Source organism: Nerophis ophidion, linkage group LG12, assembly GCF_033978795.1.
Source record: "Nerophis ophidion isolate RoL-2023_Sa linkage group LG12, RoL_Noph_v1.0, whole genome shotgun sequence".
NCBI classification, from domain to species: domain Eukaryota; kingdom Metazoa; phylum Chordata; class Actinopteri; order Syngnathiformes; family Syngnathidae; genus Nerophis; species Nerophis ophidion.
In genome coordinates, this window is record NC_084622.1 from 24,621,353 (window position 1) to 24,691,730 (window position 70,378).

The following is a 70,378-nucleotide window of genomic DNA, read 5'->3' on the forward strand; positions in this document are numbered from 1 at the left end:
GCCAGATGTGGCCCCCGGTCCTTGAGTTTGACACCTAAGGTTTAGGGCTGTTGCAATCACTTTTGAATTAAACTTGCATTTATTTGTAACTCTCTAATGATCTTATACGTAGTATCATTTCCTGATAGTTCATTTTATATTTTTCCATATCTTCTCCATATTGTACTATACAGCCAGTTAGTTCATTTTCTTCAGTTTCTGTTTAGTGTTTTAATAAAACTCTTCACTGTTTTTTGAATCACTGACATAAAGATTTGTTACAAATGTCGTCCACTTGATACAGGGGAACATTATCACAATTTCAGAAGGGTTAAAACCAATAAAAATCAGTTCCCAGTGGCTTATTTTATTTTTCAACGTTTTTTTCAAAATTTTACCCATCATGGAATATCCCGAAAAAAGGCTTTTAAAGTGCCTGATTTTCACTATCTGTGAAGCCACAGTCCATTTTCCTGTGACGTCATTTAGTGATGCCAACATGGCGGATAGCACAGCAAGATATAGCGACATTAGCTCGGATTCAGCCTTGGATTTCAGCATCTTAAGCGATTCAACAGATTACGCATGTATTAAAACGGATGGTTGGAGTACGGAGGCAGATAGCGAAAACGAAATTGAAGAAGAAACTGAAGCTATTGAGCGAATAGCTATTGACGCTATTCCGCGATCGCCTTCGATTGAGTGTCGCAGGATGTCCATACATCTCTGTGCTATGTCTGCCTTTGCATCGCCGGTAATATGTGCAGACCAAACGCTCGGGACTTTCGCAGTTTGTGACACTGGAGCAACTTAAATCCATTCATTGGTAAGTGTTTGTTTGGCATTAAATGCGGGTGGAGGGAAACGCTGGATGCAAATATAGCTACAAATGTACATACAGCTAGCCTAAATAGCATGTTAGCATCGATTAGCTGGCAGTCATGCCGTGACCAAATATGTCTGATTAGCACATAAGTCAATAACCTCAACAAAACTCACCTTTGTTATTTCGTTGACTTTATCGTTGGAAATGCATCTGCAGGATATCCATACATCTCTGTGCCATGTCTGCCTTAGCATCGCCGGTAAAATGTGCAGACCAAACGATCGGGACTTTCGCAATTTGTGACACTGGAGCAACTTAAATCCGTCGATTGGTAAGTGTTTGTTTGGATTTAAATGTGGGTGGTGGGAAAGGCTGGATACAAATATAGCTACAAATGTACATACAGCTAGCCTAAATAGCATGTTAGCATCGATTAGCATGCCGTGCTAATCGAAGCACACTCCACGTAAGTCAACTTGAATCCGTCCCTGATCGTGTTGTTACACCCTCCGACAACACACCGACAAGGCATGATGTCTCCAAGGCACGGAAAACAGAGCTGATTAGACTCAATGTTTGTAATGTGTCTGAGAAAATGGCGGATTGACTACCTAGGTGACGTCACGTTGAGACGTCATCGCTCCGAGAGCGAACAATAGAAAGGCGTTTAATTTGCCAAAATTCACCCATTTAGAGTTCGGAAATCGGCTAAAAAAATATATGGTCTTTTTTCTGCAACATTAAGGTATATATTGACGCTTACATAGGTCTGGTGATAATGTTCCCCTTTAACGTAGAAGCATTTAAGTCCCATCTTAAAACTAATTTGTATACTCTAGCCTTTAAATAGATCCCCCTTTTAGACCAGTTGATCTGCCGTCTTTTTTCTGCTCTGCCCCCCTCTCCTGCGTAGGTGACCACAGATGTTGCGCTAGCTGTTCATAGTCAGGGCCTGGTCGTGGACCACTCATCTGTGCATCAGTAAAACATGTTTTGCTTAATCAGCCTTTTCATATAAAGCATAAAGGAATGGAACGACCTCACAACAAACTTGAAAATTTTAACAGATTACTATTAATTTACATTTGAAGTTAAAAAGTGGCTTTGGAGCAATCACAGCTGCTCACACGGTCAATAAGGTGGGCACTATGTTCGACAGATCAACTTAATGTGTATTATATTTATCCATGACAGCATTTTTGTTGTAAATTGTGAGGTGTGTCTGTTAAAATCATGGTCGTTTTTACAAATGATGACAGATGTGAACAAGAGCATGTATTGTCTTTGTGTGATGATGTAAATGAGATGTGGTTGTGTGGTATATTAAGTATGTGTCCATGAAAGGGCATTTTATGCCATCCATCCATTTTCTACCGCTTATTCCCTTTCGGGGTCGCGGGGGGCGCTGGCGCCTATCTCAGCTACAATCGGGCGGAAGCCTGGGTACACCCTGGACAAGTCGCCACCTCATCGCAGGGCCAACACAGATAGACAGACAACATTCACACTCACATTCACACAATAGGGCCAATTTAGTGTTGCCAATCAACCTATCCCCAGGTGCATTATGACTTTTCTAAATTTGATTGCGTGATGTGTATGGTTTTATTGTCATAATTTTTTTTGCATGATTTTTGTATCCCTTTAATTTAGGTAGCCAGGGACTGCAGGTGGAAATGAGCTATTTAGCTATAATCTGGTACAGAACATATCTGTCTTTGAGCTTAATGTTTCTGTGCATTGTCCCTTCAAATAACGTCTAAACTAAACTAGTTGGAAAGTTCTCTGTGCTGCTGACTTGTGTCCACTCAAGATGATCCCCTGCTGGCCCCACTATGGACTGGACTCTTACACTATTAACTAGATCCACTCGAAGTCCATTGCACCGGTCGCCCGGGCGGGGGCAGGGGGGCCCCACATCTGCGGTCCCCTCCAAGGTTTCATATTGTATCCCATTGGGTTGAGTTTCTTCTTGCCCTGATGTGGAATCTGAGCCGAGGGTGTCGTTGTGGCTTGTGCAGTCCTTTGAGACACTTGTGATTTAGGGCTATATAAATAAACTTTTATTGACTGATTGATAAAAAATTATTGAAAAAAATTGTATTTCAGTCGGCCCTGCAATGAGGTGGCGGCTTGTCCAGGGTGACCATGCCTTCCCCCCGAATGCAGCTGAAATAGGCTCCAGCGACCCCGAAAGGGACAAGCGGTAGACATTGAATGGATGTATTTCAGTCTTAGGTGTTCTAAGTCTTTCTGACTTTTGGCACGAGGGACAGTTGAGAGTTTCCATAACGTTGTTTAGTTCATTTTTTTTAAAAATAAAATCATATTTTGGTCTGATATGTCATGAAGACTATTTGCTACGTTCAGAGGTGGGTAGTAACGCGCTACATTTACTCCGTTACATCTATTTGAGTAACTTTTGGGATAAATTGTACTTCTAAGAGTAGTTTTTTTGCAACATACTTTTACTTTTACTTGAGTATATTTATAGAGAAGAAACGCTACTTTTACTCCGCTCCATTTATCTACAATCAGCTCGTTACTCGCTACTTTTTTTAGTCGATCTGTTAATGCACGCTTTGTTTGTTTTGATTTTGTCAGACACAAATTCAAAGTAGGAACTACGCATGCCTGCGTTTCACCAATCAAATGCAGTCACTGGTGATGTTGGACCAATCAAACAAAACAAGGCGGTCACGTGACCGTCACACGTTGAATCCGACCTAAAAAAGTTGAAAAACTTATTGGGGTGTTACCATTTAGTGGTCAATTGTAGGGAATATGTACTGTACTGTGCTATCTACTAATAAAAGTTCAAATCAATCAATCAATCAAAAGTGTAAAGGAAAAAAGACACTTTTTATTTCAACCGTACTTCCCGTCAAAAGCCTAAGGACTGATCGCACAGTTCCTGTCTTGACAATAAAAGTGACGCTCCATCGCGCCTGCGCTAACAAAATAAAAGTCTCCGAAAGCCAGCGCAAACAAGCTAGCAAGCTACGGAGTTTGCCGCCAATGTATTTCTTGTAAAGTGTATAAAAACGAATATGGAAGCTGGACAAATAAGATGCCAGAAACCAACGACTTTCATGTGGTATTAGACAGAAAAGAGGAACTTTTTTTCTTCTCTATTTGAAAATGTGGACATTATCAGCACTATACTGTCTGATTCCAATCAATGCAAGTCATCAGAATCAGGTAATACACCAACTTATATTCTTGTCTTCATGAAAGATAGGAATCTATATGTTAAACATGCATGTATATTCATTAAAACACCTTTAACATGTCAACAAAAACGGCAAAATACATAACTATAAATTATATACTGTGTATATATATATATATATATATATATATATATATATATATATATATATGTATGTATATATATATACATATATATATATATATATATATATATATATATATGATATGTGTGTGTATCTATATATGAGGTAGATCACCTCGACTTGGTCATTTATTAAGTAATTGATTAACGTTAAAAACTTATTGGGGTGTTACCATTTAGTGGTCAATTGTACGGAATATGTACTGTACTGTGCAATCTACTAATACAGGTTTCAATCAATCAATCGACGAATGCCTACTGAGCCTATGGTGCTGTTAAGTTATTATTATTTAATATATATTATTGTTTTAGTTGCTTAAGAGATATTCCTGGCTATGAATTTGCTCATTGCCATTTTTATGTTTTTGTGCATTATTTGTTGCTGTAATCATTAAACAAACAGGTTACTCATCAGTTACTCAGTATTTGAGTAGTTTTTTTCACAGCATACTTTTTACTTTTACTCAAGTAAATATTTGGATGACTACTCCTTACTTTTACTTGAGTAATACATCTCTAAAGTAACAGTACTCTTACTTAAGTACGATTTCTGGCTACTCTACCCACCTCTAGCTACGTTCCATTTTCATATCTGTGCATCATGTTTGAGCTCTCCTTCCTCCACTGGCCTGCAAAAGTTAGTGTTGCAATGCACCTTTTCGCCAACAGAGGACGCGCGTGGCTATGCAAGAAAAGGCGCTATGTGACGTCACATCTTCCGGATGATTCACATCCTCCCATTAATAATAATCGCAGTCCTGCTTTCTCTCCCGCAGCTCTTGACATCACACATTGTTTTCTCCTAAAACACCTTCTTGACACTTCACTCAGATTGTTTTATTATTTATTAATTTGTGCGACATGCAGAAGAGAAGGAAGCCGGAGCCGATCCAACTCAACCCCATCCCCGATGGGAACATCATCAACGGCACTGAAGCCACAGAGTGAGTGACACCTCAGTGATCATATGTAACACCTTTGCTTTATATCAACCTTGACTTGCTTAATACTAATGCATTTATTGCATCTGGCTGTGACTGCATATTATGATGTATATATGTGTACTAAATTATGAGGGATGTAAAGGACACATTCACACAAAACTGTTTTTTTGTTTGGAAAAAAAGTTGTGTTAACTTCCTCCCACTACCACACACAGTAATGGAGATGCTGAGTAGTTGTGACACTGCCATCACTTCCCAAGGAGTCCATGCAACATGCAGGATGAGAATTACATAATCATGCCTCATCTTTCAGGGTGGCTGCTTTTGACGGAATGTCTAACCCAGTGGTTCTTAACCTTGTTGGAGGTACCGAATCCCATTAGTTTGATATGCGCATTCACCGAACCCTTCTTAGTGAAAAATAAAATGTGTTTTTTTTTTTTTAATTCAAGACAAAGTTATGTATTTTTGGTAATACTTTAGTATGCAGAACATATTCTAAATAACAAAGACTTAATTTAGAGGTTATTGGACACTAGGGGAACATATTCTAAGTAACAAAGACTTAATTTGGAGTTATATAGTTAGGGTTAGGGTTAAAGGATTAGGGTTATAATGAAGCCATGCCGAATAAGGCATTAATAAGTACTTAATAATGACTAGTTAAGAGCAAATACGTTACTAATTTGCATGTTAATAAACAACTAATTAATGGTGAATATGTCCCCCCTGTTACGCCTGTTCGGCATTGTGATGCTGAATTGTTCCTTCGAATATGCGTCGAATTACAACATAGCAAAAGGTATGAATTAATGATTTATTTAACAAAAGGTGCTAGAGAACAAAAATACTGGAGCTAAGAAAAGGCAAACAAAAGACGCTAGCATGAAAGCTAGGATAAACAAATAGTAAACTAAACTGGCACATAGGCACACAAAGGGGAAAACAAAACATTTAGCATGAGAGCAAAGAATGAATAAAATTGCGCAGCGTGAGAGCTTGCGAGAATAATACAGAAACTGCATGTAAGCAAAAGCGCAAAGCAGACGTACTGTTGTGTATGAACAAATTAGAGTCCCAGGCAGAAGAATGAAAAGAGGAAGGCTTATAAAGGGAAGGTGATGATTTGTAGCAGATGTGCGGGACCGTGAGTAGCAGGTGAACTAATGAATGACCATGGTGACGAAACAAACAGGAAATAAGAGGTAGAATGACGGAGTGATCCAACAATGGAAACAATAAACAATAATATGAGAAGATCCGAGTACGGATCTTAACACCCCCTACTAAAATGTTACCATGTTTTTTTACTGGTGCACAAAATGAACCGTGCATGAACATCACCTTGTTCAAAGAACAAAACCGACACTAAACTCACTGCATAAACTCACACCAAATTACACACCTGCAAATCACTGTGACTTCTGCTGTTGCCGTATCCGTGATACGCCAATAGGAAGAAGTTTTTATTGAGACGATGAGTCGAGTGTGTTTGGACCTCTGCCGAACCCCTGAGGCGGACTCACCGAACCCCTGGGGTTCGATCGAACCCAGGTTAAGAACCACTGGTCTAACCGTTACCTATGTGTCACACAAACTGATTTGTTTTGCATAGGCGTGAATTTGCAAATGATCTGTACATGATCTAACAAGATATGACATGAGTTGCATCAGATATTTTGCATTTTAGAAAAATAACTTTGCATATACACATTTTTATTCCCATCTGGATCTAAATGTAAAATGTTTTTGTGGCACACGCACCATCTGCACACATGTCTAGGGAACCAGTGCTGTTGTGTTATACTTATTTTGTTCTAAACAATATGTCACTTATTTTATTGTATTTTTACAATGTAGTTGTTCATGCTAACGCTGTAATTAACTGTAAAATCACAGCATATAGTTGGCATTGTAATGTAGTTAACTATACAATTGGGGATAGGTTGATTGGCAACACTAAATTGGCCCTAGTGTGTGAATGTGAGTGTGAATGTTGTCTGTCTATCTGTGTTGGCCCTGTGATGAGGTGGCGATTTGTCCAGGGTGTACGCCGCTTTCCGCACGAATGCAGCTGAGATAGGCCCCCGCACTCCCCGCGAACCTGAAAGGGACAAGCGGTAGAAAATGGATGGATGGATAGATTTATTTTTTCTTGTATTAATATAGCGCTTTTCTCTAGTGACTCAAAGTGCTTTTACATAGTGAAACCCATTATCTAAGTTACATTTAAACCAGTGTGGGTGGCACTGGGAGCAGGTGGGTAAAGTGTCTTGTGTCATGACGGGGGGGTCGCAGCGTACTGCAAGGTTTGTTCTCCCGGGAAGCAATCGGGCTATTCCGGACAAGTCTTGCAGGTAGGAAAATATTTATTTTCTTAAGAAACCTTGGCAGGGCATGAGGTAAACAAACATAAACTATGGCGTGGAACAAACACAAAACGGTGGCATGAAACAAACCGCATAAACTGTGGCATGGAACAAACACGAAACTGTGGCAAGAAATAAAGACGACTTACTTGGACACGGCATGAATCGAGCAACATGAACTGTGGTATCGCATGAAAACAAGCAATGACGCCAGGACCACTGGCTGGCAAAGACAGGCTTAAATAAGGGTCTCTCGATTAGAGCAAGTGCGTGTCCCAAACACCAGAGGCAGATGAAACTAATAAGTCGCCATGGAAACTAAAACAAACAAGGGTGCAGAAAAAACAGGAACCAATGGAGTTTTAAAACTAACAGAAAATAACAAAAACATGATCCAGACCACAGATCATGACATCTTGCCCAAGGACACAACGGCAGTGACGAGGATGGCGGAAGCGGGGATCGAACCTGGAAACTTCAAGTTGCTGGCACAGCCACACTACCAACTGAGCTATACGGCCCCAACAGTGCAATACCATTACAATTGTGAAGTTACAGTATATAGTTGTATCTTTATTATAATTAACTGTAAAGTCTCAGCTTAGATTTGTCGCAGCTTGGGTCGTTCTCCCATGAAAGCAGACAGACTACTTATGACATGGCGGGCAGGTATAAACATGATTTAATCTTCACCATAAAGAGGAACAAACAAAAAGGTGCAGGAGGCGAAAACACAACTTAGACCTATCTATGGACAAGAAACAAAAATCGCTAACTATGACATGAATAAATAAAAACTATGGCAAGGCATGAAACAAGTCAGCGCTGAGCAGGAAAAGAACACCATGACACAAGCTTAAATACTGATGTGGTGATTGAAAACAGGTGCGTGAGTTCAAATAAATCAGGTGTGTGAGTCGTGAGGACAGGTGAACTGATTGGTAGTCATGGTGACAAAACAGGGAGTGAAAAAACAGGTACTTAAAGAGTCCAAAGGTCAACAGAACATAGTCAAACAAGACATGATCAAAAAGACATGACAAGATTACATCCATCCATCCATCCATTTTCTAGCGTTTATTCCCTTTTGGGGTCGCGGGGGGCACTGGCGCCTATCTCAGCTACAATCGGGCGGAAAGCGGGGTACACCCTGGACAAGTCGCCACCTCATCGCAGGCTGTTAAGACATTTCAAAGTAAATTACTGTAAATGTTTCTATGAAACAGATGCACATACAAAACCCAAACCCAGTGAAGTTGGCACGTTGTGTAAATCATATATAAAAACAGAATACAATGATTTGCACATCCTTTTCAACTTATATTCAACTGAATAGACTGCAAAGACAAGATACTTAATGTTCCAACTGAGAAACTTAATTTATTTTTGCAAATAATCATTAACTTAGAATGTAATAGCAGCAACACTTTGCAAACGATTTGGCACAAAGGCATTTTTACCACTGTGTTACATGGCCTTTCTTTTTAACAACCCTCAGTTAACATTTGGGAACTAAGTAGACCAATTTTTGAACCTTTTCAGGTGGAATTATTTCCCATTCTTGCTTGATGTACAGCTTAAGTTGTTCAACAGTCCGGGGTCTCCAATGTGGTATTTTAGGCTTCATATTGTACCACACATTTTCAATGGGAGACAGGTCTGGACTACAAGCAGGCAAGTCTAGTACCCACACTCTTTTACTATAAAGCCACGCTGTTGTAACACGTGGCTTCGCATTGTCTTGCTGAAATAAGCAAGGGCGTCCATGATAACGTTGCTTGGATGGCAACATATATTGTTCCAAAATCTGTATGTACCATTCAGCATTAATGGTGCCTTCACAGATGTGTAAGTTACCCATGCCTTGGGCACTAATACACCCCCATACCATCACAGGCTTTTGAACTTTGCGCCTAGAACAATCTGGATGGTTCTTTTCATCTTTGTTCCGTAGTACACGACATCCACAGTTTCCAAAAACAATTTGAAAAGTGGACTCATCAGACCACAGAACACTTTCCACTTTGAATCAGTTCATCTTAGATGAGCCCAGGCACAGCGAAGTCGGCAGCGTTTCTGGGTGTTGATAAATGGCTTTTGCTTTGCACAGTAGAGTTGACTTGCACTTACAGATGTAGCAATGAACTTTAGTTACTGACAGTGGTTTTCTGAAGTGTTCCTAAACCCAAGTGGTGATATCCCTTACAGACTGATGTCACTTTTTGATGCAGTAACACCCGAGGGATCCTAGGTCACGGGCATTCAATGTTACATGCATTTCTCCAGATTCTCTGAACCTTTTGAGGATATTACAAACCTTAGATGGTGAAATCCCTAAATTCCTTGCAATAGCCTGTTGAGAAATGTTTTTCTTAAACTGTTCGACAATTTGGTCACGCATTTGTTCACAAAGTGGTGACCCTAGCCCCATCCTTGTTTGTGATGACTGAGCATTTTATGGAAGCTGCTTTTAACCCAATCATGGCACCCACCTGTTCCCAATTAGCCTGTTCACCTGTGGGATTTTCCATATAAGTGTTTGATTAGCATTCATCAACTTTCCCAGTCTTTTTTTTAACATGTGCCAGCTTTTTTGAAACATGTTGCAGGCATCAAATTACAAATGAGCTAATGTTTGCAAAAAATAACAAACTTTCTCAGTTTGAACATTAAGTATCATGTCTTTGCAGTCTATTCCATTGTATATAGGTTGAAAAGGATTTACAAAACATTGTATTTTGTTTTTATTTACGATTTACACAACGTGCCAACTTCACTGGTTTCGAGATATGAACAAACGTGGAGTTATGTACTTAACAAAAAAAAATACAAATGGTATTTTTATTTGTATTGAATTTGCATATGTGGATCGCTTTTTTACTTTTGTGTCGGTGAGACATTCCTACCACAAACTAGATGCACAAATACATGTGGAGTTACTCACTCCCCTGAATAACTAGCAGAGGGCACTGCAGCCAGAGCGGTCTTGGTCACAGACATGGTCAGACACTGCCGAGCCAATCAGAGGCACATTAGGGAGGGTCATAGTACTTCATGACTTTTGGGATGATTTGACACACATTGCACTGATAAGAGATCAGTATCTACATCAGGACAAGGTCATTAAATGGCATTGATGCAATAAAATAAGCAGCTAACACAGTCTTTCGGATTAACTGGATGAACTAGCATTAGCTGATACAACGCTAACATTAGGTAGCTCAGGCTCGTTGTGCGTTCTCTCTGTAAAGACGTGGATTGTTTTTGTGCATACAATTCCGGGCATTTTGCATATAATGCATATAATGCTCTGTGACCCAGACCGCTCTGGCTGCAGTGCTCTCTGCTAGTTGTTCAGGGGAGTGTGTTACTACATTTACAGTTGTGATCAAAATTATTCAACCCCTACACAATTTTGGTGTTTTAGCAAGTTGGACATTTATTCCGTATTTTGTTTATAGTCATATCAAATAAAGATGCATTAAATAGACAAATCCAATTTGAATTACAACATTATATTTTGTAACATACCAAACAGTGTCATTTCTCTTAATATCTCATTGACAAAATTATTCAACCCCTTGAAGATCATAACTCTTAAGAACAGAATTTGAATAAGGTCTTTTCAATCAGGTGTTGAAAACACCTGTAGATGTGAATAGAACCATAACGGGCAACAATTAAACTGATTTTAAAAAGACTGTGACGCTCAGCTTCTTGTAGATGGTCAATGGTGTATTTGCAACATGGTGAAGTCCAGGGAGTGGTCAAAGAAGTCAAGAGAGGAGGTAATTTCTCTTCGTAAGAAAGGATATGGATATAAGAAAAAAGCAAATACATTACACATTCCAAGATTCACAATTGGGAGCATAATTTGCAAGTTTAAAAGCTAAAGGCACAGTGGAAACACTACCTGGGCGTGGTAGAAAGAGGATGCTGTGTGCAGTACAGTGGTGAAAAACCCCCGGGTAACAGCTGAGGAACTACAACAAGACATTGCAGAGGGGGCAACGCAGGTTTCGTCCCAGACAATAGGGCACGCACTACGAGATGAAGGCCTCCATGCCAGAACTCCCAGGCACACCCCACTTCTGCCTACCAGGCACAAGAAAAATAGACTCCAGAATGCCATAAATCATCCGGACAAACCCCAAAGGTTTTGGGAAACTGTTCCATGGAGTGATGAGACAAAACGGGAACTCTTTGGGCCTATGAATCAACGTTATGTCTGGAGGAGAAAAAAATGAAACTTACAAAGAGAAGAACACCTTGCCTACTGTTAAGCATGGTGTGGGTTCAACCATGCTCTGGGGCTATTTCTCTGCCTCAGGTACCGGGAATCTCCAGCGCGTTCAAGGCATTATGAATTCTGTTTCCTACCAGGATATATTATCATCAATCAATCAATGTTTACTTATATAGCCCCAAATCACCAGTGTCTCAAAGGGCTGCACAAACCACCACGACATCCTCGGTAGGCCCACATAAGGGCAAGGAAAACCCACACCCAGTGGGACATCGGTGACAATAATGACCCAGTGGGACGTCGGTGACAATAATGACTATGAGAACCTTAGAGAGGAGGAAAGCAATGGATGTCGAGCGGGTCCAACATGACACTGCGAAAGTTCAATCCACAATGGATCCAACACAGTCGCGAGAGTCCAGTCCAAAGTGGATCCAACACAGCAGCGAGAGCCCCGCTCACAGCGGAGCCAGCAGGAAACCATCCCAAGCGGAGGCGAATCAGCAGCGCAGAGATGTCCCCAGCCGACACACAGGCAAGCAGTACATGGCCACCGGATCGGACCGGACCCCCTCCACAGGGGAGAGTGGGACATAGAAGAAAAAGAAAAGAAACAGCAGATCAACTGGTCTAAAAAGGGAGTCTATTTAAAGGCTAGAGTATTTTTAAAGGCTAGAGTATACAAATGAGTTTTAAGGTGAGACTTAAATGCTTCTACTGAGGTGGCATCTCGAACTGTTACCGGGAGGGCATTCCAGAGTACTGGAGCCCGAACGGAAAACGCTCTATAGCCCGCAGACTTTTTTGGGGCTTTGGGAATCACTAACAAGCCGGAGTCCTTTGAACGCAGATTTCTTGCCGGGACATATGGTACAATACAATCGGCAAGATAGGATGGAGCTAGACCGTGTAGTATTTTATACGTAAGTAGTAAAACCTTAAAGTCACATCTTAAGTGCACAGGAAGCCAGTGCAGGTGAGCCAGTACAGGCGTAATGTGATCAAACTTTCTTGTTCTTGTCAAAAGTCTAGCAGCCGCATTTTGTACCAACTGTAATCTTTTTATGCTAGACATGGGGAGACCCAAAAATAATACGTTACAGTAGTCGAGGCGAGACGTAACAAACGCATGGATAATGATCTCAGCGTCTTTAGTGGACAGAATGGAGCGAATTTTAGCGATATTACGGAGATGAAAGAAGGCCGTTTTAGTAACGCTTTTAATGTGTGCCTCAAAGGAGAAAGTTGGGTCGAAGATAATACCCAGATTCTTTACCGTGTCGCCTTGTTTAATTGTTTGGTTGTCAAATGTTAGAGTTGTATTATTAAATAGAGTTCGGTGTCTAGCAGGACCGATAATCAGCATTTCCGTTTTTTTGGCATTAAGTTGCAAAAAGTTAGCGGACATCCATTGTTTAATTTCATTAAGACACGCCTCCAGCTGACTACAATCCGGCGTGTTGTTCAGCTTTAGGGGCATGTAGAGTTGGGTGTCATCAGCATAACAGTGAAAGCTAACACCGTATTTGCGTATAATGTCACCTAGCGGCAGCATGTAGATGCTAAAGAGTGCAGGGCCAAGGACCGAACCCTGGGGAACTCCACACGTTACCTTAACGTAGTCCGAGGTCACACTGTTACCGGGAGGGCATTCCAGAGTACTGGAGCCCGAACGGAAAACGCTCTATAGCAACTATAAACAAAATACGGAATAAATGTCAAACTTGCTAAAACACCAAAATTGTCTGGGGGTTGAATAATTTTGATCACAACTGTATTTGTGCATCCGGTTTGTGGGAGGAATGTCTCATCGACACAAAAGGCGATCCACATATGCAAATTCATACGAATACAAATACAAAATCATTATATAAATACAAATACAATTACAAAATCGAGCATTATTATATAGAAATCTCTAAAATAGATTTATAAATACACGTTTATTTATACAAATTCTTGATTTATTTGTATGTCACATTTTTATGTTTATACATTTTATTTTTGAATACATTCAGATCTCAACAATTTATTCACAAATATGCGTTTATTTACACAAATTATTTATTTATTTGTATATCACATTTGTATGTGTATTTGTATATTTATTAATACATGCACATGTATTAATATCATATTAATATATGTAAGTTGATGTGAGACAATTCTACTTACATTAATAATGTCTATCGCAAACTTAGAAAGATTAACCCGTGCCTGACCCACTGTAATGACCTTCTCACTGGGCTGTCTAAACAAGCTGTAAAGCAGCTGCAATGCATCTAGAATGCTGCTGCTCGAGTTCTGACTAGAACCAGGAAATACAACCATAACTTTCCAGGGCTTATGTCATTGCACTGGCTTCCTGTTGCCCAGAGAATAGAAGCTCTGCTTGTGTTCAAGTGTCTTCATGGTCATGTGCCAAAGTACATCTCTGATATGTTAGGGACATATGAACCATCTTGAACTCTAAGAAGGTCAGGGAGTGGTCTCCTGCTGGTGCCTAGAGACAGGACGAATCATAGTAAGGCTGCATTTCAGTTTCATGCTGCTAAAATCTGGAATAGTCTTCCAGATGTGAGACAGGCCTCAATGTTGGCAATGTTCAAATTTAGGCTGACAACATTTAATCGTGCATATAATAACTGAAAGTATTTCGTATACACACTTTGATTTTAATTGGACTTTAACTATTTTTATGAATTTTTTGTTTTTGTTTTTTGCCTTATTGTAATTTTTTGTAAATCACTTTGAATTGGCTTGTGTACAAATTGTGCTGTATAAAGAAATGTGCCTTGTCTTGCCTTGCTTATCCGGTTTGGAGTCATGGACACACTGCAGCCTATCCAAGCTAGGGTTGTACAGTATACCAGTATTAGTATAGTACTAATTAATCATATTCGGTACTATACCACCTCTAAAAAGTACCGACCGCCAGACCCGCCCTTCCGTCGTTGTCACGTCGTGACATTGCTGGATTAAGAGCAGAGGAGCATGTTCGGCAGCGTACAATCAAGGAGTACTTACAAGCAGATACAGTGTGTAGACAGAAAAGGGAGAACAGACGCATTCTGGCTTAAAAACTAACGATAAATGTGTTTAAGACATGGCTAGCTAGCTAGCGGCTAAAGTCCATCTTCGTCACCATGGCGACAAATAAAGTAAGTTTCTTACAAGTATCATCCCTGCAGGACGAGGAATAGCTAAACACTGTAGCTCACTGGCGTCACCACTAATGACGCCATGCCTGAATGTAAACAAACGCCATCGGTGGATCTACATCTAACATCCACTGTAATGCTACCAAGTACAAGAGCGTATCTAGTCGATACTACTCTGATTACAATGATAGTTTGAAATGCTGATTATCGGTCCTGCTAGACACCGACCTCTATTTAATAATACAACTCTAACATTTGACAACCAAACAATTAAACAAGGCGACACGGTAAAGAATCTGGGTATTATCTTGGACCCAACTCTCTCCTTTAAGTCACACATTAAAAGCGTTACTAAAACGGCCTTCTTTCATCTCCGTAATATCGATAAAATTCGCTCCATTCTGTCCACTAAAGACGCTGAGATCATTATCCATGCGTTTGTTTCGTCTCGCCTCGACTACTGTAACGTATTATTTTCGGGTCTCCCATGTCTAGCATTAAAAGATTACAGTTGGTACAAAATGCGGCTGCTAGACTTTTGACAAGAACAAGAAAGTTTGATCACATTACGCCTGTACTGGCTCACCTGCACTGGCTTCCTGTGCACTTAAGATGTGACTTTAAGGTTTTACTACTTACGTATAAAATACTACACAGTCTAGCTCCATCCTATCTTGCCGATTGTATTGTACCATATGTCCCGGCAAGAAATCTGCGTTCAAAGGACTCCGGCTTATTAGTGATTCCCAAAGCCCCAAAAAAGTCTGCGGGCTATAGAGCGTTTTCCGTTCGGGCTCCAGTACTCTGGAATGCCCTCCCGGTAACAGTTCGAGATGCCACCTCAGTAGAAGCATTTAAGTCTCACCTTAAAACTCATTTGTATACTCTAGCCTTTAAATAGACTCCCTTTTTAGACCAGTTGATCTGCCGTTTCTTTTCTTTTTCTCCTATGTCCCACTCTCCCTTGTGGAGGGGGTCCGGTCCGATCCGGTGGCCATGTACTGCTTGCCTGTGTATCGGCTGGGGACATCTCTGCGCTGCTGATCCGCCTCCGCTTGGGATGTTTTCCTGCTGACTCCGCTGTGAACGGGACTCTTGCTGCTGTGTTGGATCCGCTTTGGACTGGACTCTCGCGACTGTGTTGGATCCATTATGGATTGAACTTTCACAGTATCATGTTAGACCCGCTCGACATCCATTGCTTTCCTCCTCTCCAAGGTTCTCATAGTCATCATTGTCACCGACGTCCCACTGGGTGTGAGTTTTCCTTGCCCTTATGTGGGCCTACCGAGGATGTCGTAGTGGTTTGTGTTGTGGTTTGTGCAGCCCTTTGAGACACTAGTGATTTAGGGCTATATAAGTAAACATTGATTGATTGATTGATAGTTTTTAACATAAAAAAATCTTTTTTCGTTTTTTTCAATTTGATATTATGTTTGTAAACTCAGGAAATATGTCCCTGGACACCTGAGGACTTAAAATATGACCAAAGTATGATCCTGTAACGACTTGATATCGGATTGATACCCATATTTGTGGTATTATCCAAAACTAATGTAAAGTACCAAAAAAAAGAAGAATAAGTGATTATTACATTTTAACACATGTTAAAAGAGAAAGTAAGCTGATATTAACAGTAAATGAACAAGTACGTTAATAATTAATTTTCTACCACTTGTCCTTAATAATGTTGACAAAATAATAGAATGTCACAATATGTTACTGCATATGTCATATGTTGTGATTAACTAGGAGCCTTTATTTGCTTACTTACGACTAAAAGACAAGTTGTCTTGTATGTTCACTATTTTATTTACGGACAAACTTGCGATAAGAAACATATGTTTAATGTACCTTCAGATTTTGTGTTAAAATATAGCCAATAATGCAATTTTTTGTAGCCTTCTTTATTTAGAATAGTATCGAAAAGTACCAAAATACATATTGGTAGCGGTACCAAAATAGCGGTAGCGGGACAACACTAATCCGAGCTTACTTTTGAGTATGAGGTAGTGCACACCCTGTACTGGTCTGTAGTCCATGGCAGGGCTCAGAGAGATAAACAGTCCTTCGTGACAATTTAAAGAAGCTACACAACCTTGCACCACAACACCTGTGTTACTCGTGTAACAAAAGCATTCAAATAGTCCAAATAAAAAGGATGGAAGACACAGCAGCACGAATTCTGCAGCTCTTTTATTGGACTGTAGCAGCTGTCCTTGGACTTTGTGTGTGGACGGGTTTCAAGAGCACACTCCTGCAAACGTGCGGCCCCGCTTCGTCCCTCCCACATATTGTGTGAAGAGTGTGTTTCAGGCAGCATCTCCAGTTGTCCTCCTCCACTTTCAGCTTTTGTCCAACAGAACGCCCACGCCCGCCCACAGGCTATGTTGAACTGAGTAATTAGTCTCCATGGTTATGATGCAGGGATGCTGCAGTAAAAAAAATAAAATAAAATAAAAAACCTTTAAAGACATTGTTTTTCCAAAGATAATTGGCACTGCTGCAAACATAGCAATAAACAAATCTAGGAGCAGCTGCTCACATCAGCTTCTTTTTTATTGCAACCTGTTTGCTTTTCAAGGTAAGTGGTTGCTATGACAGCACAAGGAGCAACAGTAGGTATTTTTCAGCATTAAATCTGGTAGAAATCATTAAATCAGACCACGTGACCCTCACTTTCTTGTCGTTGCTCCACAAATACTTCTTAAGTAGCAGAAGGAGCCCTGTCTTTGTAGCGCCACCTTCAGTTCATTCTAGTGTTGTCCCGATACCAATATTTTGGTACCTGTACCAAAATTATTTTGATACTTTTCGGTACTTTTCGATACTTTTTTAAATAAAGCAGATCACAAAAAATGTCATTATTGGCTTTATTTTGACAAAACAATATTATGGTACATCAAACATATGTTTCTTATTGCAAGGTTGTCCCTAAATAAAAATAGTGAATATACAAGACAACTTGTCTTTTAGTAGTAAGTAAACCAACAAAGGCTACTTATTTAGCTGCTGACATATGCAGTAACCTATTGTGTCATTTTCCATTCTAATATTTTGTCAACATTATTAAGGACAAGTGGTAGAAAATGAATGATCAATATACTTGTTCGTTTATTGTTAATATCTGCTTACTTTCTCTTTTAACATGTTCTATCTACACTTCTGTTAAAATGTAATAATCACTTATTATTCTCTTGTTTGGATGCTTTACATTAATTTTGGATGATACCTGTCAAGATGGGGGGGGGGGGGGGGGGGGGGGGTCGCAGCTTGCTGCAGGGTCGTTCTCCCAGGAAGGCAGAAGGAGTACTCAAGACATGGCGTGCAGGTGAAAACATGATTTAATTTTAACACTAACAAAGTACAAACAAAAGGTGCGCACAAGGCGGAGACACAAAACTAGCGTATGGAAACAAAAACTAACTTAGACAGACTATGGACATGAAACCAAAAAAAAACACTTACTGTGACGTGAAACGAGCAGCATGAAATATGAGGTGAAAAAAACTAGCATGAACAGAGATTGAAAAGAACAATGACGCCAGGCCGACTGCCTGGCAACTACAAGCTTAAATAATAGTGACATGATTAACGCAGGTGCGTGCGTCCTAAACAAATCAGGTGCGTGAGTCCAAATGAGTACTGGTGAAACTAATGAGTTGTCATGTAAACTAAAACAAACAAGAGTGGGCAAAAACAGGAACTAATGGAATCAAAAACCAAAAGGAATATAACTAAACAAAACATGATCACAAGACATGACAATGCCACAAATTTGGGTATCAATCCGATACCAAGTTGTTACTGTTATGTGTGCAGGAGGGAGTTGTGACGGCACAGACACAAAGGGGCAGTAAAGCTCTATGATTTATTATATATACATATATATATATGCTATATATAATAATTAAACAATACTAATAAAAAAACTATAGAATGGTGTGTGACAAAATCCAAGAGTGTGTGTGTGAGGCTATGTGTGTGATTAGCGGTAGTGTGTGTTACTTAGTGTTGGATCGAGAGGAGGGACAAGGCAAGAAGGCAGTCCGTGGGGCAGGCAGATGGTCGGAGGGCTAAGCGAGGCGTAGGAGGTCCGTGTCCAAGCGAGAGGTCCAGGATTGAAGTAGGCAGTCTGGAATCCAAAGGGGAACAACAAGATGCACAGCTCGTCACATAGACCAAAGGCAGATGTACATGACCGATAATTACATTTTGGCGGCGGATAGCAGGCTGTTGAAGTCGCAGATTCCCGGTGAATGATTGCAGTTGCCAGCTGCTGCAGGGCGGAGACTCGCCCGCCGCATCCCTGGAAGTGCGTGGCCGTGGTCGCATCCCCAGGTGCGCTCCCGGAGGCGCAACAAGCAGAGCGCAAAGCTGAGGGAGCATTGGAATGGGCCCTGGCCGTGACAGTTTCAGGATCATACACTGGTCATAATTTAAGTCCTCACGTGTCCAGGGACATATTTCCTGAGTTTATAAACATTATATAATTTAAAATAAAAACAATTCAATGAAAAAAACAAAAGGAGAAGTTGTGATGCCAAAAAATATCAACGTAATCATAGTAGTATCGACTAGATACGCTCCTGTACTTATGAATAATAAATAGGTTATACTTGTATAGCGCTTTTCTACCTTCAAAGTACTCAAAGCGCTTTGACACTATTTCCACATTCACCCATTCACATACACATTCACACACTGATGGCGGGAGCTGCCATGCAAGGCCCTAACCACGACCCATCAGGAGCAAGGGTGAAGTGTCTTGCTCAAGGACACAACGGACGTGACTAGGATGGTAGAAGGCGGGGATCGAAACAGGAACCTTCAGGTTGCTGGCACGGCCACTCTCCCTACAGCGCCACTTGTAAAGAACATTATGTCATGGCTGTCTTGACTATCCAATAATTTTTACAACTCTTATTTTTTTGTGATAGAGTTATTAAAACACATGCTTGTTGGTCACAAAAAACATTCATGAAGTTTGTTTCTTGTATGAATTTATTATGGGTCTACTGAAAATGTGACCAAATCTGCTGGGTCAAAAGTATACATACAGCAATGTTAATATTTGCTTACATGTCCCTTGGCAAGTTTCACTGTAATAAGGTGCTTTCGGTAGCCATCCCCAAGTTTCTGGCAAGCTTCTGGTTGAATTTTTCACCACTCCTTTTGACAAAATTGGTGCAGTTCAGCTAAGTTTGCTGGTTTTCTGACATGGACTTGATTCTTCAGCATTGTCCACATGTTTAAGTCAAGACTTTGGGAAGGCCTTTCCAAAACCTTAATTGTAGCCTGATTTAGCCATTCCTTTACCACTTTTGATGTGTGTTCGGGGGCATTGTCATGTTGGAACACCCAACTGCGCCCAAGACCCAACCTCCGGGCTGATGATTTTAGGTTGTCCCGAAGAATTTGGAGGTAATCCTCCTTTTTCATTGTCCCATTTACTCTCTGTAAAGCACCGGTTCTATTGGCAGCAAAACAGGCCCACAGCATAATACTACCACCACCGTCCTTGACTGTAGGGTTGGTGTTCCTGGGATTAAAGGCCTCGCCTTGTCTCCTCCAAACATATTGCTGGGTATTTGATTGATTGATTGATTGATACTTTTATTAGTAGATTGCACAGTACAGTACATATTCCGTACAATTGACCACTAAATGGTAACACCCGAATACGTTTTTCAACTTGTTTAAATCGGGGTCCACGTTAATCAATTCATGGTACAAATATATACTATCAACATAATACAGTCATCACACAAGTTAATCATCATAGTATGTACATTTAATTATTTACATTATTTACAATCCGGGGGGTGGGATGAGGAGCTTGGGTTGATATCAGTACTTCAGTCATCAACAATTGCATCAACAGAGAAATGTGGACATTGAAACAGTGTAGGTCTTATTTAGTAGGATATGTACAGCCAGCAGAGAACATAGTGAGTTCACATAGCATAAGAACAAGTATATACATTAGAAGTACATTTGAGTTGTTTATAATCCGAGGAGATGGGATGTGAATGGAGGAGGGTATTAGTAAAGTGTTGAAGTTGCCTGGAGGTGTTGTGTTAGAGCGGTTTTGAAGGAATATAGAGATGCACTTACTTTTATACCTGTTGGGAGTGCATTCCACATTGATGTGGCATAGAAAGAGAATGAGTTAAGACCTTTGTTAGATCGAAATCTGGGTTTAACGTGGTTTTTGGAGCTCCCCCTGGTGTTGTGGTTATGGCAGTCATTTACGTAAAGGAAGTAATTTGACATGTACTTCGGTATCAAGGAGGTGTAGCGGATTTTATAGACTAGGCTCAGTGCAAGTTGTTTTACTCTGTCCTCCACCCTGAGCCAGCCCACTTTTGAGTAGTGGGTTGGATTATTGGATATTGTGGCCAAACAGCTCAATTTTTGTTTCATCTGAAGTCACATGGACAAAAATACTTTTTCCACATTTGGTTATGTTACAGCCTTATTCCAAAATGGAATAAATTATTTTTTGTCCTCAAAATTCGACAGACAATGCCCCAATGTTGTTTTTTGCAAATTTATAATAAAAAAAAACTAAGGAGTCACATGTACATTCTGTAAGTATTCACAAGCTTTGCTCAATACTTTGTTGATGCATCTTTGGTAGCACTTAAAGCTTCAAGTCTTTTTAGATACGATGCCACAAGCTTGCCACACCTATCTTTTGGCAGGTTTGACCATTCCCCCTTGAAGCACCTCTTAAGTGCCATCAGGTTGGATAAAAAGCGTTGGTTTTCATCTCAAGTGTCTCTGTACATTGCTGCATTCATCTTTTTCTCTATCCTTCTGGTTTCCCAGTTCCTGTCACAAAAAGCATCCCCACAGCATGATGCTGCCACCACTATGCTTCACTATAGGGGTGGTATAGACTTGGTGATGAGTGTGGGTCTGGTTTTCTCCAAACATGATGCCTGAAAGAATTCAATCTTTGTTTCATCAGACTAGAGATTTTTGTTTATCATGGTCGGAAAGTCCTTCAGATGCATTTTGGCAAACTTCTTACTAAGAAATGGCTTCTATCTGGCCAATATACCATTGCAGGCCTGATTGGTGGATTGCTGCAGAGATTTTTGTCCTTTTGGAAGGTTGTCCTCTCTCCACAGAGGAGTATTGTAGCGCTGACAGTTTGACCATCGGGTTCTTGGTCACCTCCCTGACTAGACTAAGATGAATGCAGCAATGTACAGAAACATCCTGGATGAAAACTAACACTTCCCATCCAACCTAATGGAACTTGAGAGGTGCTGCAAAGAGGAATGGGTGAGACAGCTCAAAGATAGGTGTGCCAGGAGAATGAATTAATTCCATTTTGGTATGAGACTGTAACATAACAACATTTGGAAAAAGTGAAGCGCTGTGAATACTTCCAGGATGCACTGTATATATGAAAATAACAATGCAGTGTAGAAAATAAAACTCAAATGCATTTGAAGATTATTTTGATACAACAAAAAATAGTTGCTCTAGTTTTGGGTGCATGAGCAAACCTTGGCAAAACTTTAGTGCTGTAATTTTGATCATCTTTCCTTCAAGAACAAACTTGGAGGCCCTGCAGAAGAAGCTGGAGGAGCTGGAGTTGGATGAGCAGCAACGCAAGCGCCTTGAAGCTTTTCTGACGCAGAAGCAGAAAGTGGGAGAGTTAAAGGATGACGACTTTGAGAAAATATGCGAACTTGGTGCAGGCAATGGAGGAGTGGTCTTCAAGGTGTCTCACAGACCTTCAGGTCTGATCATGGCCAGGAAGGTAAAGCTGCCCTTTTGATGGCCACTTTGTCAATGTATGACTATATTACAGTCGTTTTGTTTTAGCTCATCCACTTGGAGATCAAACCTGCCATCAGGAACCAGATAATTAGGGAGCTTCAGGTGCTGCATGAATGCAACTCTCCGTACATTGTGGGCTTCTATGGAGCTTTCTACAGCGATGGAGAAATTAGCATCTGCATGGAGCACATGGTACAAATCAATTATATTTCTAAATGTGAATTTAGTTGACTTGAACATTGGATGTTACCCTTTCTTTCTGTTTTTTTTTTCAGGATGGTGGTTCTTTAGATCAATCACTTAAAAAGGCTGGAAAGATCCCAGAGCCGATCCTGTGCAAAATCAGCATTGCGGTACGTACGGGAGCTTCTGGAAGGAATTTACTCATGCAAGCATATAGAGAATATACAGGCCCATGTGATGTTTTTCCTGCATTCTGATTCAGACTGAAATAGACATGGGTTAAGAGCTAATAAATCATTTTAACAATAGAAATGATCATTCGTATCGCACTCAGTACGTGTCTATGCACTAAATTTGTTTTATTTCTCAAATAGTTTGTGTCAGGGTCAAATACCATGAGACATTATAAAGACACAGAAACAGAGAATAGAAGAAAAAACAGTGATTGCTTTTCTCGTACGAGGAGAGTAACCGGAGCAAGTTATCAGTTTACGGCAGTGTCAACCCGTGGAATACAACCCGGAAGCAGATACCATTCAATAAAAACATAGGCAACAATTGTAATGAAAAGGAGACAGGTTATTTCCTTCACAAAGTAAAATCACATCATTTTAAAGTACATTAATTGGCGAAATGGAAACAGCTTTGTTTAAGAAGGTTGCGAAGGAAATGCCGGCTTATTTCGGACTCCCGAACAAAATACGAATGAGATGAAGGAGAACCAAGCAAGTATAATAAATGTGAATATTAAAACGTACACAAACCTCTTGACGTTGCATTTGTGCGCTCCAAAGTGATTACCAATAAACTCTGTATTCCAAAATACGAATGAGATGAAGGAGAACCAAGCAAGTATAATAAATGTGAATATTAAAACGTACACAAACCTCTTGACGTTGCATTTGTGCGCTCCAAAGTGATTACCAATAAACTCTGTATTCCACACAACTGGCAAGATAGTCCAGAACAATAGCAACCTTCATCTGGAACAGCATTGGCCACGGCACGAACAGTCATTTCCTTCGGATTTAAAACTCCTTCCATCAATCCACAAAACTTTATGAATGAACTCAGAGACATTCAAAAGTAATGTTTCCATTATTTTCCCTTCCAAAAATTCCTTAGAAAAAACCTTCTGCCCCCAGTCTTTCTTTGCTTCGGAACTGCATCTGATTCGATACATTCCTGGTAGTAGCGTCATGTCGGTAGCGCAATCTAAGATAATTTCTTGATGCTGTCTTCTGTATAACATCAGCATAGCCTTTAGAGATGTAATATTTCCAATCCGTGTCGGTTGGTTGAGCAGCCGTGCCAGCAACTTGAGGGTTTCTTATTTGATCCCCGGCTCCGTTGTGGCTTTGAGCAAGACACTTCAATCAATCAATCAATCAAAGTTTATTTACATAGCCCTAAATCACTAGTGTCTCAAAGGGCTGCACAAGCCACAACGACATCCTCGGCTCAGATCCCACATCAGGGCAAGAAAAAACCCAATGGGATGCAATGAGAAAACCTTGGAGGGGACCGCAAATTTACTTATACAATCAGCAAGATAGGATGGAGCCGGACCGTTAAGTATTTTATACGTAAGTGGTAAAACCTTAAAGTCGCATCTTAAGGGCACAGGAAGCCAGTGCAGGTGGGCCAGTATAGGCGTTATAAGATCAAACATTCTTGTTGTTGTCAAAAGTCTAAAGTATTTTGTCTAAAGTCTTCACCCTTGCTCTTGATGGGTCAAGGTTAGAGCCTTGCATGGCAGCTTCGGCCAACAGTGTGTTAATGTGTGTGTGAATGGGTAAATGTGGAAATAGTGTCAAAGCAGTTTGAGTACCTTGAAAGTAGAAAGGCACTGTACAAGTATAACTCATTTACCATTTACCATATCATCACAACAGAGCTTGGCTGTTAACTTGTTAGGAGCCCCAGACGCCAAGTGTGACGTCATAGGTCAACCGGAAGGAGAGAATGCACAGTCTAGAAACGGGAGAGGATACTTTTTCTTAATGGTAATTAGATTAAGTGTGCAATAGTCCATGCATGGACATAGTGACTTGTCTTTCTTTTCCAGAAAAAAAATCCAACGGCCGCAGGAGCCGACGAAGGACGAATCAGACCGGCGGCTAGCGAAGTAGAAATTTCTCTAACCCCTTCTTTTCGGTGTTAGAAACATTATATTGGCGGGAAGACTGTAAATGAGAGCCAAACAGAAAGTCAATGCCGCAATGATAAGGGCCGGTATGGGCGTACGGACTGAGCCTGACCCTTACTAAACACCAGTTTGAGGTTGTGATAAACTGACGGAACAGTAGCTAGATTAATATCTTCGGGTGGAGTAGCCCCTTGAAGAGGAAGGTGTATATGTACGTGTGTATATATATATATATATATATATATATATATATATATATATATATATATATATATATATATATATATATAATTAAATGTTTTTTTGTTTTATTTTTATTTATTTTTTTTTCCTTTTCTCCCCCTCCCTCAGGGGGGGACTTCGACAGGGCGGTTGCTTGTTGTTCCATCTCCATCGTTGGGGTCCCTGCGGGTGGGGTGGGTGGTCCCCGCGGCCCTGCGCTGGGTGGTCCTGTGGCGGCCGGCTCGGGTGGGGTGGCCTGGTGTGGGCCGCGCCGTGCTCCCCGGGGGTGGGGGAGGGGTCGGGGGGGCCTGTGTGCTGGTGGGGCGGGGGCGGTTTTCCCGTCCGGCTGCGGGGAGTCTCTGGGTTCCCCCGGGCGGGGCGTCCCGTCTTTCTGCCCGTGTGGGGGGTTCTCTCTCGCTGGCTTGGGGTCTGGCCGTCCGCTGCTTCTCTCGTGCCCTGTCCTCTGCCGGGCGCGTCTGTCTGCGGCCTGCTGCCGGCTCTTCCGGGCGGCGCGGTGGGCCGGGCTCTGGGGTTCCCGCTGCTGGCCGGCCTGGCTGCACGGGGCGGGTGATCCCTGGTTCCCTGGGCGCCACACCTGGTGTTTGGGTTGGGCTCTCTGGGCGGCTGGGTCCACAGTCTGGCTCCCACACACACTGGGGGTCAAATATATTGTACATACAAACACACATATACTAACACAACACACACCGTTATTCATACATACAAACGTCCATACATTGGTACCTACGCTCCCACATACATACACAAATACATTACATATCTACATACTCCAAGTCCGTCCATCCACGCGCACATTCACGGTACGAACATACATATACATTCACTGTACAAACAAACATACATATACTGTACATATACATTCACTGTACAAATATACATACATTTACTGTACAAACATTCATATACACATTCTGTTCATATACAAGTACATATACATACATACACTCATGCACATAATCATTTTTCATCAAACATATATCAACGTTGTTGCCCTAGGGCAGGGGTAGGGAACCTATGGCTCTAGAGCCAGATGTGGCTGTTTTGATGACTGCATCTGGCTCTCAGATAAATCTTAGCTGACATTGCTTAACACGATAAGTAATTAATAATTCCACTGGTAATTACATTGTTAAAAAAATCATTCAAAATATAAAACATTCTCATGCATTTTAATCCATCCATCCGTTTCTATCGCACCTGTTCAAGAAGTCGCATTAATGGTCAAAAGTATTTTATTTAATGTTGGTTAGCTTCAGAATAACAATGTTATTAAAAAGAATAAGAGATGCACGTATTTTTTTGTTGTAATCAGGGGAGGTGTAGAATTCTCTTGTCAGAGCGTGGGACAACACTGTACAAGGGCACAGGTCTACGGGTTTCTCCTTATTGAGCTAAATTTAATCTAGTCTGTGTTTAAATCCTTGCTTCTTGTCTGTTCACTGTAATAGATGTCATCAGTGTTTGAACCTGACAGTTGTATTCAGTGTTAATAATATTATTCGGCTCTCACGGAAATACATTTTAAAATATTTGGCTTTCATGGCTCTCTCAGCCAAAAAGGTTCCCGACCCCTGCCCTAGGTTAAACTGGGTAACACAAGGCATATTGACAGAGCTTAAACCATTGTTACTATAACAATCTACAAAATTAATATAGGTTGCCTCTCTTTCGGTATTCCTTCTTTTTTTTTTTTTCATTTATTTATTTTTATTTTTATTATCTTTCTAGCTATCATTATGTATATGTATTGTTGCATTTGAACAACTTTATTGTTGATAATAGAAGTAAACTATTGGTTTTGTTCATGATCAATAGCGCTTTTTCTATTGGTATTTGTATTGCTCCAGTTTTAGTGTAAAAATGCTCATTGTCATTACTATATTATTTATTTCACTAACTGCTTATTTGCTATCACTTTTACGATCATATTTGTACATATTATGTATGTGCTGGTGTTGTTCTATTGTTGTTGTTGTTATTGTTGTATTTGCTGTTGTCGTTTTTGTCTCTCTGTCTAATCCCCCTCTTATCCCCACAATTTCCCCCTTTGTCTTCCTTTTTTTCTCTTTTTATCCCCTCCTGCTCCGGCCCGGCTGCACCAAATGATAATATAAATACATCTAATAAAGTCAAATTCAAATAAGGCAACAAGAGAAGTATCCTACACTTCTCTTTTGTAAAGTAAATCTGAACAGCCGATATGGGCATCTACATCAACTATATGATTTGCCTGAGAAGCTGGACAGGACAAAAAAAAAAAAAAAAAAGAAGAGGAAGGTGGCAGGCAGCCGAACAGAGGCATTGCGTGTGCAGTTGAGAGACCAATCGACATGTGGGTTATGCTCATGCAGCCAAGTCAACCCAAGAACGATAGGAGCTGATCAGGATGGTATAACACAAAAATTAAGGTTTTACAGTGGTTACCAGATAACTGTAGCCCTAGGGTGCACGTCTTGTGAGTAGCGTAGGCCAGGAAGCGCCAGTCTACAGAATACATTTACTTCAGTGCCGACAGCTTAATAACTGGAATGGAATGATATTTGGCAAAAGATAAACCAATAGTTCTTTTCAGCCTCAGAGGCAATAATTGAACAAATGTTTTAACTCTTCAGCCCAAGACAGTGTACCTGGGATCTGCATTCTGTTGGACCCATGCCGTGAAGAAGAGCGACCTCTGTGGGAGAACTTCTAGGGAGCGTGAACGTGGTCAAATTGCCAGTGCTGGATGTGTCAGAGAGCAAAAGAGAGAGGTATGCCTTGCCACAATAAACGCAGAGCCGGAGTCTCCTACGTTGTTCTCTTTCTGCCATGGAAAGTCAATTACCTCATAGCTCCATGCGCTCCTTTGTGATCCAAGCGGAAGTGATGTCGCACTGGGTGGGGTAGTGTCGACCGGTGTGGCGGAGCGGCGAAGCATGATGCGGCCTCCTCACTGAACATCCACCTCGTCATCATGGTCCCAGAGCCGTTTGTCGATCCGAATTGCCTGCTCAATGAGGTCGTCGAGGTCGCAGGGAAGCTCCAAAATGACTATCAGTAACTTTATGTGATTCGCTAGCCTTAGGTAAAAAGCGTCCTGGAGGGCATATGGGTTCCAGTCACTGTCAGCGGCCATTGTGCGAAATTCATTGGCAAAGTCTGATACTTGTTGCTGTCCTTGACACAGTTTAAAGGGGAAACAAGCCGCCTCCCATCCGGTAGAATTCTGCTGGAATATGTAGGTTAATGCTTTGGAGAAGGCGGTGAATGAGAAACTTGTGGCAGCATGACGCTTCCATTTCTTCGTGGTCCAATTCCCGTACATTGTCTATCTCGCTGGTAAATCTCTCTGGTCGGGGTCGCTGCGGGCTGACACAGTCATTGGACTAAATGGCAGCGAGGGTGGCCACGGGTCCAGCAGGTGTGATGGTGGAAAGCAGGGTGTTGAGGCGCTTTATCATGGCATCTTGTCGTTCTGACAAACCTTGGAGGCCAATGCCCATAGCGTTGAGCTGGTCCTCTTGGTGAGTCAGGGGTGGGGCTTGACTTCCCAACACACTTTATTGGGTCTAAGTCTGCAGTCTCCCTCTTGTGGCCGGCATTTTCTGCAACAATCCGTCAGTGCTTGGATCAAAAAATGCAGAGACAGAAGCCAGATAATAGTTTTGCGGCCTCTTTATTCTTGAGGTAGGCAAGAACAAGGTTCCTCATTGTATCCCATTGGGTTGAGTTTTCTCTTGCCCTGATGTGTGATCCGAGCCAAGGATGTCGTTGTGGCTTGTGCAGCCCTTTGAGACACTTGCGATTTAGGGCTTTATAAATAAACTTTGATTGATTGATTGAACAGGGAAAAAAACTGAAGGCGATGGTGGCAGTGGAAGTTTACACAGCATGCACACCAGTGTTCGTAGATCACGTGCAACATGCCTACTAATAATGCACACAATTTTATAAATTGCTACCGCTGTTTAGCACAAGGTATTTGGATCTTAGTAAATCAGGTTTATAGTCAGCTAAGCAATATATAAAAAGTGAAAAGATCATGTAACGTTCCCTAATGCTGTCAATCAGAATATGAACAGGGGAACATATTTTAAGTAATTGCCTGGATTGATGAAAACAGACTGAAACCTTTCTCAAAAGCCACCATGTAGACCACTTGACCGTTTGAGTTGACTGATTCAAAATTTCAGTCCAAGCATTTACTATTCTGGTTTCTGTCAATAAATCATAACTTTTGTCTTCAATTATGGGACATCTTGCTTTCACTGATATTTTTTCGGTCCTCACTTTGATTAAGAGTCAAACTCCAGTTGTACACACATCCACACTGCTAAAATGTATACAGAAAACTTCCATTACAGGTTCTCAATGCCCACAAACCGTTGCATCATGTGCACATCCTTATTCTGATTCGGCGTCCAAACCATTTTAGTTGTTTACCTTGGTCTGAGACTCTGTAGTCTGGAACTAGTTAATCAAAAATTAAGTGACATCTCAGGCAGCAACTGGATTAATGTGCAGTAATTTAAACCAGATAATTTCAGTCCTGGTTTAATTTATGCTCTAAACGCAAAACCAGGCTGGTATATTTAAGGTGTTACACTGAGCTAGGGTCTGTTTTACTTTCAATGCATTTAAATGATTTACATATCTTAGCATTAGATGTGTTAATTGTAAACATAATTTTGCGCATAAACTAAGAATCCTGTTTTTGAATTGAGGTGAGAAGTTTGTAATGAGTGCTTTGACAAAAAAGTCCTAACGTTGCAAAAAGTAAAACAGGAGATGTTGAAAATTCAAAAAACATGCACACATAGGAAGCTTTCAATGTTGTGTGTTTCTTTTTGTATTTATAACTTTGTTATACCTCAGTAAGAATAGCTGCAGCTAATGGGGAACTTGAATCTAAAACACCCCGGATAACTAACATAAAATGAGAAGTGCTTCTAAAATCCTACGAGCTAAAGCTTGACATAATTTCAATTTTTATTCTTTGCAGGTCATTAAGGGTCTTTCCTACCTGAGGGAGAAACACAAGATCATGCACAGAGGTCAATCAATGCACTAAATGTTTTCTACAGTGTTTACTAATGCCCATGGCTCTAGGAATTTTAAAGTGTGATACAGTGAGCCTGATACCCTCAGAGAATTTTATTTGGATCCATCCTGTATGACCAAAGAACTGATTGTCTATAGTGCAGATTTTATTAGTATTCTGTTTACAGCCTCAAACATATATGATCTAATCAATAAGTGAAGTTGAACCTGTTTGAAAAATAAGTTTTGTAATTTTCTCAACCTGTTGCTCTTTAAACTATTTAGGAATTTCCTGGGGAAGGCCACTTTGACAAATTGAAAACCTCTGACTTTGAAGATTCATACTTTAAGTTGTACCCAACGCCACCATGCTCATACACTCACTGTCTCCATCAAGATGTCAAGCCTTCCAACGTCCTAGTGAATTCCCGTGGTGAGATCAAGCTGTGTGACTTTGGAGTTAGTGGACAGCTCATTGACTCCATGGCCAACTCCTTCGTGGGCACACGCTCTTACATGTCTGTAAGTGTATACATACAATCTGAGCACCCTGCAAATAATTTGACACAATATAGTTCTCAGAGCATTGGGCTGTTCAGTTTGTCTTAAAAGATGTTTCGACTCTCACCCAAGTATGCATCATCAGTTAGATTGGCCATATCTAGTCTAGAACAAGACTTAAAATGGTCAGAGCTAGTCTAAGACAACACTTAAATTGGACAGACCTAGTCTAGGATGAGACTAGGATTGGTCAGATAGAGAGTATGAGAATATCCATTGACACAATGTAGTCCACTCCTAAATCTTGGACACCATTAATATCATTAATCAAACTGTGGGGTAGACATTGAAATTCTCACTATAATTGCTATGTGAGCAGTGTAAATAATTCAAGCGTGCACAGTTCAATGGAGTGTTCTTCAATGACAGTGTTTCATTGTGCAGCCAGAGCGTTTGCAGGGCACCAATTACTCGGTTCAGTCAGACATTTGGAGCATGGGTCTGTCCCTGGTTGAAATGGCTATTGGACGTTTCCCTATCCCTCCACCTGACACTAAGGAATTAGAACAGATTTTTGGGACTGCAGTGGAAGGAGGAAACTCTAAAGTGTCCTCACCCAAGGCTCACCTGCCCGGACGGCCAAGCAGCTGTAAGTTTTAAGACCTAGCCCTTATAGACTAAACCTATTGAATGCTGATTCTAACCCTAACCCTAATGCCCACCCCATCGTAAAAATATGTTTCAGGTCATGGAGCAGACAACAGGCCTCCGATGGCCATCTTTGAATTACTCGACTACATCGTCAACGAAGTGAGGATGCACACATATAAGAGATCATGATACTAATTTCAACTTTACTAATTCAGTTTATTGGCTTTGTCCACAGTCTCCACCTCAGCTGCCTGGGCTATTTAGTTCTGAATTCCAGGACTTTGTCAATAAATGGTAATTTATCATAAACCACTGTTCTCGTTAAACAAAACACCACTTTATCTGTGTTGTATTCATATTTTCAGCTTGATAAAGAACCCAGCTGAGAGGGCAGACCTTAAACAGTTAATGGTTGGTGCATACATTTAATGACCTTGACTTCATTAGTTACATTTCATCATCTCCTTCACTCTTCTTTCTCTCCTACCAGGCTCATCCTTTTATTAGACAGTCTGAGGCACAGGACGTAGATTTTGCCGGGTGGTTGTGCAGCACCATTGGACTCAAAAAGCCCGGGACACCCACTCACGGCTCAGCAATGTGAATGGCGCATCACAGTGACACCCACAATTACTCCGTATAGTATTCAGATCATTTCACTTTTTCCACATTTTGTTATGTTACAGCCTTTTATTTTATTTTTAATTTGCAAATATTTTAAAACTAAAAAGAACTACAGCTTAAGTCTTTACTGAGTGAAAACTAAAGATTCCCACCCAATCTGACGGAGCTTGTGAGGTGCTGCAAAGAGGAACGGGCGAAACTGCCTAGTGAGAAGTGTACCAAGCTTGTGGCATTGTATTCCAAAAAGTGAGCATGTAATTACTGCCAAAGGTGCATCAAGAAAGTAAAGGCTGTGAATACTTATTTATGTACCAGTGCTAATTTGTTGACTAAAATGTTTGACTTAGTTGTCGGCAAAAGTGTAATTTTGACAGCAGTTTTTAATGTAGACTTAGACAAACTTTATTGATCCACAAGGGAAATTGTTCCACATAGTAGCTCAGTTACAACGGATGGAAAGGATGAGGATGGAAAGGATAATGCACACAAGGGCACAACAAGAGTGCGAAAACTAAAGGTATAAAGTAGACTAAAAATGTACCATAGTACCAATATAAAATATAACATACACTGTATGCAATATTTGCATATAAAAAAATACAGTATATAATATATACTGATATATAATTATATTATGCTATATTTTATTTATATATAATATATACAACTTATAATAAATCCCAATTCACATGTACAATTATACCTCCAACTGCGTGCCAATAGTTAGGCCGACTTTCCGGATCAGTTTGTCTATTCGCTTTAAGTCCCTTTTGCTGGCGCTGCTCCCGCAACAAACCCCTGTAAAGTACAGGGCACTGGCCACAAAAAATATCTCCAACAGCTTGCTGCACACATTAAAGGACCTAAGCTTCCTCAGGAAAAAGAGTCTGCTCATGCGCTTCTTGTATGCAGCTTTGCTGTTGTCCTTCCAGTCCAGTCTGCTGTTCAAGTGGACTCCCAGGTACTTGTACTGCCCCACTACTGCCACCTCCCAGCCCTGGATGTTGATGGACTCCACATGGGTCATTTTCTTCTTGAAGTCGATGACCAGTTCCTTGGTCTTGTTCACATTAAGGAGCAGATGGTTTGCCTGACACCACTCCACAAAGTCAGCGATGAGTGTCCTGTACTCCAATTCCTGTCCCTCTCCGAAACACCTGAACACAGCAGAGTCATCAGAGTATTTCTGCAGGTGGCAGGACCTGGAACTATACTAGAATATATATTGTTTGTCTTGGTCTTTTGACAAAAATGTATTTTAGTTTTAGTCATATTTTAATCATCAAAATTGATTTAGTTTTACTCGACTAAAATGACAGCACATTTCGTTGACCAAAACATAAAACATAAAGAATAATCTCTGAAGTTTTTTTGAAACCACTTTTATTAAGGTTATTGCAGAGCATCTCAAAAACTAAATTCACAACAAGACTCGTTTTAGTCAGGGGAAAATATGTAACGTATTTTTCAGACTATAAAGCGCACTTAAAATTCTTTCATTTTCTCAAAACTCAACAGCGCGCCTTATGTACGGAATAATTCTGGTTGGACTTACCGACCTCTAAGAAATTTCATTTGGTACATGGTATAATGATAAGTGTGACCAGTAGATGGTTTTCACACATAAGAAATGATTGATTGATTGATTTAGAATTGTATTAGTAGATTGCACAGTACAGTACATATTCCGTACAGTTGACCATTAAATGGTAACACCCAAATAAGTTTTTCAACTTGTTTTAAGTCCGGGTCCACGTAAATCAATTCATGGTAAATAAAGTGTAAGACACCTGTAGACTGTAATATTACGCCAGTAAACAACGGCAACATTTTAAATGTTCCATTGAAAATAAAAAATATTACACACAGCACTCAAAAATCTGTCAAAATATTTCAGTATTTCTTCACCCACGGAACTTTAGTTATTAGAGAGTGCCGGATGAACGGTATTTCGCGGGACACATTTCTGGTGTTGTTGAACTAGTGAGCCATGGATGAGGCGATGCTGCTCCGTTGTTGATTTAAGTAAAAGCTGAATTTCATTAAAACAGTTGACTCCATCTTTTGACACTTCTTCCACTCTTGTCCTTGCATGTGAGGCGTTGTGAATACTTTCCAGATGCACTGTTTGTAATGTACACTTTTGATCAAGTGTTGGGGCATAAAAGAGCCATCTATGGTTAAAATATGTTTTTTGGTACAAAACTACATGGCAAGTCAATGTTAAGGCTCAATTGCAAAATTACGTGTGCTTTGACCCCAGAATAGAAATAAGTGAAAGTAGAAAAATAATGAGTCGTTTTTAAGGCTGTCTTCAACTAAGGATTTTCATGGTAAAATCTGATAAGATTTACATTTTACTGTCTGCTGTATGTCAAATCTATGACATTGTTTGTAAAAGAGAAATAAATAAATTGGGATGATACTGTGACCGGCTCTCACTGTTGTCCGGGTTCCATGGACCACCAAGGACGGACATGACTGCGGCAGTTTTATCACTTTGTTTATTTTTCAATAAACCTTCTGTGCATCGGCTCGCTTTTCAGCTCCTTTTCCCTCAAACCGCTCCCTCTTCAGGTTGCTTTTCAGCCGCCCTCATCTTTGTCTCGCTCTTGGTCGCTTCCGCTCTTCATGCAGTGCTCGTGTCTCTGCAGCTCATACTTGCCAACCTTGAGACCTCCGATTTTGGGAGGTGGGGGGTGGGGGGCGTGGTTAAGAGGGGAGGAGTATGTTTACCTTACCGCTAGATTCACCAAGTATATATATATATATATATATATATATATGTATATATATATATATATATATATATATATATATGTATATATATATATATATATATATATACTTGACTTTCAGTGAATTCTAGCTATCCATCCATCCATCCATTTTCTACCGCTTATTCCCTTTTGGGGTCACGGGGGGCGCTGGCGCCTATCTCAGCTACAATCGGGCGGAAGGCAGGGTACACCCTGGACAAGTCGCCACCTCATCGCAGGGCCAACACAGATAGACAGACAACATTCACACTCACATTCACACACTAGGGCCAATTTAGTGTTGCCAATCAACCTATCCCCAGGTGCATGTCTTTGGAGGTGGGAGGAAGCCGCAGTACCCGGAGGGAACCCACGCATTCACGGGGAGAACTTGCAAACTCCACACAGAAAGATCCGAGCCTTGTTTTGAACTCAAGACTGCAGGACCTTCGTATTGTGAGGCAGACGCACTAACCCCTCTGCCACCGTGAAGCCAATTCTAGCTATATATATATATATATATATATATATATATATATATATATATATATATGTATGTACATATATATATATATATATATGTATATATATATATATATATATATATATATATATATATATATATATATATATATATATATATAAGAAATACTTGAATTTCAGTGTTCATTCATTTACACACACATAACACTCATCTCATCTACATATGGGGATGGCGTGGCGCAGTGATAGAGTGGCCGTGCGCAACCCGAGGGTCCCTGGTTCAATCCCCACCTAGTACCAACCTCATCACGTCCGTTGTGTCCTGAGCAAGACACTTCACCCTTGCTCCTGACGGGTGCTGGTTAGCGCCTTGCATGGCAGCTCCCTCCATCTGTGTGTGAATGGGTGAATGTGGAAGTAGTGTCAAAGCGCTTTGAGTACCTTGAAGGTAGAAAAGCGCAATACAAGTTCAACCCATTTACCATTTACTCATTGTTGAGTTAAGGGTTGAATTGTCCATCCATGTTTTTCTAACCATATGCATGTACAGTAGATGGCAGTATTGTCCTGTTTAAGAGTATCACAACCTTGCTGTTTAAGGCAGACGAACTGCTCTACGGTAGACGAAAACGGACTGCTGTTGTTGTGTGTTGTTTTACCGCGCTGGGAGGATGTTAATGAAACTGCCTTACAGTAAACCCACATAATAAACCAAGAACTCACCCTCGATCATCCTACAGTTATAACGTCATTGGGCAGACACGCTCTTTATACACGTCGCTCAGGTCCACATGGAGCTGGAGGGGGCGTGGCCTCCAGCGCCGCCTGAATTTCGGGAGATTTTGGTTGAAAATTTGTCCCGGGAGGTTTTCGGGGGAGGCACTGAATTTCGGGAGTCTCTCGGAAAATCTGGGAGAGTTGGCAAGTATGCTGCAACTCCTGCCCCGTCGTTCTCATTGAGAGGAAATTATATAATTTTGCCCAGGTGGGCAATCCACGCACCTGACATCTATCTCGGCGTCGATCCTGCCGGCCTCGCTGTTGGTCTGCCGGCCACGCCTCCCCACAGATACATTTACTGACTGGTCCCAACATGTCAGTATAACATCATGTTATATAAATTAAATAAAATGAAATTTTTCATTAAAGTGAACAAAATGGATCTTTTGCTACTTCTTCCATCTCAGAAAAATGCTAAACCACTCTGATGAACGATTGCTTAGTGAGATCCTCGGCTCTGGCACTACACTGACAAGACATCCATCCATCCATTTTCTACTGCTTGAAAATGGATGGATAATTGATCATCTGGAAATTGAGAGCGACGTGGTGAGCTTTATTAGAGATAAAACGAACACATGGAGGAGAAGAACTTCTTCTGTCTATTTGGTGACCTCGATGTGGTCTCTGAAGGCCATCGCTCAACCACTTTATACCACTTATAGTTAAGAATTTTAGAATTCTGCATCTTGGCATTTTTTAAACTTGATGGTGTAGGGATTCTGCCCAAGCTTTTCATTTGGTATCAATTCAATAATATTGATAACATTGAACCTTTATTTCTGTTTACAATTTTTTTAATATTTTCTCAATTTTAGTTCAGTCGCATTTTGTATTTGGCAATAGTGAAATAACTGATGCCTGATGAATAAATAAAATATACTAAGTTAAACTAAGCCTTGATAGGACCATAGTCTAAAGGTAAAATACTGTATTTTTCGAACCATAGGGCGCACCTGATTATAAGGTGCATCGAATTATAAGGCGCACTGCCGATGAGCGGGTTTAGTCAGGTCTATTTTTACACAAAAGGCGCACCGGATTATAAGGCGCATTTTTTTCTACATTTAAAACTAGAGATGTCCGATGATATCGGACTGCCGATATATGCTTTAAAATGTGATATTGTAAATTATAGGTATCGTTTCAAAAAGTAAAATTAATGACTTTTTAAAATGCTGCAGTGTACACGGACGTAGGGAGGAGTAAAGATCACCAATAAACCTTAAAGGCACTGCCCTTGCGTGCCGGCCCAATCACATCATATCTACGGCTTTTCACACACACCAGTGAATGCATGCATACTTGGTCAACAGTCATACAGGTCACACTGAGAGTGGCCGTATAAACAGTCGCTTCAGGATGCGCCGTTTTGTTATTTCCTTGACTCTACTTCGGCAGCTTTTTCTCCCCGTCCTCTTTGTTGTAGCAGTGTAGCGTGCAAGGACGGGAGTGGAAGAAGTGTCAAAAGATGGAGCTAACTGTTTTAATGACATTCAGGCTTTACTTCAATCAACAACGGAGCAGCATCTCCTCATCCGTGGCTTACTTGTGCAACAACAACGCCGGAAATGTGTCCCGTGAAAAAACGGGACTAAAATAACTAAAGTTCCGCGGGTGAATTATGTAAACTCACTACACCGGTAGTTTTTAACGCTTCCATAGTGAGTCCACTGACGGATATAAGCTGTAAAATTACGCTAGTGGAGAAATCCATTTCTCCAATAGAAACAAAGTAAACAAATTTGGCAACAGCGGAGGATGAATGTCCCATAACAAGAAGATAAAGAGAAAGAAGAAGACTACGGAATCGACACGGACTACAATGGCGGACTCGTGCATATTTTCAGGACTTATGCAAATCCCAAATACACATCAGTAGGTACCACAAGGTAAGGAAATTTGGTTTTGTATAATACTGTGAAACAAAACGCCAGATAATATGTCTCCTAAATGGTGCCATTTTGCAGTCCTTGTACACACCCCATAATAATGCCCGTATGTTGAACGTCTGACTATTTTAGCTGTAATGCGCCGACAATCCATCAAGCGGTGTGACTTCATGGCTTACAAAAGTCGTACTAAAACATTTTGACAGATTTTTGAGCGCTGTGTGTAGTGTTCTATATTCTCAATGTATCACATGTATGTTATTGCGAGGTCCTTCTTCCAAGATGCAGATGGACAACCCCGGATGAAAACGTGAATATGATTTATTGTCATAAATCCTACACATTACAAAAAGACAGGAAACAAACAAAAGGAAAGCGTGCCAATCGCGCGAGAAGCTAAGGAACCAAAACTTAGCACAGAAATCATTAGCCAGAAAACAAGAATACCAACGAAGCCAGACTGAAAGGTGAAGAAATATCTCTCTGATTAGTGCTCCACAGCAGGTGAGCGTGCTGACCACTAACCAGAGGCAGGTGAACCCAATTAGTACCCATGGTAACCAAAACAAACCCAGAGGGCACAAAACAGGAACTAAGGGAGAACAAAACTAACAGAACATGACTATACTAGGAATATGTTGACTAGGAAAAACTAGTGAGCATCCTGGATGATGCCAGTCACCCTCTGCATAGTGTTATCAGTAGCCAGAGGAGCCTGTTCAGTGCTAGACTGCTTCATCCCAAGTACAGGACTAATTGACTCAAAAACTCCTTTGTCCCACACGCCATTAGACTGTACAACTCCTCGCTGGGGGGAGCGGGTGGGGGGGTACTCGGATGACAGGGGATGCAAAAAAACAACAATGCAACACTTTTTCATAACATGGTCACGACTGCCTAGTTTCTCTTGTAATATTCTTGTTTTACTGTTACATTTTTATTCTCATTGTTGCTTTTTATTTTTATTCTTATTGTAATATTGGGGTTTAAATCACCAAAAATGATTCCCGGGCGCAGCCACCGCTGCTGCTGCTCACTTATCCCCTCACCTCCCGGGGGGGTTATTTAGGAGATTGGGGGGTGGGGGGGGGGGGGGGTAACGGGGGGTGTATATTGTAGCGTCCCAGAAGAACTAGTGCTGCAAGGGTTTCTGGGTATTTCTTCTGTTGTGTTTTTGTTGTGTTACGGTGCGGATGTTCTCCCGAAATGTGTTTGTCACTCTTGTTTGGTGTGGGTTCACGGTGTGGCGCATATTTGTAACAGTTTTAAAGTTGTTTATACGGCCACCCTCAGTGTGACCTGTATGGCTGTTGAGCAAGTATGCGTTGCATTCACTTGTGTGTGTGTAAGAGCCCCATATATTATGTGACTAGGCCGGCACACTGTTTGTATAAAGCAAAAATGACGACAGGTTGTAGAGGACGCTTAAGGCAGTGGCTTTAAGGCACGCCACAAATATCGGAAGAAAGTCAGGAGAATGGTTGCCCTGAGAGATTTTCGGGAGGGGCACTGAAATTTGGGACTCTCCTGGGAAAATTGGGAGGTAGGCATTCATTGATTGATTGATTGACTGAAACTTGTATTAGTAGATTGCACAGTACAGTAACTGGTGTACTGACCATGGCATTACTGTCCTCCATTGGCCTGCCAACTCCCCTAATCTGAACCCCATAGAGAATTTGTGGGGTATTGTGAAGAAGGAGCTGAAAGACACCAGACCCAATAATGCAAATGAGCTAAAGGCTGCTATTGGAGCATCCTGGGCATCCATAACACCTCAGCAAAGCCACAGGCTGAGTGCCTCCATGCCACGCCGCATTGATGCAGTAATCCATGCAAAAGGATTCGCAAACAAGTACTGAGTGCATTAATTGACATTTTCAGATGTTAGATTTTGTTTTGCTGTTACAAATCTTTTTTTTTTTTACTTGGTCTGAGGAACTATTCAAATTTTTAGAGATAGGATTTTTGAGTTTTCTTAAGCTGTTTGCCATAATCAGCAATTTTAAAATAAAAGGCTTGCAATATTTCAGTTGATGTGTAATGAATCTAGAATGTATGAAATTTTCATGTTTTTAGTTGCATTACAGAAATAAAGGACTTTATCACAAAATTCAAATTTTCTGAGACAGTCCTGTCACGCTCGTGGCTCATTGTGATGCGGGATTTAGTTCTCCCCAGGCATGCACAGGACACTCCGGATGACAACGTAAAGGTAAGATAACTTACTAACTCAGACACAGTACAAAATGGGTAGAAATAAACAAAAGAAACGCGTGCCGAACGCACTAGAAGCTAATGCTAACACATAGCACAGATTCTGGAATCAGAAACATGAACGCAATTGTTGCTTACCGCAAAACAATGGACCCGGTCCGACTGACGGGAGAGGGCAGGCTTAAATAACAAAAGTAATTACAACACAGGTGCGTGTCCGGAAACAAGTGGCAGGTGAAACTAATAAGTAACTATGGCGACAGAACAAACAAGGAAGTGCAACCGGGAACTAAGTCAAACATTAACAGAACATAATACAAAAAAAATTCAAAACCTGAACATAATATGATCCGGGCAGCGGATCATAACAAGTCCTGTACAGTGCAAAGATGAACAATGTTGCAAAAGGACAAAAGAGGGTGTGTTGCAGTTATCATTGTGAATATCAAACATTAATGACAGCTGATGCAATTTTTAGCAGCAGAAAGAGTTGCGGTTGCTCAAATGCAAATGGAATTCCAAGACAGAGTTAGCATACGAGAGGGAAAGTAGACCTGACAGGCACAGTGTGGGGCGGTATAGCTCAGTTGGTAGAGCGACCGTGCCAGCAACTAGAGAGTTCCAGGTTTGATCCCGGTTTCCGCCATCCTAGTCACTGCCGTTGTGTCCTTGTGCAAGACACTTTACCCACCTGCTTCTCACACTGGTTTAAATGTAACTCAGATATTGGGTTTCACTATGTAAAAGCGCATTAGGTCTCTATAGAGAAAAGTGCTTTACAAACATAACTCGCTTACGGCGGGGGACGGCAACCTGAGGGTTCCTGGTTCAATCCCCACATACTACCAACCTTGTCAAATCCGTTGTGTCCTTGAGCAAGATATTTCAACTTTGCTCCTGATGGGTTCTGGTTAGGGCCTTGCATGGCAGCTCCTGCCATCAGTGTGTGAATGGGTGAATGTTAGAAAAACGCTCTACAAGTATACCCCATCCATCCATCCATTTTCTACCGCTTATTCCCTTTTGGGGTCGCGGGGGGCGCTGGCGCCTATCTCAGCTACAATCGGGCGGAAGGCAGGGTACACCCTGGACAAGTCGCCACCTCAACAAGTATACTCCCTTTAGCATTTAACATTTACTTCACTTCAATAAATAACCATGTTGAATCTGATTTGAGTATACAGGAACTGATGGAGATGCAGGATGTTGTGTCACATGACGAAAGATCAAAATTAAATTGTCGAAAAAGGTGTGGCTTTATTTAGGTAAGATTGTGGCAACTTGTCCAGGGTGTACCCTGCCTTCCGCCCGATTGTAGCTGACATAGGCGCCAGCGCCCCCCGCGACCCCAAAAGGGAATAAGCGGTAGAAATGGATGGATGGATGTTGCTTCTGCAAAATTAATCTGCTTTAAAAAAACAATATTGTAGTACAACAGTAAAATATGAGTAAATACATAGAAACTATTTTAAAACAAATATTCTGGCCAAAATAATGTAATTAGGATATATGGATTTCCTTACCAATCAAAACTACCTAAAGAAAATAATACATTTAAAAAAAAAATCATGACGGGAAAGGACCGCTTTTAAATATACAGTAAAGGACAAAGTTTGGACACACCTTCTCATTTAATGCATTTTCTTTATTTTCATGACTATTTACATTGTAGATTGTCACTGAAGGCATCACAACTATGAATCATCGGCAGTCACTCGAACAAGTATGACAATCCTCCTGGTAGGAGTGTATCCCTCTATGGACGATGCCTCTGCGTGACATTGTTTAACGTGGGGAGACTGGTGCACAGACAGTCACCACACGATCCTTGACAGAATCGGGTCAGGGTCCAGTGGCATGGAGTCCAAGAGGACTGGGGACCCTTTTCTGCTGCAGCCTTCTTCCGCCATTGCAGTAATTCTTAAATCTACCGTCTTCCGCCTGCTCCGCCGTTGAAGTCTTCACTGTATCCCTGGCTAGGGGGGGGTCAGGTACTAGGCCTTTGTCAAGGGCCACCTGGGGTAACAGTAGTAAAGGGGTTAACCTCCTAGTGCCCCAGAGACCCCATAGAGGAGCCTCCACTGCTGGATGCACTTTAACGTCATGCCCAGGACACACAACTATCAATGAACACATGTGGAGTTATGTACTTAACAAAAGAAGGGGATTTAACTGAAAACATGTTTTATATTCTAGTTTCTTCAAAATAGCCACCCTTTGCTCTGTTTACTGCTTTGCACACTCTTGGGATTCTCTTGATGAGCTTCAAGAGGTAGTCACCTGAAATGGTTTTCACTTCACAGGTGTGCTAGAAGCTCATCAAGAGAGGTTAAATACCGATTGATTTCAATAAGACTTACAGGGCCGGCCATAAACCTACCTGTCTTTCATTGACAGGCGTCCCAAAACAATACTTAATAGAGGCCAAGATACAAGCGGTAATAGTTACAGTCATAAGGTTATTACTTGGTGAGGCGTTTAGAGCCAAGACCTGGCTGACTTAAAATGTGCGTTGCCTAAGCCAAGGTCTAGTCTGCCTGTTGCACTGTTTCAGCCATTTTTGTGTCCGATGTAGTACTATTTGCAGTGCTGGGGAGAAAATCGCTGAGTCCTTCACTAAAGTGCCAGGTGGTTGTCCGAGGACTACTGCTGACTGCGCCGGTCAGGAAAGGAAGTGAGTCCTCCCTGTAACCGGCTGCTGCTGTGGGCCTTTGGCCTTCACAGTTGTGTGGGTTTGGGGGTTACATTATTACAGTCTGCTGGACGGCGGGCATCATTCCAAACCACACTTCTGTGCACCGAGGATTGGCACTCGGATGTACTCCGACAGGCTGATCAGTGGTGGCCGTGGCGTGATATGACAGGTGGTGACAGTACACCTACTTTGAGACGTGAGCTATATTGATGCATGCTTGGTTATGGTTTAAAGTCATATCCAACAATCGCGACGACAACTTTTTACTGTCAACTTTCGTTTTGTTATTTAATAATGATTTCTGCTGGTGGTGTGCCCCTTGATTTTTTCAACACAAAAAAAATGTGCATTGGCCCAAAAAAGGTTGAAAAAAACTGCTGTAGAGGATATAATTAACAAGTATCACCATAATATATAGGCAGCACGGTGGAACAGGGCTTAGTACGTGTGCCTCACACTACGAAGGTTCGAGCCTGGACTCGGGATCTTTCTGTGTGGAGTTTGCATTTTTCCCCGTGACTGCGTGGGCTTCCTCCCACCTCCAAAAACATATCCACCACAGTGGATATGTTTCTTTTACTTTTTATTAATAGCTGTATGTAGAAGTGTCTGGTTGTATCTGCTGCTTTAATGTCCTCTGTGTTCTTTGATGTAAGAGGGATGTGTTCTATGGCTATGAGTTGTTTTTTCCCCCTTGGCCTCAGTCTGCACCCCCTCTCCAGGACCCAGGCTAAGACCCATTTTTTAATTAAAATTTAATCTTCTATTTTTTTTCCCCATTCCCCCCGTTTCCCTGTATCTCATATTTTTAGTAAGGGGCGCTGGAAGCCGGCAGACCCATCAGCGATCCTGTTCTGTCTCCCTGTAATGTTTGTCTGATCTTGAATGGGATTGTGCTGAAAATTTAAATTTTCCTGACGGAATAAATAAAGTACTATCTAATCTAATCCTGGGGATAGATTGATTGGCAACACTAAATCGTCCCGAGTGTGTGAATCTTGTCTGTGCTGGCCCTGTGATGAGGTGGCGACTTGTCCACCCGAATGCAGCAGAGATTTGCTCCAGCACCCCCTGTGATCCCATAAAGGACAAGCGGTAGGAAATGGATGGATAATACATACAGACTTACAGTTAGAATTGAAGACACCACTTGTAAGGATTGGTAAGTAATACCCTATTTTTACACATTTCCTTGTTTGCATTAATCTGGCATACTGCCTAACCTGTTTTGTACAAACAACTGAAAAATAACTGTAGATAAATATGTTCAAAGGTGACTGCATATAAAATATAGATTGTAGCCATAACTCAATGTGCAAACAGGTTTGTGAAAATTAGAAGATCAAATAACAATTTAAAAATGAATGTAGAACAAACATGAACATGATCACAAACTATACAATAGAGCACGTGGGAAGGTCATTTGTCTTTTTTGATGCTGCTTGTACACCACTTCTCAGGTCATCATAAAGCTCCCAGACACATGCAGCCCTTTAGTACTTCTGCATCGTGTCCAAGAGCATCCTAGGTCAAGCCTTCCCGAAAAGCAACGACTACCCTCAATGTAAAGGTCTGTCCTTGGAGCATCATGTTGGAGGGGAACTCACACAAGGCAAATCTTCTCTGGTGGACCCCCTTTTGTACTGGAGTTGATGAACAGTGGTCAATACAAATAAATTCTCCCAGCCTGCAACTATGGGTAACCCTCCCTGCACATATAGTATTTTCTGTTTTGGCGTCTTCTCTGATTGGCCGGAGTCAGTCAGAGTGAGGTAGGTGGAGTTCTTCTTCCACAGCAGTGAGTGAGAGATGTCAGAAGTCTGAAGGACGCCCATGGAGGTAAAGATTAATTGTCCTCGTACTTTGTTTGCTTAGGTAGCAATACGGTGAAGACAATTGTTTTGACAAATAAACAGTTGCAGTTTTGTTCAATGTTCTGTGTATCATAGTGGATGTTGCATTGTGCATCTATTTGTAGCATCCCAGATGTCATTTGGACAGCTTCAAATATTTTCTTCAAGAGTCTTGGGTCACATTACACCCTACGTGGCAATGGCTTTTACCAGTTTATGGAACTGGTTGTTGTTTGCTGCAACTTACATTTTCAAAAGAAATAATGTCCGCCCCGAGAGTGGTAGGTTGTGAGTTCAAACCCCGGCCAAGTCATATCGAAGACTATAAAAATGGGATCCATTACCTCCCTGCTTGGCACTCAGCATCAAGGGTTGGAATTGGGGGTTAAATCACCAAAAATAATTCCCGGGCATTGCTGCTGCTCACTGCTACCCTCACCTACCAGGGGCTAATGAAGGGTGACTTTAACAGAGAGCGCTACCGAAGCTGTGACAAAAGGCATCAATTGCACAAGTCTTTGGCACAGAAACTTTTGATTGATCAACTTTAAGAGGCTGCTGATGGTTTCCATGTTTTACCATTTGTATTTCTACTTTTTTCCGGCTAGCAGATGGAACTGCAATCAGCCATTCTGGACAAGGCAAGAGGTATGAAGTCATCTTCCTGTTTTTGAGTAGAACCACTTGGCCTCCACAATTACCCTTGGTATCTTCTGTTGGGTGCGAGTTTGTGGCACCATCAGACTCCTCACAGGGGGTAAGCATCCTTATGTCTTTTGTAGGCTCGTACAGTATTCCAGTACTAGTACCGTGATAACTAATGAATCATATTGGGTACTATACCACCTCTAAAAAGTACCTGTCTGGTATGTTCACTAATCATCTAAGGAAAACCTGCAACAAGTAAATTTATATTTAATGTACCGTAAGATTTTGTTAAAATAAAAGCCAATGCCATTTTTTTGTGGTCCCCTTTTAGAAAAGTACCAAAAACCATTTTGGTACCAGTACTAAAATATTGGTATCGGGACACTAATCTCTTCTTTTTCAGTGGATGCAGAGTCAATGGCAGAATCATTTATTTTTTACAGCATAAATCCACATTTCCACTGTGGCTGAATTTGTAGTGACGCTGGTACTCTAAGTAAGCAGTTTACTTACGGAACAAATTACAATATTGCATACACTAATGTAAAGCATATAACCTAATAACTCCAAAATTATGATCAGCTAAGTTTTGCCCAAAATTGCGTTACCAGGTTTTGCCTTTGGACGGGAGTGCTGTGGAATAGTGGGACCAGTATTCTTTTCCAGAGTGCTAAGTAACTTGCAAGTCTTATTACATGGGGAATATCAGGGAGTAAGTAGATGTTATCGTGATCCTTAACCATGGTGAGAGGCCTTCTCTCCTCACATATTTCACTTACCCACTGTTGGAGGTCAGTCTGATGTGAACACACCCATCCACTTGTTCCTGTTCTTCACCCTTTATACTCAGGAATGGCAACACACTCGTGCAATTTGTGCTTTGAGGTATTTCTCACACCTATATACACAAGTGATAGCCAGTGATAAGTTATATGGCATGCTCCACAGACTGCAATCCAAGACCCTTCGTTAAAGACCTCACAAAAATATCTGTAGTCTGATGTGTTTTTTCCTTTAGGCAGTACCAGTAGCAGATCATCTTGATGCAGTGCACAACATCAACCCTGACAAAGCATGGTGGTAGTGTCTTCAAGTAAAATGCTGAGGCAATTTTTGATGGATTTTTTTAAGGTTAGGATAAGGAGTAAACGCCTTCACAAGAGCTCCTAGAATGGCCGGAGAAAAATCACTCAACCTATGAGTGCCCAAATCAGGCGGATGAGTTGGCTCTGGATCTACAAAGTCCATCAGCTTGTGTGCCTGTGATGCCCTCCAAACATCAGGTTACATCCTGATCTCTGTTTCTGGACCAAAACTCATTGAACAGCTAATGTGCAAGGAGTCATCTCTGTTTTGAGGCAACATTTAAAAACCATTGTGCTGTTAATTGCAGGTTGTTACACTCTTTACAGTTGCCTTTTATGTCACTGAAGGTAAATTGATGGATAATCCTTGGCTCTTTTAAAACACCTTCCAAATGTGCTCATTAATAGCACAAGTCCAGGTGCCAGAATTCAAAATTGGTTATTCCCTTTTATTGCTTGATACAGTTGGTCTTTGTAGACAACCTTTACTAGAATTAGTTAAATCCATTCGACTTGAAACGCCAGCTAAGAAACCTGATTTGTTGGGCATCTTGCTTTTAGAATAAATACAATTTGCATCAAAAACTTTTTCCGCAATTTATTTTACTATTAGTTAAAATGTGTATTGTACCCAACATGGGGGCCTTAATAAAAGTTGAGTTCAAACTTTCAATTCCACAAATGCACCAGTCTGTTTGCTGCCCCCCGGAGGCAGTGAAGCGTCATTCATGATGCTCATTTGAAACGTAGCAAAACAATCGACAGTTGCGACAACACATTACAGAAACAAAACAGCACGAGCGAGAAATTATGTTTAGACCATAAATTAGACTGACTGGGACAAAATCGGACAACTCCAGTTCAGTCATGACATCATTTCCTAAATAGTAAGCGTTAGTACTTATTGAACTACAGCAGCAGAATTTATGATTTCAATTGCACAAACCAAAGGTATTTTGTTGTTTGGACAGCAAATGACACCATTTTGGTCGAAAATACAATTCCGGTCCGGTCGTGACATCACTTCCTAAATAGTCTCATGTTAATTCATAAACTATAGCAGCACAATGGATCATTTCAACTGCACAAACGAAGACTATTTCAGCAGCCTAGTATGAAGAAACCCGGTTGTTCAGGTTCACAATGACATCACTCCCAGGAAATTTGAAAGTTCCATCCATCCATCCATTTTCTACCGCTTATTCCAAAGTTAATGCTTCAAAAACAAAATCAGCCCAATTAATTTTTGCTGCACAAACAAATGACTAATTTGGAACAAAAAAGGGGGGGCGATTGGGGGATCTGAGTGACCTTTGACCTATAAAATCATTTTTAATAACTCAAAAAAAAACGAAAGCAGCATAACAAACAATTTCAACTGCTTAAACAGCACAAACTATTGGGACTGGTTTTGAAAAAATTATGCACGTTTGTATGTAAATTAATTTCATGATAACATAAACAAAATATAGAAGCTATTTAACACGTTAGCAGCACAAACAATATTTCTGCAATAACTATTTCATTGACCTAAAAATTATTTAATAAGTCTGAAACAAAATTACACAAACAACCATTTCAACTGCACAAACGAATGAGACTATTTCAAAAGTTTTGCAAGGGCCGGGAGGCAAACTTCACACAGGTGCAGGATGTGTTATGTACAACCATGTGTTGACTTTATTTGTTGGTTATTGTTCATTTATACCGTATTTTCCACGCTATAAGCCGCACTTAAAAACCAAATATTTTCTCAAAAGATGACAGTGCGGCTTATAACCCGGTGCGCCTTATATATGTATTAATATAAATATTTATTTTCATAGAGTTTAGGTTTCGCAACTACGGTAAACAGCCGCCATCTTTTTTCCCCGTAGAAGAGGAAGCGCTTCTTCTTCTACGGTAAGCAACCGCCAAGGTAAGCGCCCGCCCACCTGGAAAGAGGAAGTGCTTCTTCTACGGTAAGCACCCGCCCACCTGGAAAGAGGAAGCGCTTCTTCTTCTACGGTACGCAACCGCCAAGGTAAGCACCCGTCCCCGTAGAAGAAGAAGCGCGCGGCTAATCCGAATTCAAACTCAAGGAAATAAGTCACGCAGAAGAACACGGAAATAGAGCAGCAGCGAGAGAATTGAACATAAATGAATCAATGGTGCTTTGATGGAGGAAGCAACAAGATGACCTGCGCCAAGTAAAGAAGACAACACAGAGTTTGAGGGAACAAAGCAAGATGGCAACAGTTGGAGGACAAACTCGAGCAGCAAGCAGAAGTGTCAGTAACATCACTATTCCAATGACGGCAACAGCGCCAGCAAGCGAACTTCACTTGGATGATTTTATAAGGTGGTGCTTCTTGGTGTTTCCGGTTCATGAAAAGACACAATCTCTCCATCCGCACACGGACTACTATTTCACAGCAACTGCCAAAAGACTTTCAAGAAAAGTTGGCTACTTTCCACGCATATTGTAAAAACAAGATAGCTGAAAAAAGATCCGGCCAGGAAGGCAGGATTCATGGAACTGCCGGACAGCAACAGCGACACTGACTCTGATGACTTCGACAAGACGGAGCCCGCCATTTTGGATGCCGTATTCGCCCAATTTTTTAATTCAGACACCGAAGAAGAAAAATTCGAGGGATTTATGGATGAGGAATAACTTCTGAAGGTGAGCTTTAAATGTTTATTTTGTGTGCTGTGGCATTAACGTTCGAGCAAAGTTGAGTTATTGATGTTGCTATTGCTCTGCAATATGTTGAGTGTTACTATTGTTGTGATTGCACATTCGCACACTGGTTTGTATTATTAAAGTTTGACTGACCTATCGGACTGTTTTTTTGACATTCCCTTTAGCGCAGCGTGGGCGCGGCTTATGACCCGGTGCGGCTTATAGGTTTACAAAGTTTTTAAATATGCCATTCATTGAAGGTGCGGTTTATAACACAGGGCGGCTTATAGCGCGGAAAATACGGTACCTTAAGTGGGGAAAAGTTTTTAGGATTGGCTACTGTGCCAAATATGATTTGACAACAAACTTGTGGTCAATTCCATCAACTGCCAAATGGGGGCTGTGAAACCTTCCCAATTCAAACAAGTCAGATAAGTCAATTGGACTGAAATACACCGCAGGCCAAGCTTCTGACTTGTAACGTCTCACGGGCAGCAGTGAAGACTTTGTCGGGCCGGAGTTTGAACAGACGTATTCTCGTTGCATTTTTCCCCTGGTTGTGTGGTGTAGTGATACAGCTGTAAAAAGAAGAAAATAGCACTTAGTGTCATCTTGCAACATCAATTCAGCTTTAGTGCCGGCTATTGCATTGCTCAGGACTTCCATATGATCAGGATTCAGAAACACGGACCTGAAGTGGAGTATCATCAGTTGGCTTAGCTACAAAGCAAACATGCAAACTAAATTAGTAGCACTTACTTGGGGTTTTAAGACTGGCTCCTCTTGTGCTTGAGAATTCTTCCAAGGTTGGTCATCTGGTAAAAAGAATGAAACGGCATTGAGTGACATCTTGCAACATCAATTCAGCTTTAGTGCCGGCTATTGCATTGCTCAGGACTTCCCTATGATCAGGATTCAGAAACACGGACCTGAAGTGGAGTATCATCAGTTGGCTTAGCTATAAAGCAAACATGCAAACTAAATTAGTAGCACTTACTTGGGGTTTTAAGATTGGCTCCTCCTGCACTTGAGAATTCTTCCAAGGTTGGTCATCTAGTAAAAAGAAGAAAACGGCACTTAGTAACATCTTCCAACATCAATTCAGTTTCAGTGCCGGCTATTGCATTGCTCAGGACTTCCATATGATCAGGATTCAGAAACACGGACCTGAACTGGAGTTTCATCAGTTGGCTTAACTACAAAGCAAACATGCAAACTAAATTAGTAGCACTTACTTGGGGTTTTAAGACTGGCTCCTCTTGTGCTTGAGAATTCTTCCAAGGTTGGTCATCTGGTAAAAAGAATAAAACGGCACTGAGTGACATCTTGCAACATCAATTCAGCTTTAGTGCCGGCTATTGCATTGCTCAGGACTTCCATATGATCAGGATTCAGAAACACGGACCTGAAGTTGAGTTTCATCAGTTGGCTTAACTACAAAGCAAACATGCAAACTAAATTAGTAGCACTTACTTGGGGTTTTAAGACTGGCTCCTCTTGTGCTTGAGAATTCTTCCAAGGTTGGTCATCTAGTAAAAAGAAGAAAACGGCACTTAGTAACATCTTGCAACATCAATTCAGTTTCAGTGCCGGCTATTGCATTGCTCAGGACTTCCATATGATCAGGATTCAGAAACACGGACCTGAAGTGGAGTTTCATCAGTTGGCTTAGCTATAAAGCAAACATGCAAACTAAATTAGTAGCACTTACTTGGGGTTTTAAGACTGGCTCCTCCTGCACTTGAGAATTCTTCCAAGGTTGGTCATCTAGTAAAAAGAAGAAAACGGCACTTAGTAACATCTTCCAACATCAATTCAGTTTCAGTGCCGGCTATTGCATTGCTCAGGACTTCCATATGATCAGGATTCAGAAACACGGACCTGAAGTGGAGTTTCATCATTTGGCTTAACTACAAAGCAAACATGCAAACTAAATTAGTAGCACTTACTTGGGGTTTTAAGACTGGCTCCTCTTGTGCTTGAGAATTCTTCCAAGGTTGGTCATCTAGTAAAAAGAAGAAAACGGCACTTAGTAGCATCTTCCAACATCAATTCAGTTTCAGTGCCGGCTATTGCATTGCTCAGGACTTCCATATGATCAGGATTCAGAAACACGGACCTGAAGTGGAGTTTCATCAGTTGGCTTAACTACAAAGCAAACATGCAAACTAAATTAGTAGCACTTACTTGGGGTTTTAAGACTGGCTCCTCTTGTGCTTGAGAATTCTTCCAAGGTTGGTCATCTGGTAAAAAGAATAAAACGACACTGAGTGACATCTTGCAACATCAATTCAGCTTTAGTGCCGGCTATTGCATTGCTCAGGACTTCCATATGATCAGGATTCAGAAACACGGACCTGAAGTGGAGTATCATCAGTTGGCTTAGCTAAAAAGCAAACATGCAAACTAAATTAGTAGCACTTACTTGGGGTTTTAAGACTGGCTCCTCCTGCACTTGAGAATTCTTCCAAGGTTGGTCATCTAGTAAAAAGAAGAAAACGGCACTTAGTGACATCTTGCAACATCAATTCAGCTTTAATGCCAGCTATTGCATTGCTCAGAACTTCCATATGATCAGGATTCAGAAACACGGACCTGAAGTGGAGTATCATCAGTTGGCTAAGCTACAAAGAAAGCATGCAAACTAAATTATTAGCACTTACTTAGTGTTTTAGGACTGGGTCCTCTTGTGCTTAAGAATTCTTCCACGGTTGGTCATCATGTGCACAGACAGGCTGAAATGTGACAAATTGCAAGTTGAACTGCTCAAAATTCATAACCATGTTAATTGTTGAGATCTGGGGGAACTGCACTTTTTTTGGAATTCGTTTACAATCCTTAAGACAAGATTTGTTTTTTCCATTCTAACAAAAATCGTCTTTCTTGCTGGATAATGCAGCTAATATGAGCAATCAATTCTACCTCTAAATGACTAAAAATGCATTCAAAAACAGTCAATACTTCAGTTCCATAACCTGCATAATAACCAATGTGTAGCAACATTGTTATTGCAAGAGCGAACACTGAGGAACTCTTTCTCTAGTGTACCAAAACAGCGTGGGACAGCTTTTACGTCAGCACGAAACGCATCGGAGTTGGTTTATGCACATCACTGTGATAGAACAATTCGTAATGGCTGAAAAACTTGTATTAGCCCACATTTCAGGTTTTGTTTGTAGACAGCTAACTCGAAGAGCATACGCACTGTAGTGTATGGTAATGTGCTGCATGTACCATGAACAATAGGAAAGTGACTTTTTACTTGATGGACAGTTGGCCGGGGATGTTTCAAGTTGATTTGGGTAACAATCCATTTATTCGGCATAGCTTGGCTCAACGTTCCAGATTTGACTGTCGCACTTTGCTTTAGTCTGCTTTAATGTTTCAGCCTCTTTTTGTGCTAGCTTCTATAAGCAGTATTTTTAACTTCTAAAAGACAATCTTGTGAATCCTCTTTAGACCAAAAATAGTCTTCATTGTCAGTTACCAAGTCTGCCATGGTTAGAAAACACTTGCGTTTGATTCCGAGAGCAGCAACAAATTTGTTGCAATAAGTCAAAAGAGCACGGCTATAGAAACAGAAATAAATGCTAAGAATTAGTTCCAATGTGCATGAAATGAACAAAATATGTTAAGTATTGTACATATTACATGTTATGATTGTCTGTTATTACATTATATATAGATTGGCAGCGTGTATATAAAACACTGAGGGTTTTGAAGTTGTTTTAGAGTGCTTTGAAAGCTGCAACGGTGACTCCCATTAGCCGCATCTTGCAAGTGTTTAACTTTATAATCCTAAAAAAGAAAGAGAGACTTGCTCTGGTCTCTCATGATTGTTAACGATAGGCAAAAATCTCCTTTAAGACTCAGAAGTTCATTTACCCAGGTGTCAAGATACACGGATCGGTGAACTAGCTTCAACTCATGCGACAGTAATGATAGTCTGAAAAAAATATTAACTCACTTGCAGTTTGCTTTAATAAAGCAGTAGGCTTGATCATATGGGGCAAGTATCATGTGGTATCAACTGGTTCTTGTTCTGCAGAGTGATGCCTGTTAAAAAAGTTACATTCGGATCAATGACCATCATGAAAGTCAGTACTCATGCCAGGGAGTTCACCTTTGAATCTTGAGCTCTTTCCATGTTCTTTTGAGATGGATACAGAAAGGGTCAACTGAAGGAGTCTACTACTTGCTAGTGCCTTCTGACCATACCGACATTTGGGTACTATTTAATATGAGTAGGTGGAAACATTAAGCACATACCTTCTGTTAAGCAATACTCCTGACTGGTGTTAAATCTCAATGCCAGAAGTTCAACCCTAGAATACAAGCTCAACAATGTGAATGAAAGGCCCAACTCCTGACTTGAAACCAATTATTTATTTTCTTAATGAACTCCAGTCAGCCTTAATTAACTCTAGTCAGCAAGTATAAATTTATGCCTTGATTTTCTTCGGTGCTCCTTTCTTTCCAGGCTTCTTCTTAGGTTTCAGCATTTTTGCCTTGATCTGTGGGGAAAAAACAATTTCAGTTGGATAAAGCCGTAAGGCCTGATTTACTAAGATTGTAATACCATGCGCTTAACACCACATGCAATGTATAAAATTGCAAGTACTATTATTGGGCATGTTGCATGTCCTCTACTAACATTGCGTACAATTCAAGCGTCTTGCGTACAACTTTATATAAAATGAGGATTGGGCGCATACTATTTACACACACCTGTGGCGTGTGCAATTTTTAAACAAGCATGTATCCCTTGTTATAGGCATATTTAGATGGTCCAAAATGCATCTAAATGGGAACCAACTATTTACTTAATTTTATTTAAAATCGCTGAAAGTGCCCTACTGGGAGGTGGCCGCACTTGCTGTGCTCAAGACGCAAAAATGCACCCCCCGCAACCCCAAAAGGGAATAAGCGGTAGAAAATGGATGGATGGATGGATTTGATGTTACGAATAAAAATAAAATAAAAAAACATTAAAAAAAAGACCGGCACACAACAAAACGTAATAAATTAATTGGTTTTAATAAGCCTCTTAAATCACCTTGCATGCAGTTATAAAATTATAAAAAGGGTGTTAAGTAGGCAATATGTTTTAACGCTTTTAAAATGACAAGTCTGTGTAAATATGCCAACAAATGTTAGGGTTTCGCTATACTGTAACTGAACGTGGCACACCGCCTCCGTAAAATCATAGAAAGATAGCGATTTTAATTCCTTCAGGATAGCCCCCACTCCTTAAAAATAAGGGTATTACATGGAAACTAATTAATACATTGTAGCCTCCAGAAAAAGTCACGCTTGCTATTTTAACCTGAGAATTTTATTGTAAAAGTTGGCCCAATTCCAACAGGTTTTTCCTCCCATGTAAACACTTTCATCTCTGTGATTCTGTTTTAGAGATCATGGGAAAAATAAATCAAAACCACACAAACATAAATCACCACCATCAGGTCGTTACAATATAAATGGATATATATATATATATATAATTTGTGCACCATCGGCAACCGAAGCATCAAATTCAAGCTGTCGAAAAAACTACTTTCACTATGAAAAACAAATTGCATGTTGTGATGTGAAGACGAAGCACGCAATTGGAGCATAATCCACACGTGTGCTATGTAGACATAATATAAACCAGGTATACCCGCGGACAGCGATTTCCAAAATGTGCGAATATTAAGAGGACAGTAGAGGTTTTTAAAGAAAGAAAGTCAAACTGGAGCAGCAGTGCCAAACAAGTGTGACTTCAGGCTTGCTGCAACTTGCTTTTCGTTGGGGACATAAGTTCTAAACAAGTAAATTTTATTCTAAAACCAGAAAAAAAACTAGTTTTGTTGCTAGTCATTTGAAAGAAAGAAAAAGTCACTAAAAGTCTCTATAGACAATTTAAAAATTCTCAATAAGCAGCAAGAATGGGGAAAAAAACCCTATATTGATATAATGTAAAAATGGTAATAATAATTAGATTTGTTTGAAATGTATATACTGCATAGATTTTTGGCCCTTTTAAAAGAAAATCATATAGCCAATTGTGCAAATTATACGATGGCGCCATAGTGACTACCTCCCCCACCACAGGAATCATGGCAATCCTACGGGAAACCCTGCCATGGGACGGAGGATTCTGCCTATAAACTCTTTGCAGCACGAACACAAAGTGTAAGTTTGCACATACTTCTCAGAAGTGCTACATAAAACGTGTTGATAAATCACATTGTGCGTGCTGTATAACATTTACATCCTCTCCTAGGTTGTGGGCGTTTTGACGATCAGCATCTACATATTAATGAAGACAGACGCAAAAGGGATTTCAAGCCTTATTTAGCTCACTTAGACGCAATCCCCTCTGCACATGCCAAGTAGATCAGCGTTGCGTGTGCTATCAAGTTTGCAAATGTTTTAATACACACAAACCTTTAGTAAATCAGGCCCATAATGTACCAAACACCAAAGAGTGGTTGTTTCTTACCTTGGGGTCATGCTTAAGAATGGCATGACGTCTTGCTGTCTTGGCGTGGGGGTTCAGTTTGAACATAACCCTAATGTTCTTAAGGGGATTCTTCTTCAGTACTCTGCGGTTGAGCTTCTTGCTACAGGGAGAAGATGAGCTTTTAATTTGTTCAATTAATGATTATTGAATACTTGTATCATTTCAATGCTCAGGATTTTGTTATATTTAATATCAGGATTCAGAAACACAGACCAAAGTAGAGTATCATCATAGCCATCGCAACAAAGTCAGAAATGTTCAGTCAGTACTTACTTGGGTGCACGAAGTGCTTTCTGGACCTCCTCACTCTTCAGAATCCTGCTCAGGTCTGTGTTTGTCATCTTATGCATTGGCAGGCTAATTTACGAAAAATATATTAGTATTGTAAAGGCTGAACAAAACCATATTTATCAATATGACAGTCAATTGACTCAGAACTTCATTCATATCACAGGTTTCAAAAACACGGACCGTGAAGTAGAAAAGCTCATCACAGCAATATGTTACTTTCTGCCATAATGCTTACACTTGCACAAAAAAATTTAAATCTTACTTGTAGTCAACTTTGAGGGAGGAAGCTTTACGCCAGGTGCCATACAGTTGATCTAGCCTACGGAAAGCACTCTCTGTCCAGATGCAGAAGCGTGTAACATGACCACCAGGGGCCAATCTCAGAAGGTTCAGCTTGTTTACATTCTGCAGAGTTATTCCTGCAAAACAACACAAATATATACCATGCATGCACATGATTCAAGAGTTTAAACAAGATAGGAACAAAAATGATTAAGTAATCTATTCTTTCATGCTCAAAATTTGAAGTACCAGTAGAATTAAAAAACAAGTTGACTTTATATGCCTAAACGGAGTAAAAGTTGAAGAGAATAAGCGGTAGAAAATGGATGGATAATTCATGTCTTATCTTTTGACATTACCGACAACGTCCAACTTTACACAGTGTGCATCTTTGAACATCGCTTTGTGGAGTGTACATTTGTTCCTGTCCGCATTAGTGTGAATGATTGTCTCTGTGTCCTGCGGTTGGCCATGCTAATTTGAGTTAGCTTGACTATGAGCTAGTCCATTGTACGTTAAATGAAGCTAGCAGCATTACAGCACAACCTTTATTCTGTTTAATTGTATTGCTTTTTTCTGTTTATTTCAAATTATATTATTAATCTGACGTGATTCCTACATGTATGTGCACTGTGTGTACAAATAATGTACTTTAATGTGGTTAGTTTTACAATGACTAAAAAATAACTTTTTTTTCCAACTCTATCGCAAAAGGACGGTTTACATATTTGGCAAACTAAATTGCAACACATAAGTACAGTCTTAAGTACAATAAGCAGCAACAATTGAAATTGCATTGAAGAAGAGCAGAGTCTAACAAGTCATTCTTTCTGTTAAAGCTGATTGTGATTCTGATGAAGACGTATATAAATATTCGTATTAGTGGTATTAACTAATGACACTAATATTAGTTTTTAAATATACAAAGCATGTGTTCAGCCTTTTTAAGAGTATATTCATCATTGCAAATCAAGATAGTCTACTGACCATGCCACTAGCCACGCCAGTATTAAGTGGCAATTAAGAGGAAACCCTGTATGAGTTTCTTTTTAATGCATTTTAAGTCTTAAATAGACAAATACGCTCGTCAATGGGGGACCTATTTCACCCATAAGACCCTGCCACCAAAACACTTTATACATATTGAGACCTGAATTTTAACCAAATATTAACAATATTGTTATAAGCGCCAACACAGCCAAACAGATTGATAACAGCCAAGTAGCCATCTGATTTGGGTAACAATCCATTTATTCGGCATAGCTTGGCTCAACGTTCCAGATTTGACTGTCGCACTTTGCTTTAGTCTGCTTTAATGTTTCAGCCTCTTTTTGTGCTAGCTTCTATAAGCAGTATTTTTAACTTCTAAAAGACAATCTTGTGAATCCTCTTTAGACCAAAAATAGTCTTCATTGTCAGTTACCAAGTCTGCCATGGTTAGAAAACACTTGCGTTTGATTCCGAGAGCAGCAACAAATTTGTTGCAATAAGTCAAAAGAGCACGGCTATAGAAACAGAAATAAATGCTAAGAATTAGTTCCAGTGTGCATGAAATGAACAAAATATGTTAAGTATTGTACATATTACATGTTATGATTGTCTGTTATTACATTATATATAGATTGGCAGCGTGTATATAAAACATTGAGGGTTTTGAAGTTGTTTTAGAGTGCTTTGAAAGCTGCAACGGTGACTCCCATTAGCCGCATCTTGCAAGTGTTTAACTTTATAATCCTAAAAAAGAAAAAGAGACTTGCTCTGGTCTCTCATGATTGTTAACGATAGGCAAAAATCTCCTTTAAGACTCAGAAGTTCATTTACACAGGTGTCAAGATACACGGATCGGTGAACTAGCTTCAACTCATGCGACAGTAATGATAGTCTGAAAAAATATTAACTCACTTGCAGTTTGCTTTAATAAAGCAGTAGGCTTGATCATATGGGGCAAGTATCATGTGGTATCAACTGGTTCTTGTTCTGCAGAGTGATGCCTGTTAAAAAAGTTACATTCGGATCAATGACCATCATGAAAGTCAGTACTCATGCCAGGGAGTTCACCTTTGAATCTTGAGCTCTTTCCATGTTCTTTTGAGATGGATACAGAAAGGGTCAACTGAAGGAGTCTACTACTTGCTAGTGCCTTCTGACCATACCGACATTTGGGTACTATTTAATATGAGTAGGTGGAAACATTAAGCACATACCTTCTGTTAAGCAATACTCCTGACTGGTGTTAAATCTCAATGCCAGAAGTTCAACCCTAGAATACAAGCTCAACAATGTGAATGAAAGGCCCAACTCCTGACTTGAAACCAATTATTTATTTTCTTAATGAACTCCAGTCAGCCTTAATTAACTCTAGTCAGCAAGTATAAATTTATGCCTTGATTTTCTTCGGTGCTCCATTCTTTCCAGGCTTCTTCTTAGGTTTCAGCATTTTTGCCTTGATCTGTGGGGAAAAAACAATTTCAGTTGGATAAAGCCGTAAGGCCTGATTTACTAAGATTGTAATACCATGCGCTTAACACCACATGCAATGTATAAAATTGCAAGTACTATTATTGGGCATGTTGCATGTCCTCTACTAACATTGCGTACAATTCAAGCGTCTTGCGTACAACTTTATATAAAATGAGGATTGGGCGCATACTATTTACACACACCTGTGGCGTGTGCAATTTTTAAACAAGCATGTATCCCTTGTTATAGGCATATTTAGATGGTCCAAAATGCATCTAAATGGGAACCAACTATTTACTTAATTTTATTTAAAATCGCTGAAAGTGCCCTACTGGGAGGTGGCCGCACTTGCTGTGCTCAAGACGCAAAAATGCACCCCCCGCAACCCCAAAAGGGAATAAGCGGTAGAAAATGGATGGATGGATGGATTTGATGTTACGAATAAAAATAAAATAAAAAAACATTAAAAAAAAGACCGGCACACAACAAAACGTAATAAATTAATTGGTTTTAATAAGCCTCTTAAATCACCTTGCATGCAGTTATAAAATTATAAAAAGGGTGTTAAGTAGGCAATATGTTTTAACGCTTTTAAAATGACAAGTCTGTGTAAATATGCCAACAAATGTTAGGGTTTCGCTATACTGTAACTGAACGTGGCACACCGCCTCCGTAAAATCATAGAAAGATAGCGATTTTAATTCCTTCAGGATAGCCCCCACTCCTTAAAAATAAGGGTATTACATGGAAACTAATTAATACATTGTAGCCTCCAGAAAAAGTCAGACGCTTGCTATTTTAACCTGAGAATTTTATTGTAAAAGTTGGCCCAATTCCAACAGGTTTTTCCTCCCATGTAAACACTTTCATCTCTGTGATTCTGTTTTAGAGATCATGGGAAAAATAAATCAAAACCACACAAACATAAATCACCACCATCAGGTCGTTACAATATAAATGGATATATATATTTATATATATATACATATAATTTGTGCACCATCGGCAACCGAAGCATCAAATTCAAGCTGTCGAAAAAACTACTTTCACTATGAAAAACAAATTGCATGTTGTGATGTGAAGACGAAGCACGCAATTGGAGCATAATCCACACGTGTGCTATGTAGACATAATATAAACCAGGTATACCCGCGGACAGCGATCTCCAAAATGTGCGAATATTAAGAGGACAGTAGAGGTTTTTAAAGAAAGAAAGTCAAACTGGAGCAGCAGTGCCAAACAAGTGTGACTTCAGGCTTGCTGCAACTTGCTTTTCGTTGGGGACATAAGTTCTAAACAAGTAAATTTTATTCTAAAACCAGAAAAAAAACTAGTTTTGTTGCTAGTCATTTGAAAGAAAGAAAAAGTCACTAAAAGTCTCTATAGACAATTTAAAAATTCTCAATAAGCAGCAAGAATGGGGAAAAAAACCCTATATTGATATAATGTAAAAATGGTAATAATAATTAGATTTGTTTGAAATGTATATACTGCATAGATTTTTGGCCCTTTTAAAAGAAAATCATATAGCCAATTGTGCAAATTATACGATGGCGCCATAGTGACTACCTCCCCCACCACAGGAATCATGGCAATCCTACGGGAAACCCTGCCATGGGACGGAGGATTCTGCCTATAAACTCTTTGCAGCACGAACACAAAGTGTAAGTTTGCACATACTGCTACATAAAACGTGTTGATAAATCACATTGTGCGTGCTGTATAACATTTACATCCTCTCCTAGGTTGTGGGCGTTTTGACGATCAGCATCTACATATTAATGAAGACAGACGCAAAAGGGATTTCAAGCCTTATTTAGCTCACTTAGACGCAATCCCCTCTGCACATGCCAAGTAGATCAGCGTTGCGTGTGCTATCAAGTTTGCAAATGTTTTAATACACACAAACCTTTAGTAAATCAGGCCCATAATGTACCAAACACCAAAGAGTGGTTGTTTCTTACCTTGGGGTCATGCTTAAGAATGGCATGACGTCTTGCTGTCTTGGCGTGGGGGTTCAGTTTGAACATAACCCTAATGTTCTTAAGGGGATTCTTCTTCAGTACTCTGCGGTTGATCTTCTTGCTACAGGGAGAAGATGAGCTTTTAATTTGTTCAATTAATGATTATTGAATACTTGTATCATTTCAATGCTCAGGATTTTGTTATATTTAATATCAGGATTCAGAAACACAGACCAAAGTAGAGTATCATCATAGCCATCGCAACAAAGTCAGAAATGTTCAGTCAGTACTTACTTGGGTGCACGAAGTGCTTTCTGGACCTCCTCACTCTTCAGAATCCTGCTCAGGTCTGTGTTTGTCATCTTATGCATTGGCAGGCTAATTTACGAAAAATATATTAGTATTGTAAAGGCTGAACAAAACCATATTTATCAATATGACAGTCAATTGACTCAGAACTTCATTCATATCACAGGTTTCAAAAACACGGACCGTGAAGTAGAAAAGCTCATCACAGCAATATGTTACTTTCTGCCATAATGCTTACACTTGCACAAAAAAATTTAAATCTTACTTGTAGTCAACTTTGAGGGAGGAAGCTTTACGCCAGGTGCCATACAGTTGATCTAGCCTACGGAAAGCACTCTCTGTCCAGATGCAGAAGCGTGTAACATGACCACCAGGGGCCAATCTCAGAAGGTTCAGCTTGTTTACATTCTGCAGAGTTATTCCTGCAAAACAACACAAATATATACCATGCATGCACATGATTCAAGAGTTTAAACAAGATAGGAACAAAAATGATTAAGTAATCTATTCTTTCATGCTCAAAATTTGAAGTACCAGTAGAATTAAAAAACAAGTTGACTTTATATGCCTAAACGGAGTAAAAGTTGAAGAGAATAAGCGGTAGAAAATGGATGGATAATTCATGTCTTATCTTTTGACATTACCGACAACGTCCAACTTTACACAGTGTGCATCTTTGAACATCGCTTTGTGGAGTGTACATTTGTTCCTGTCCGCATTAGTGTGAATGATTGTCTCTGTGTCCTGCGGTTGGCCATGCTAATTTGAGTTAGCTTGACTATGAGCTAGTCCATTGTACGTTAAATGAAGCTAGCAGCATTACAGCACAACCTTTATTCTGTTTAATTGTATTGCTTTTTTCTGTTTATTTCAAATTATATTATTAATCTGACGTGATTCCTACATGTATGTGCACTGTGTGTACAAATAATGTACTTTAATGTGGTTAGTTTTACAATGACTAAAAAATAACTTTTTTTTCCAACTCTATCGCAAAAGGACGGTTTACATATTTGGCAAACTAAATTGCAACACATAAGTACAGTCTTAAGTACAATAAGCAGCAACAATTGAAATTGCATTGAAGAAGAGCAGAGTCTAACAAGTCATTCTTTCTGTTAAAGCTGATTGTGATTCTGATGAAGACGTATATAAATATTCGTATTAGTGGTATTAACTAATGACACTAATATTAGTTTTTAAATATACAAAGCATGTGTTCAGCCTTTTTAAGAGTATATTCATCATTGCAAATCAAGATAGTCTACTGACCATGCCACTAGCCACGCCAGTATTAAGTGGCAATTAAGAGGAAACCCTGTATGAGTTTCTTTTTAATGCATTTTAAGTCTTAAATAGACAAATACGCTCGTCAATGGGGGACCTATTTCACCCATAAGACCCTGCCACCAAAACACTTTATACATATTGAGACCTGAATTTTAACCAAATATTAACAATATTGTTATAAGCGCCAACACAGCCAAACAGATTGATAACAGCCAAGTAGCCATCTGATTTGGGTAACAATCCATTTATTCGGCATAGCTTGGCTCAACGTTCCAGATTTGACTGTCGCACTTTGCTTTAGTCTGCTTTAATGTTTCAGCCTCTTTTTGTGCTAGCTTCTATAAGCAGTATTTTTAACTTCTAAAAGACAATCTTGTGAATCCTCTTTAGACCAAAAATAGTCTTCATTGTCAGTTACCAAGTCTGCCATGGTTAGAAAACACTTGCGTTTGATTCCGAGAGCAGCAACAAATTTGTTGCAATAAGTCAAAAGAGCACGGCTATAGAAACAGAAATAAATGCTAAGAATTAGTTCCAGTGTGCATGAAATGAACAAAATATGTTAAGTATTGTACATATTACATGTTATGATTGTCTGTTATTACATTATATATAGATTGGCAGCGTGTATATAAAACATTGAGGGTTTTGAAGTTGTTTTAGAGTGCTTTGAAAGCTGCAACGGTGACTCCCATTAGCCGCATCTTGCAAGTGTTTAACTTTATAATCCTAAAAAAGAAAAAGAGACTTGCTCTGGTCTCTCATGATTGTTAACGATAGGCAAAAATCTCCTTTAAGACTCAGAAGTTCATTTACACAGGTGTCAAGATACACGGATCGGTGAACTAGCTTCAACTCATGCGACAGTAATGATACAGTCTGAAAAAATATTAACTCACTTGCAGTTTGCTTTAATAAAGCAGTAGGCTTGATCATATGGGGCAAGTATCATGTGGTATCAACTGGTTCTTGTTCTGCAGAGTGATGCCTGTTAAAAAAGTTACATTCGGATCAATGACCATCATGAAAGTCAGTACTCATGCCAGGGAGTTCACCTTTGAATCTTGAGCTCTTTCCATGTTCTTTTGAGATGGATACAGAAAGGGTCAACTGAAGGAGTCTACTACTTGCTAGTGCCTTCTGACCATACCGACATTTGGGTACTATTTAATATGAGTAGGTGGAAACATTAAGCACATACCTTCTGTTAAGCAATACTCCTGACTGGTGTTAAATCTCAATGCCAGAAGTTCAACCCTAGAATACAAGCTCAACAATGTGAATGAAAGGCCCAACTCCTGACTTGAAACCAATTATTTATTTTCTTAATGAACTCCAGTCAGCCTTAATTAACTCTAGTCAGCAAGTATAAATTTATGCCTTGATTTTCTTCGGTGCTCCTTTCTTTCCAGGCTTCTTCTTAGGTTTCAGCATTTTTGCCTTGATCTGTGGGGAAAAAACAATTTCAGTTGGATAAAGCCGTAAGGCCTGATTTACTAAGATTGTAATACCATGCGCTTAACACCACATGCAATGTATAAAATTGCAAGTACTATTATTGGGCATGTTGCATGTCCTCTACTAACATTGCGTACAATTCAAGCGTCTTGCGTACAACTTTATATAAAATGAGGATTGGGCGCATACTATTTACACACACCTGTGGCGTGTGCAATTTTTAAACAAGCATGTATCCCTTGTTATAGGCATATTTAGATGGTCCAAAATGCATCTAAATGGGAACCAACTATTTACTTAATTTTATTTAAAATCGCTGAAAGTGCCCTACTGGGAGGTGGCCGCACTTGCTGTGCTCAAGACGCAAAAATGCACCCCCCGCAACCCCAAAAGGGAATAAGCGGTAGAAAATGGATGGATGGATGGATTTGATGTTACGAATAAAAATAAAATAAAAAAACATTAAAAAAAAGACCGGCACACAACAAAACGTAATAAATTAATTGGTTTTAATAAGCCTCTTAAATCACCTTGCATGCAGTTATAAAATTATAAAAAGGGTGTTAAGTAGGCAATATGTTTTAACGCTTTTAAAATGACAAGTCTGTGTAAATATGCCAACAAATGTTAGGGTTTCGCTATACTGTAACTGAACGTGGCACACCGCCTCCGTAAAATCATAGAAAGATAGCGATTTTAATTCCTTCAGGATAGCCCCCACTCCTTAAAAATAAGGGTATTACATGGAAACTAATTAATACATTGTAGCCTCCAGAAAAAGTCAGACGCTTGCTATTTTAACCTGAGAATTTTATTGTAAAAGTTGGCCCAATTCCAACAGGTTTTTCCTCCCATGTAAACACTTTCATCTCTGTGATTCTGTTTTAGAGATCATGGGAAAAATAAATCAAAACCACACAAACATAAATCACCACCATCAGGTCGTTACAATATAAATGGATATATATATATATATATATATATATATATATATATATATATATATAATTTGTGCACCATCGGCAACCGAAGCATCAAATTCAAGCTGTCGAAAAAACTACTTTCACTATGAAAAACAAATTGCATGTTGTGATGTGAAGACGAAGCACGCAATTGGAGCATAATCCACACGTGTGCTATGTAGACATAATATAAACCAGGTATACCCGCGGACAGCGATCTCCAAAATGTGCGAATATTAAGAGGACAGTAGAGGTTTTTAAAGAAAGAAAGTCAAACTGGAGCAGCAGTGCCAAACAAGTGTGACTTCAGGCTTGCTGCAACTTGCTTTTCGTTGGGGACATAAGTTCTAAACAAGTAAATTTTATTCTAAAACCAGAAAAAAAACTAGTTTTGTTGCTAGTCATTTGAAAGAAAGAAAAAGTCACTAAAAGTCTCTATAGACAATTTAAAAATTCTCAATAAGCAGCAAGAATGGGGAAAAAAACCCTATATTGATATAATGTAAAAATGGTAATAATAATTAGATTTGTTTGAAATGTATATACTGCATAGATTTTTGGCCCTTTTAAAAGAAAATCATATAGCCAATTGTGCAAATTATACGATGGCGCCATAGTGACTACCTCCCCCACCACAGGAATCATGGCAATCCTACGGGAAACCCTGCCATGGGACGGAGGATTCTGCCTATAAACTCTTTGCAGCACGAACACAAAGTGTAAGTTTGCACATACTGCTACATAAAACGTGTTGATAAATCACATTGTGCGTGCTGTATAACATTTACATCCTCTCCTAGGTTGTGGGCGTTTTGACGATCAGCATCTACATATTAATGAAGACAGACGCAAAAGGGATTTCAAGCCTTATTTAGCTCACTTAGACGCAATCCCCTCTGCACATGCCAAGTAGATCAGCGTTGCGTGTGCTATCAAGTTTGCAAATGTTTTAATACACACAAACCTTTAGTAAATCAGGCCCATAATGTACCAAACACCAAAGAGTGGTTGTTTCTTACCTTGGGGTCATGCTTAAGAATGGCATGACGTCTTGCTGTCTTGGCGTGGGGGTTCAGTTTGAACATAACCCTAATGTTCTTAAGGGGATTCTTCTTCAGTACTCTGCGGTTGATCTTCTTGCTACAGGGAGAAGATGAGCTTTTAATTTGTTCAATTAATGATTATTGAATACTTGTATCATTTCAATGCTCAGGATTTTGTTATATTTAATATCAGGATTCAGAAACACAGACCAAAGTAGAGTATCATCATAGCCATCGCAACAAAGTCAGAAATGTTCAGTCAGTACTTACTTGGGTGCACGAAGTGCTTTCTGGACCTCCTCACTCTTCAGAATCCTGCTCAGGTCTGTGTTTGTCATCTTATGCATTGGCAGGCTAATTTACGAAAAATATATTAGTATTGTAAAGGCTGAACAAAACCATATTTATCAATATGACAGTCAATTGACTCAGAACTTCATTCATATCACAGGTTTCAAAAACACGGACCGTGAAGTAGAAAAGCTCATCACAGCAATATGTTACTTTCTGCCATAATGCTTACACTTGCACAAAAAAATTTAAATCTTACTTGTAGTCAACTTTGAGGGAGGAAGCTTTACGCCAGGTGCCATACAGTTGATCTAGCTTACGGAAAGCACTCTCTGTCCAGATGCAGAAGCGTCCAACATGACCACCAGGGGCCAATCTCAGAAGGTTCAGCTTGTTTACATTCTGCAGAGTTATTCCTGCAAAACAACACAAATATATACCATGCATGCACATGATTCAAGAGTTTAAACAAGATAGGAACAAAAATGATTAAGTAATCTATTCTTTCATGCTCAAAATTTGAAGTACCAGTAGAATTAAAAAACAAGTTGACTTTATATGCCTAAACGGAGTAAAAGTTGAAGAGAATAAGCGGTAGAAAATGGATGGATAATTCATGTCTTATCTTTTGACATTACCGACAACGTCCAACTTTACACAGTGTGCATCTTTGAACATCGCTTTGTAGAGTGTACATTTGTTCCTGTCCGCATTAGTGTGAATGATTGTCTCTGTGTCCTGCGGTTGGCCATGCTAATTTGAGTTAGCTTGACTATGAGCTAGTCCATTGTACGTTAAATGAAGCTAGCAGCATTACAGCACAACCTTTATTCTGTTTAATTGTATTGCTTTTTTCTGTTTATTTCAAATTATATTATTAATCTGACGTGATTCCTACATGTATGTGCACTGTGTGTACAAATAATGTACTTTAATGTGGTTAGTTTTACAATGACTAAAAAATAACTTTTTTTTCCAACTCTATCGCAAAAGGACGGTTTACATATTTGGCAAACTAAATTGCAACACATAAGTACAGTCTTAAGTACAATAAGCAGCAACAATTGAAATTGCATTGAAGAAGAGCAGAGTCTAACAAGTCATTCTTTCTGTTAAAGCTGATTGTGATTCTGATGAAGACGTATATAAATATTCGTATTAGTGGTATTAACTAATGACACTAATATTAGTTTTTAAATATACAAAGCATGTGTTCAGCCTTTTTAAGAGTATATTCATCATTGCAAATCAAGATAGTCTACTGACCATGCCACTAGCCACGCCAGTATTAAGTGGCAATTAAGAGGAAACCCTGTATGAGTTTCTTTTTAATGCATTTTAAGTCTTAAATAGACAAATACGCTCGTCAATGGGGGACCTATTTCACCCATAAGACCCTGCCACCAAAACACTTTATACATATTGAGACCTGAATTTTAACCAAATATTAACAATATTGTTATAAGCGCCAACACAGCCAAACAGATTGATAACAGCCAAGTAGCCATCTGATTTGGGTAACAATCCATTTATTCGGCATAGCTTGGCTCAACGTTCCAGATTTGACTGTCGCACTTTGCTTTAGTCTGCTTTAATGTTTCAGCCTCTTTTTGTGCTAGCTTCTATAAGCAGTATTTTTAACTTCTAAAAGACAATCTTGTGAATCCTCTTTAGACCAAAAATAGTCTTCATTGTCAGTTACCAAGTCTGCCATGGTTAGAAAACACTTGCGTTTGATTCCGAGAGCAGCAACAAATTTGTTGCAATAAGTCAAAAGAGCACGGCTATAGAAACAGAAATAAATGCTAAGAATTAGTTCCAGTGTGCATGAAATGAACAAAATATGTTAAGTATTGTACATATTACATGTTATGATTGTCTGTTATTACATTATATATAGATTGGCAGCGTGTATATAAAACATTGAGGGTTTTGAAGTTGTTTTAGAGTGCTTTGAAAGCTGCAACGGTGACTCCCATTAGCCGCATCTTGCAAGTGTTTAACTTTATAATCCTAAAAAAGAAAAAGAGACTTGCTCTGGTCTCTCATGATTGTTAACGATAGGCAAAAATCTCCTTTAAGACTCAGAAGTTCATTTACACAGGTGTCAAGATACACGGATCGGTGAACTAGCTTCAACTCATGCGACAGTAATGATACAGTCTGAAAAAATATTAACTCACTTGCAGTTTGCTTTAATAAAACAGTAGGCTTGATCATATGGGGCAAGTATCATGTGGTATCAACTGGTTCTTGTTCTGCAGAGTGATGCCTGTTAAAAAAGTTACATTCGGATCAATGACCATCATGAAAGTCAGTACTCATGCCAGGGAGTTCACCTTTGAATCTTGAGCTCTTTCCATGTTCTTTTGAGATGGATACAGAAAGGGTCAACTGAAGGAGTCTACTACTTGCTAGTGCCTTCTGACCATACCGACATTTGGGTACTATTTAATATGAGTAGGTGGAAACATTAAGCACATACCTTCTGTTAAGCAATACTCCTGACTGGTGTTAAATCTCAATGCCAGAAGTTCAACCCTAGAATACAAGCTCAACAATGTGAATGAAAGGCCCAACTCCTGACTTGAAACCAATTATTTATTTTCTTAATGAACTCCAGTCAGCCTTAATTAACTCTAGTCAGCAAGTATAAATTTATGCCTTGATTTTCTTCGGTGCTCCTTTCTTTCCAGGCTTCTTCTTAGGTTTCAGCATTTTTGCCTTGATCTGTGGGGAAAAAACAATTTCAGTTGGATAAAGCCGTAAGGCCTGATTTACTAAGATTGTAATACCATGCGCTTAACACCACATGCAATGTATAAAATTGCAAGTACTATTATTGGGCATGTTGCATGTCCTCTACTAACATTGCGTACAATTCAAGCGTCTTGCGTACAACTTTATATAAAATGAGGATTGGGCGCATACTATTTACACACACCTGTGGCGTGTGCAATTTTTAAACAAGCATGTATCCCTTGTTATAGGCATATTTAGATGGTCCAAAATGCATCTAAATGGGAACCAACTATTTACTTAATTTTATTTAAAATCGCTGAAAGTGCCCTACTGGGAGGTGGCCGCACTTGCTGTGCTCAAGACGCAAAAATGCACCCCCCGCAACCCCAAAAGGGAATAAGCGGTAGAAAATGGATGGATGGATGGATTTGATGTTACGAATAAAAATAAAATAAAAAAACATTAAAAAAAAGACCGGCACACAACAAAACGTAATAAATTAATTGGTTTTAATAAGCCTCTTAAATCACCTTGCATGCAGTTATAAAATTATAAAAAGGGTGTTAAGTAGGCAATATGTTTTAACGCTTTTAAAATGACAAGTCTGTGTAAATATGCCAACAAATGTTAGGGTTTCGCTATACTGTAACTGAACGTGGCACACCGCCTCCGTAAAATCATAGAAAGATAGCGATTTTAATTCCTTCAGGATAGCCCCCACTCCTTAAAAATAAGGGTATTACATGGAAACTAATTAATACATTGTAGCCTCCAGAAAAAGTCAGACGCTTGCTATTTTAACCTGAGAATTTTATTGTAAAAGTTGGCCCAATTCCAACAGGTTTTTCCTCCCATGTAAACACTTTCATCTCTGTGATTCTGTTTTAGAGATCATGGGAAAAATAAATCAAAACCACACAAACATAAATCACCACCATCAGGTCGTTACAATATAAATGGATATATATATATATATATATATATGTATATATATATAATTTGTGCACCATCGGCAACCGAAGCATCAAATTCAAGCTGTCGAAAAAACTACTTTCACTATGAAAAACAAATTGCATGTTGTGATGTGAAGACGAAGCACGCAATTGGAGCATAATCCACACGTGTGCTATGTGGACATAATATAAACCAGGTATACCCGCGGACAGCGATCTCCAAAATGTGCGAATATTAAGAGGACAGTAGAGGTTTTTAAAGAAAGAAAGTCAAACTGGAGCAGCAGTGCCAAACAAGTGTGACTTCAGGCTTGCTGCAACTTGCTTTTCGTTGGGGACATAAGTTCTAAACAAGTAAATTTTATTCTAAAACCAGAAAAAAAACTAGTTTTGTTGCTAGTCATTTGAAAGAAAGAAAAAGTCACTAAAAGTCTCTATAGACAATTTAAAAATTCTCAATAAGCAGCAAGAATGGGGAAAAAAACCCTATATTGATATAATGTAAAAATGGTAATAATAATTAGATTTGTTTGAAATGTATATACTGCATAGATTTTTGGCCCTTTTAAAAGAAAATCATATAGCCAATTGTGCAAATTATACGATGGCGCCATAGTGACTACCTCCCCCACCACAGGAATCATGGCAATCCTACGGGAAACCCTGCCATGGGACGGAGGATTCTGCCTATAAACTCT

The 70,378-nt window shown here is 39.9% G+C and overlaps 5 protein-coding genes, 1 long non-coding RNA gene and 5 other non-coding genes across 15 annotated transcripts in view; 1 reads left to right on the forward strand and 10 right to left on the reverse strand.

Moving 5' to 3' along the window:
- The first annotated feature begins 4,893 nt into the window (after positions 1-4,893).
- map2k1 (mitogen-activated protein kinase kinase 1) lies at positions 4,894-34,713 on the forward strand. 2 transcript variants are annotated; one of them, XM_061917130.1, is made up of 12 exons: positions 4,894-5,104; positions 22,450-22,660; positions 22,726-22,872; positions 22,956-23,033; positions 30,237-30,288; positions 30,672-30,796; positions 31,220-31,424; positions 31,521-31,585; positions 31,662-31,720; positions 31,792-31,837; positions 31,917-32,026; positions 32,983-34,713. In XM_061917130.1, exons 1-12 carry the CDS (start codon positions 5,022-5,024, stop codon positions 33,056-33,058), a joined length of 1,257 nt encoding a protein of 418 aa, XP_061773114.1. In that variant the 5' UTR covers positions 4,894-5,021; the 3' UTR covers positions 33,059-34,713. The 2 variants fall into 2 exon arrangements, with proteins under 2 accessions (XP_061773114.1, XP_061773115.1); XM_061917131.1 differs by lacking the exon at positions 32,983-34,713 and having other exon boundaries at positions 31,917-32,353.
- A 12,332-nt stretch (positions 34,714-47,045) lies between these two features.
- LOC133563166 (uncharacterized) lies at positions 47,046-51,287 on the reverse strand. Of its 3 annotated transcripts, XR_009809007.1 has the most exons (7): positions 51,077-51,287; positions 50,839-50,894; positions 50,601-50,656; positions 50,363-50,418; positions 50,125-50,180; positions 49,887-49,942; positions 47,046-49,705 (listed from the first exon to the last, which is right to left on the reverse strand). It is a non-coding gene; the product is annotated as an uncharacterized LOC133563166 (long non-coding RNA). The 3 variants fall into 3 exon arrangements; XR_009809009.1 differs by lacking the exon at positions 50,839-50,894 and having other exon boundaries at positions 51,077-51,285; XR_009809008.1 differs by lacking the exons at positions 50,125-50,180; positions 50,601-50,656; positions 50,839-50,894; positions 51,077-51,287 and having other exon boundaries at positions 50,363-50,566.
- On the reverse strand, positions 50,969-51,033 carry LOC133563917 (small nucleolar RNA SNORD18). The gene has a single exon (XR_009809189.1). It is a non-coding gene; the product is annotated as a small nucleolar RNA SNORD18 (small nucleolar RNA).
- A 393-nt stretch (positions 51,288-51,680) lies between the features above and the next one.
- On the reverse strand, positions 51,681-51,749 carry LOC133563916 (small nucleolar RNA SNORD18). Its single transcript, XR_009809188.1, has one exon. It is a non-coding gene; the product is annotated as a small nucleolar RNA SNORD18 (small nucleolar RNA).
- A 1,749-nt stretch (positions 51,750-53,498) lies between these two features.
- On the reverse strand, positions 53,499-58,557 carry LOC133563164 (large ribosomal subunit protein uL4-like). 2 transcript variants are annotated; one of them, XM_061917138.1, is made up of 6 exons: positions 58,413-58,557; positions 58,111-58,199; positions 56,189-56,345; positions 55,909-55,992; positions 55,615-55,735; positions 53,499-53,641 (listed from the first exon to the last, which is right to left on the reverse strand). In XM_061917138.1, exons 2-6 carry the CDS (start codon positions 58,145-58,147, stop codon positions 53,570-53,572), a joined length of 471 nt encoding a protein of 156 aa, XP_061773122.1. In that variant the 5' UTR covers positions 58,148-58,199; positions 58,413-58,557; the 3' UTR covers positions 53,499-53,569. The 2 variants fall into 2 exon arrangements, with proteins under 2 accessions (XP_061773122.1, XP_061773121.1); XM_061917137.1 differs by having other exon boundaries at positions 58,267-58,413.
- Positions 56,063-56,134, reverse strand: LOC133563910 (small nucleolar RNA SNORD18). Its single transcript, XR_009809183.1, has one exon. It is a non-coding gene; the product is annotated as a small nucleolar RNA SNORD18 (small nucleolar RNA).
- On the reverse strand, positions 58,515-63,386 carry LOC133563163 (large ribosomal subunit protein uL4-like). The gene is made up of 5 exons (XM_061917136.1): positions 63,131-63,386; positions 61,207-61,363; positions 60,927-61,010; positions 60,633-60,753; positions 58,515-58,657 (listed from the first exon to the last, which is right to left on the reverse strand). The coding sequence occupies exons 1-5, from the start codon at positions 63,165-63,167 to the stop codon at positions 58,586-58,588; spliced, it is 471 nt and encodes a 156-aa protein (XP_061773120.1). The 5' UTR covers positions 63,168-63,386; the 3' UTR covers positions 58,515-58,585.
- Positions 61,081-61,152, reverse strand: LOC133563912 (small nucleolar RNA SNORD18). The gene has a single exon (XR_009809184.1). It is a non-coding gene; the product is annotated as a small nucleolar RNA SNORD18 (small nucleolar RNA).
- A 148-nt stretch (positions 63,387-63,534) lies between the features above and the next one.
- Positions 63,535-66,453, reverse strand: LOC133563162 (large ribosomal subunit protein uL4-like). The gene is made up of 4 exons (XM_061917135.1): positions 66,245-66,453; positions 65,965-66,048; positions 65,671-65,791; positions 63,535-63,677 (listed from the first exon to the last, which is right to left on the reverse strand). Exons 1-4 carry the CDS (start codon positions 66,436-66,438, stop codon positions 63,606-63,608), a joined length of 471 nt encoding a protein of 156 aa, XP_061773119.1. The 5' UTR covers positions 66,439-66,453; the 3' UTR covers positions 63,535-63,605.
- Positions 66,119-66,190, reverse strand: LOC133563913 (small nucleolar RNA SNORD18). Its single transcript, XR_009809185.1, has one exon. It is a non-coding gene; the product is annotated as a small nucleolar RNA SNORD18 (small nucleolar RNA).
- A 2,119-nt stretch (positions 66,454-68,572) lies between the features above and the next one.
- Positions 68,573-70,378, reverse strand: part of LOC133563161 (large ribosomal subunit protein uL4-like) — a 4,888-nt gene continuing 3,082 nt past the window's right edge. The window contains exon 5 of the mRNA XM_061917134.1: positions 68,573-68,715. Within this exon, the coding sequence (XP_061773118.1) occupies positions 68,644-68,715 (72 nt within the window). The 3' untranslated portion in view covers positions 68,573-68,643. The remainder of the gene's footprint in view (positions 68,716-70,378) is intronic.

Excerpts from the sequence above, each read along its gene's own strand:
- LOC133563164 (XM_061917138.1), bottom strand. The coding sequence starts at position 58,147 with ATGATCAAGCCTACTGCTTTATTAAAGCAAACTGCAA. Across the intron at positions 56,346-58,110 it reads TTTATTAAAGCAAACTGCAA|GAATAACTCTGCAGAATGTA; the intron begins GTGAGTTAATAT and ends GTTGTTTTGCAG. Across the intron at positions 53,642-55,614 it reads TTCTTAAGCATGACCCCAAG|ATCAAGGCAAAAATGCTGAA; the intron begins GTAAGAAACAAC and ends TTTTCCCCACAG.
- LOC133563162 (XM_061917135.1), bottom strand. The coding sequence starts at position 66,438 with ATGTGCATGCATGGTATATATTTGTGTTGTTTTGCAGGAATAACTCTG. Across the intron at positions 66,049-66,244 it reads TCCCTCAAAGTTGACTACAA|CCTGCCAATGCATAAGATGA; the intron begins GTAAGATTTAAA and ends TTCGTAAATTAG. Across the intron at positions 63,678-65,670 it reads TTCTTAAGCATGACCCCAAG|ATCAAGGCAAAAATGCTGAA; the intron begins GTAAGAAACAAC and ends TTTTCCCCACAG.
- map2k1 (XM_061917130.1), top strand. The coding sequence starts at position 5,022 with ATGCAGAAGAGAAGGAAGCCGGAGCCGATCCAACTCAACCCCATCCCC. Across the intron at positions 5,105-22,449 it reads AACGGCACTGAAGCCACAGA|AACAAACTTGGAGGCCCTGC; the intron begins GTGAGTGACACC and ends CTTTCCTTCAAG. Across the intron at positions 31,425-31,520 it reads GCCCGGACGGCCAAGCAGCT|GTCATGGAGCAGACAACAGG; the intron begins GTAAGTTTTAAG and ends AATATGTTTCAG.
- LOC133563163 (XM_061917136.1), bottom strand. The coding sequence starts at position 63,167 with ATGATCAAGCCTACTGCTTTATTAAAGCAAACTGCAA. Across the intron at positions 61,364-63,130 it reads TTTATTAAAGCAAACTGCAA|GAATAACTCTGCAGAATGTA; the intron begins GTGAGTTAATAT and ends GTTGTTTTGCAG. Across the intron at positions 60,754-60,926 it reads AAAGCACTTCGTGCACCCAA|CAAGAAGATCAACCGCAGAG; the intron begins GTAAGTACTGAC and ends TTCTCCCTGTAG.